The sequence below is a fragment of the Leptosomus discolor genome, chromosome 22 (assembly GCF_034619465.1).
Source record: "Leptosomus discolor isolate bLepDis1 chromosome 22, bLepDis1.hap2, whole genome shotgun sequence".
NCBI lineage: Eukaryota > Metazoa > Chordata > Aves > Leptosomiformes > Leptosomidae > Leptosomus > Leptosomus discolor.
In genome coordinates, this window is record NC_141412.1 from 3,278,693 (window position 1) to 3,349,771 (window position 71,079).

Below are 71,079 nucleotides of genomic sequence, written 5' to 3' on the forward strand. Positions count from 1 at the left end.
TTAAGACATCCATGCTTACTCTGCTTTCAAGGCACTTACTTAAACATACTAGATTTAGACAAAAAATGTAGCCTTTTTCTGACTGCAGTGGGTGCAGATCTAGTCAGGGTGTTGATAATGAAGCTTAATAAGTACTGAAGGAGTTGTATGCACTAGAAATAGTCATGAAATTGTTCAGTGTCTTTTAACTGTCACTCAAGAACAAACTTCAGTTTCTCCTGGTTTCAGATCTGTTTGGGTATGTACGAGCAAGAGTAGAGTATAATCCACATCAGTCTTCCAGAAGCATAGCTGACAGTTACACAACTCTCTTTTTCACCAAAATCCATGGAGGTGGTGCTGGCAAAAGGCTTTTCATTGACTAATTAATTGGTGAAAACCTCCCTGAAGTAAGATGATATTTTAACCAGATGTAGTTTGGGGTTTTTATTGGGGGGGGGGCAGATGGGACTTTGAGTTAACCTTTGGTTTCCTCTTCTCTTTCCAAGTATATGAAAAAGACAAATGAGTGAACCTGTAGTATTTCTCATCTGTTCTCAGTTTAGAGTGGTTGGGTATTTTTGCTTCTTTTCTTCCAAATTTAGAATTCTGTAAGAGGGTTTGTCTGTAACAAGCAACGTCTTATTTAAATGAAACTAATAAAGCAATGAAGAAGCTTCTGTGCAACTGTTCATCTTCTAATTAACGATTAGTTCTGTCAAGCAAGCAGTTTTTGGCTGTTCCCTTTTGTATGGGTTTCACAACATTTCTTACTCATCTCGGCACAAGTTGTAGTAATTTATACTTGCATCGTGCAAACACACACAAGCTTAATTTCAGGCATGTGAGTAGTCCTGCTGAAGTAAATGGAACTAAAGTTAGGCACATGAATAAATATTTCCAAGGTTGGGGCCCTTGTTTGAATCTAAATATTTTTGTCTTTGATCAGCTTTTGAGATAGCAGATACTTGAATTCTGGTAATATTTTAGTATGAGAGGAAAAAAAACCCCAACATGGTTATCTGAATGCTGTGCTATTTATGGTCAGATGTATTTTCAACCTCCTGGGCTAGAATGGAATGCTTTGTACTGTTGGAAGCTGGGAATCCTTCCTCGCTCTGGTGTGTTTTGACACATGAGGTCTTAAAACTATCTTTTTCTGTCTTGGCTTCAAGGTAGTTATTAGGCTCTGGTCCAGTACTGAATGGTGCACGCATGTGTGAGCTAACTTGAAAAAGTATAATTTTTGATCCATAGTGTTAGCAGTTGTAGGTGTATTTTTCACTTGGCTTTATGGTAAATAGGTTTTCCTAATGCACCATGATTAACAAGTCATACTTTTAGTAATTCGGTGCATTTAAATTACTTAAATTATTTGACCCCCTATTTTAAAAACAAAATGTGACTTGGCTTTTAATTGTTCCTGGTATTTGGGAGAGTGGAACAACTTGTTTGAAAATGTGCTGATGTTCATCAGTTATCAGACAAAATGTCTACAGGGTTTTATCGTGTAGCCTAAACTTGCCAGCTGGATTTGGAATTAAGTCTCCAGCTGTTAACCACACCCTGCTGTGCCTTCAGCTTGCATGGTGTTTACAGCAGTAGGTGAAATACGTTTTGTATGTTATATATAGTGCTGGATGCTATAACATACTGTGCGGGGAGTTTCGGTACGATCAAACTGAATACCATTTCAAAGTGAAGATAAGTTGCACTGAAATACAAACAGTTGTTGGATAAACTCATGGGAGTTCTTCTGTGTTCTTTGATTATACTCCATTTATCCACTTAGACTCTGCTTTCTGCTGTAGTATAGAAGTGACATCATGTTTGGGAACCGAAGAATGTCTTCAGGAAATCGAGAAGTGCTAGGTACTGTTCAGGTAGGAAACTGGGAGAAGAGGAGGAACTTCTATACTGAGTGTTCCCCCACAGTCTGTCTAGCAAGGATGTTAAATCACAGTTGTAGTCTTAGCTTGGCCGACTCCTCCATCTCCAATTTCTGTGATTTCATAACTTGGTGACCTGGAATGATTTCAGGTCTGGGAGGGGAGTTTTTCTGGGGAGGTTGGGGAGCTTCACCTCCAGCCTAGCTGAACAAAGAACACTCCCTCCCTACTCCGTTGGTTTCATGGAATACCTCTGAAGTAAAGCAAGTGCAGGAGAGGACCTGGAGCTCCATCAGCCTCACCACCTCTTATGAACACGCTGCGTGGGCCCAAGAGGCTTTGCTGTGATGGTGACTTGCTGCCTGCCCCACTTCCCCGCCACATCCCTCCCTCCCTCTGTGCTTTGGAGAAGAAAGAAATGCAGGAAGCTGGAGGGCGGCCAAGGGGCTCCAGAGCTTCCGGGCGCTGCTCCTGGTGTGCTCCGCAGCCACGCTCCGCAGCGGCACGCCCGTGGAGGTCAGTGGGGAGGGAGCCCCAGGGGAGCACGGGCTGTGCTTCTGCCATCCCAGGCCTGGGCTCGGGCGTCTCTTCCCGTGGGTATCAGCACCAGTGCGGTGGGGATTCTTCACCATTAGCCAGCCCCTTGCGAGTCCTGACCGTTTGTACTGAAGCGCTGTGCTTGCCACTGTGAGTGCAGTTACGGCCTCCGACTAGGAAGCTGGGGGATTTTGGATCCCACTCAGTGGCACTTCTATGCTCACCGTTAACATTGAAGCACAGAAAAATATCCTGATTATTTCAGTGCCATTTTATATACAAAATATTCACAGTTCTCTTTCTAAGTAATTAATGTCACTGGTCTACATATAATAAGAGAAGATTTTACACAACTTTCTAGACCTCTAAAATAGAACATTTGCACTTCATCCTTGAATAGGAAGGAAATAATTCTGAACCGAAGTGATACAATGATGAACCAACTTCATTTTGTTCAGGAATGGTTCCTTTTGCTGCAGGAGCATATGCCTGGATTCTGGATGCCTGATAAGAAACACTATGGGATAAAGGTTTTCACTTAAGTGCTTCGTTAAAGTATTTGATAGTAGTGTTAGGATTTTTTATGCAACTCAAAAGTTCAAGTGGATTAGATAAAAAATGTGATATAATTCATCTTAAGCATCTTTTTCTGCCTTTGGAGGAACAATGGATTGTCTTTTCATGGATTCCTTTGTCTCCTTTTCTGCTTTTCAGTGAAACACTTGATTACTACTGCATCTGTTTACAACACAGTGTTCAGACAGGGTTAGGTAGGCCTGAGATGACTTTTGTTTTATTTGCTTTGGGATTCGGGTTGTCTGTCTTGCACAAAGTAGTTCTTTATTGGCCAACATTTATATATGGGAGGACTGAATGCTGAAGAGAACTGGCTTTGCAGGTAGAACAGAATGAGGAGAGACTTGGTTAGATATATGTTTCTTGCTTGAATCGGAGTGAATTTCCCAGACTTCTGAGATGAAAATAGTGCTTCCTGAGAGCAGGAGGAAGGAGGACTACCACTTCTTGTGGGGTCTGTGTGCAACCTTATTTCTTCAATTAATTACCTTCCATGCTGCTTTACCCATAGGTTCCTAAGGCTTATGCAATCAAAGGCCCTATCTATCCGCTTAATTTTGAAGCTGTTGTTGTATTTCAACTAAAATGTGATGCTGTTATCTAAGAAAGATGGCGAGTTTCTTGATGTGTATAATTATTTTCAGTAATAGACAATGTTTTAATTTCACTTGCCTAATGTGTCATCAGATGTTCATTTCGGAGTTGCCATATTAGTGCATGCTTGCATAGGGGATTGGCATGTGTGAGCTGGCCAGTTTTGGGTGTATACGCATTTAATGGAGAGGGATTAAGTTGAGTTCTGCTGTGTATCCAGTTATGATTTTCAGGTAATGGGGAGGGAGCTAGTGTAGCTCTAAGACTGTGCTATTTCTGGCTGGGGCACTTTATGTATAGTTATCAAGGAAAAGGGAATAGGTGACGTGGTGCCCTTCCTTTGGAGAAAGGAGCTTAAAACATGAGGTGTGCATTTTGGGCCATCATCTTCATGGTGCTCAAGGAATCTTTTGTTGTAATGCTCTGAAATGTTCTTGGAGAATGGTTTGATTCTGCACATTGTACCAGTTTGGTTCGACAGGGCTATTGCTCACCTCAGTTGAGTCTAAGTTTGGGGGTGGTGTCCTTGGGTCTGTCCTGCTCTGATGTTGTCTTTTTCTACTTAAGCTAAGGTTTTTTGTTTTTTTTTTTTTTTTTTAAAAAAAAAGAGGGAGGGGGGGGGAATTTGGGTTATTTAATGCCCTGTTAACTTTTGTAGTATTAGATTCCTTTGAGTTTCTTCTCTGCCTCCTCCTAACCCTCATCCCATTACTTCTTGGAAAACCTGTATAAATAGGAGAAACTAAATGCAATAAGGAGAACTATTACGTATATGGAGGAAATTATCAGATATGGTAATTGTAGATGTCTTCATTGAGAACAAAAGGTGACTTAAGTTATCTATTCTTTTCTTACACATACACACACATAACTCTAAATGCTTGTATGGCTTTCCAGCCAAAGGATCTAAAAACATTTAACAAGTAGGAATGCAGCTAAACTTAGGAAAAATTCTGAGGAAATAAACTAGTTCTGCTTTATGAAAGTAGAAGTTGGTACCTTAAGCTGGGTGGCATACACTTTGCTCTGTAATTTTTCTGTGGTTATTCAAGGAAAAAAGTCCTGGTTTCATGTGCCACATCTTTTCCTTAGTTAAAAAATGTGTATACGCTTCTTCCTCCCTTTAACTGTGGATTCGCATTGCCTGTTTTATCTGTATGTCCCAGTAATAACATTTGGAACAGTTAATGTAATTTCAACTTAACTTTACTCTGTTGTGCTTGTCTCAAAGATGGCAAGTTTATACAGTTTGAAGAAAATAGATATAGGAGGAGATGTTAGTATGAGTTCCTGTATCAGTGTAGATACCACAGAACCCACACAGGAGGGAGATAACTGGAATGTCTCAGCTATACGAGGTTTCTCAGAGTTTGGACCTTCATTAGGTACCAGGTACTCAGTCCATCAGCAGGACAAAAAGATCAAGCTACATTAATTTATAGTGCATGGAACTAGTTGTTATGAGAGGAAGATGATCCATGAGCTGCTATACTTAAGGAATGACAGACCTACTAGATGCTAGATTTGAGAGCTTCCGATAGATTGTGCTTCTGTTCTTGGTTCTGTTTGAAACCTTAAGCATATTGATAATAATTCTTTACCTAGTTGAATCAACTGTAAATGGGCTAATAATTGGCTGAAGTGAAACAAGAAAAAAGACTTGGTCTCTTGTGAAGACATTGCGGAAGTGTAAAAACTGTATTGAAGCATCAGTGTTGATATTGAACGTAATATTGAGAAACAAAAAAAGTTCATTAAACTTATGTTCTTTCTTCTTTTCAGGTTTCCTCTCAAAAAACCTACAAGGTGAGTTGCTGAATTTTGGCTGTTTATCTGTATTGCAAATTATGATACAAGACTTTCGAAGGAGGAATTCTTTTAAAAGGAAAACAAAAAGTGAACAAACATAGATTGCAGTGCCTGTTACAGATGTGAGGAAATTAATACCCAGATTGCAAAAATATAGTTGGTGGTGTACTTAAAGTGCGTGGCATAGCGTTACCATTTGCATTTCTGTTACATACACTGGCGGATTATCTTACTTGAGATTTGAGATGGTCAGAGAACGTGACGCTATGTTGGTGCCTGATGTACAGACACTTCCTTTGTTGGGGGATATTCTACATCTTTAATTTTTGCATACAAAGGTATTTAAGGTTTGCTGGGAAAGGAGGTAGAGGTAAGATTTCGGGATTTTTTTCAGTTTTATGTAGCTTAACTTTTGTTTTTAAAATAAAATATAGCCTGGTGTTGAGTGATAAAGAGAATGTACTTGCTGTGACTAATTTCGAAGGTTAGTGAGACTGTTTCTAGAACCTTGGATACACTCCCAAAGATTCCGAGGGAGATGATTTTTCCACTTCAATTCAGACTGGGAATAACTTTTTTGGGTGAAATTAATGCGTACATTTTAATCCAAAGTCCTTGTTAGCAAGCAGAACTACCGAAGGTTGTTTCCAAAAGCCTCGCCAGTTTGGCAATGCTTCTGTGGTGTGGTAGTCAGGATCCTCTGCTTTGGTTTGACACAGACACGGCAGCATTCTGAGCAGAGAGTCTCCAGCTGACAAGAAACAGAAGGTTGAACGCTGCAGTAGTACGCACGACTTTGATCCAACAGGTAAAGTCCTAAAACTTCACAGGTGAAAATCGAGACTTCAAATCGAAAAGTACTGGGGATTGGAATAACAATTCTTTTAACGTATCAACAAATGTGTTTTTCAGAGTTGCGTTGTTCTGCGATTGCAAAGCGTTTTTGAAGCGTGCGGGCACTGAAATGAATATGGGCTTGCTTTTAAACACGCTCATCTACAAAGCGGCTGTTAACTGTGCAAGAATAAACCTAGATTAGCGGTATAAGTGAATAATTATAACTACTTCCTCTTTCAGAAAAGTCCGTCTGAAATTTCAGTAGGCAAATACTGTAATTAGTTGCGAGTAGTTCTTTTGGCTATTTTAGTTGAAGTTTGAAACTGGAGATGTTCTAGGCTCAACTACGGCTGGTATTCCTTGTTGGAGTGTTTTTTTGAGCCTTAGTAGATTTTGGGCCATCTCTCTCACTTGTAAGTGAATTTGTACTTTGCAGCGTGATATATTTTAAGATAAATGTCTATTTTTAAAGGATATGCTATCCTATTTTTTAACCTTCCAGAAGGTTAGATTGGGGTCAATTTGGTAAGCCCATCCAGTGCTGTCTTGGAAATTAGGATGCGTGCAGGGATTCTTCATTCTCTCTCTGAAAACACTGACTACTGTGTATGTTCATGAAATGCATGACAGGCTCTTGTCTGAGCCTCCTGGCCCCGTGCAGTGTGCATTTTTCATGTCTCTGCATTCTACTGTTTAGTCCAGTGTTTTCCCTGGGGCTTGTGGAAGACAAGAGAGTTGAATGTCAAGGTGGTAGAACTTGTAGAATGTGTTTTTTGCACAAGACATTTGAAGCTGATGTTTATAAACCATCCTGTTTGTTAATGCTTTCTGCCACTAGCTGCATGACTCCTTCCTAGTGTGCACAAAATAAATTAAAATGACCTTTTAAAGTTGGTTTAAAGAAAATGGGGTAAGGGAGAAAACCTGAGTTAGTGCTTGTCTTCTTTTCCTTTTTCCTTGGGAATAGGTAATGTAAAATTATTTCAGCTTGGGGTAGGTCAGGGGAGGTCTCAGGCTATGAACCTGTTTTGTAGAAGGAATTTGTTTTCTTCAGAAGCCAACTTCAGGAATCCTCTGATCTTAATTTGATGAAAGTCGTTCCAATTTTGAGAGCTGTTACTTGGCACCAGTGTTATGATGCTTGTGACCTGGTCTGATAGATGGATTCTGTACTGTAGCCTTCGTAAAATTCTTTTCTTTTTAAGGGGTGAATTCAGAATGCTGAACCACTAAGTGTGTGTCGATTGCTTACTCTGGAGATAAATATTACCAGAGTTTCTATACTTGGACTGGTTTTTGTCCAGAATATTTTCTGTAGTTCATTGCAGAGAACTTCTTTTACTGTGTCTTAGATTCTGTAATAGATTCTTTGTGGTGTTACCTGTGTCTTCATGCTCGTATTATTCACCCCTTATTCCAAGTGTTTCACCTGTGTTTTGTTCACATCTTATTTGTGTTTTGCACGATTTAACCTAATAAATCAGTCTGTGTTTTTCATGAAGTTTTTTTTCTCATGTTTGGTCTCCATATTTTCTATATCTCTCTCTCCTTTTCTCCTGCTCTCGTGCAGATAGCTCCTCCAGGAAGACAAAGTCTAGTTCGGAGGAGAGTAGATCCGAGACATATGGTAAGCTAAAGCAGCTGCTGCAGCCTTGCACCTTTGCAGTCTGCTCCATGCTTTCTGTCTGTGCACCCAAGGCTTTTATCCTTTACATGATCCGCATGGTTGGCTCTGCAGCAGGGAGTGGGAAACTGGGTTTAAATGTTGCTATCAGCTTGTAGTTTTGTAGTGGCTGGAAACTAACCCGTAGCTGGCAAGCACAGACTGTCACCTGGATTCTCCTGTTGTTATCTATTGATAGTTGGGAAAACTTGCTGGGGCTGCCCTTCCTGGAGATCTTGTGCCACTGGGTGTTTTTGGCGTTGTATGAGGACATAGCTCGTGCTGGACTTCCAGAAGGGTTTTTGTGCTTGCAGAAAAGTCTGTGTCTTGCTCTAACTGTGGGCGTTAATCTGGATGAGCCAGCAATTCATGTTTTTGCATTATTTGTAGAGGATCTCATGTCAGTTCCTTTTCATGTTTCACAGAAGTGGGAAAAATGTATCTGTAAACCATTTTAAAAAATGTGAGAATATAAACTTCACCGCTCTTTGTTCCAAAGAGGAAGTAGCTTCCCTGGTGGTAGTCCTTTATTGTTGCGTGTGACTACTGTGTTGTGGGCTTGTAGACTGGAACAAATTGGCATATAATAGTTTGCAAGAGGAGCAGCTCCACACGTCATTATGTTGTCAGTACACCATGATGGGTGCTATTGGAAAGAATGTCTGCCAAATGCAGCTTGTTTGCTCATCCTCCCTTCTTTAGCTTATATCAGATATGTCAGTCTTTGGTCTGTGACACTCTCTCCATCCTGCCTTTATGTTGATGACTGGTTGAATTTCTGATCTCTAAAGATATTTGCACTCATGTCTTAGAAACTACAAGGTAGTAAGTTTCCACAAGTTGGTGGGTGGCCTTTTGGATCCTACCAGCTTCTTAAGACCCTTGGACCTAGGCTGAATCTGGCCAGTACTGCTACACTTCTAAGTGTGCATGTCCAGCTCTGTCTTGACTCCAGCCATGAGTTGCCTTTTTTTTTTTTTCCTGGGGTTTGTTTTTTTTTTTTTTGATATTTAAATATTTTCTGATTTTTCTCTGAGAAAATTGCTTGCTGCATAACCTGCTGTGGGCTTTTGGACAGATGCAATGACTCTTCCAGTATCAGCTTTATCATTCTACTAGAGTAAAATTGCCAGGTGTTAATGGCTGCAATCCGACTTCTTAAAACACCCGTGTAATACAAAATGATGCTGTCATAGCTCTGATTCTAAGGAACATTAAAAAATAAAAGCAGAAAAAACCTCCAAACCCAAAAAAACCCAACTCTGAAGAATTCCTTCTAAACCAACATAGACGTGTTAGCAAAAGCCCTTTAGTTGTTGCTGTTTAGGGAGGTGTGATCTGTTCCTTCTGTGAAAATGAGATCTCTTAACTTTCCCTGGGATTTTGAATCACAGATTTTTTTATTTGATTTTTTTTTTTTAAATAATAAAAATAATACAAGGGTCATGTTCCTCAGGGTGTGAGACTGTTACTCAGAAACTGTAAACAGGTTTTAAGAGTGCCTTGATTTCCTTCAGTAGAGCTGGAAACCTGTCTTAGGGAGACCTGGCTTGTGTGTCTTCCTCCCATGCTTGGAGAGAATGGACTGGGAAATGGCCTGCCTGAAAAGCATGTTTTGGTATGATGCTTCTGATGGGCTTGTGTTGAAGCCTTGACCAGTTCTTTCCCTTGCCAGGTAGATGCTGGTTAGTGACAGCGCAGTCAGGTTGCTTAGATCACTGTGGACTGAACATGCATTGAGTTTTGCCTAGTGCTGCTTACCCATAATATACTGGAGGTGCTGTGAAACTATTGTAGGTTAATTACAGGAAACATTTGGTATGCTTGATGGAATGTATCTGTGTTTATTCTTCTCCCTCAGTCTGTACAGTGTCCTGGCTTTTCATGTATGGCAGAAAGAAACATGACTTCCTAACATAAGCCTTTACTTCCCCCAAAGTTTCCTGCAGATGCTCTATCCATGTCCAGTATCTCTGGGAGCAGTTCCCACTCATCCTTCCTTTCCAGTGGCCTTTGCTGTGTTGGATCTTGCCCTGCCTTTTGTCTCTACCCTCTGCTTTTCCCAGGTTCTGTAGTATGTGTAGAGAAGTCTACTGTTTGCTTTGGATGGGACTGAACTATTTAAAAACCTATAAGTAGACATACTGTACTGATATTTTTCTCGCTGGTGACTGGATGTTAGCTGACGCTTTATTTGGCTACCCATTGGAGAGTGAATAATAGAAAAGTCTTGAATGACAACAGGAAAAGGTGGTGTGGCTTTCAAGTGTGTGTTTGTTCTTACCTCTTGAAATTCTTAGTTAAGGAGCAAGAGACCAGAATTTCTTGAAGTATATGATTGGCTTGGGGCAGAGGCAGAGTGATTAGGTAGGGAAATTCTTCTGATATACAGAAGTTGATTTATAGTGACATGAAACTAGAGTGCAATATTTTCTTCCAACCATCTTATGTCTGTGTAGTCAACAAAATTTAGATGATCATGAGAGAGATTGAGTGTAGTTTAAGATACGCTGTAATTTACTAAGTAGTGCCATAACCTCCCACAATTCTTGATACCTGTTTCTCAAATTAGAATTCTTGTCTCTTAAATTAACTTAAAATTGAAATTAGCTTTCAGGTTGGTAAGTGAGATATCAGATACTATTCCTTCCCTTTTCCCCATGTCTTGGTTGCTGTCCAAAGATATCTTCCTTTTTATTTAGTAATGATCAGTTTCTGGCCCAAGTGTCAGGCTAGACCGTGTACATACTCTTTCATATGTTCTCTCCAACTTGGGGACAGATTTTTAAATATTTTTGTTTTGAAACCCCGGGTTTTACCCTGGTTGAGATTTTTTTAAAACAAACGTACTCTTCCTGTTTTCTTCCTTGCAGTTCTTGTCAGCCTTGCGTCTGTGTTGTGGCCACCATTTTTCCAGACTCTTGAAAGGATTCTTGGGAGCCCCTCATCACTATCCTTATAATAGCCAGAAAACGGTGGGAGTGAAAGGGGCACTCGACCACAGCAGTTGAATGTGGTGTTGTCATGGGAGCAGATAGTCCTATTTATCATGGTTAAAATACATGGTTTGTTTTCTCTAGAAAGGTTACCAAGCCTTATTTTATGAACAGTATTCAGTGCTGTTGTTACTGACAGTTTTGTCAAGACACTATCTATACACTGCACTAATTTCAAACAATATAGGTTTTTGCACTGACTTTACATGACTTCTGTTCCCAGGTTAGCGGAAGAATCTGAAGAATGCTGCTAATATGGCATTTGGTGTGAAGGTCGTGATGATAATTAGAACTAAAGGAGATTCAGAAATTTCATCCTATGAGAATTTTTTTTTTATAAATCTGATAGTTTTATTTATTTTGTGGAGCAGAGTTTCTGAAAATATTTTATAGAAATAAAGCTTCCCAAATGACGTGAAACATTTGGACATTCTCAAAACCCCAAGGAGTTTGTTTTTGTTTATTGAATGATTCATTTCGAATCACTATATTAAATTGCATTTTCCCATTGTGGCCTCATGCCTCCAGGGAGGTTATAGTTCACAAGTCTCCTCCCATGCCATGTCCCACACAGTTTGATCAGAGGAGAAGCTACATCGTATTATGGGAGATGCAATTCATGTCCCCATTTTCTCTGTGAGTCAGGTTTTTAGAATGAACCCCTGCACTGCTAGGGAAATGAAATTTCCCATTTTATTGAATAACTTCCAAATATTTAGGATGTGTAGAAGGAGGGTAAAAGATCTCTTTACTCGAGAAGCTCTTGGACAATGGAAATGTATTTGGCAAGACTGTTTGAGACAATAGTTTTTACCATGGTGTGTCAGTGACCTTGGGAAGTTGGGACTGTACCCTTCCCTGTTACCCAAAAGGCACAGTTGTAACAGGGCTGGAGAATGTTGCAGAGGGATTTGTGCCACCCATCGAAGCATTGATTGTCTTAGCTTTTCTTGCAATTCCTTTTTTTTTGTGAGACTGGTAATTTCTGACTGCTTTCTTTCCTACTCTTAAAACTCTTTAACTACAGGACATGGTTAGCTGCTTTACTGTACTCTTGGCTTGAGGCTATACCAATGAGTTTGGGGAATTATAATATGCATGAGGATGAAAAAGGATTTTTAAGATTTTATTTTTTTCTCCACAGCATTTTATGAGTCCGCTCAAGATACGAGCGTGTAGTCTGATTTTTTTTTTGTGTGTACTTAAAGCATAGTTACAATGATGTCTCCTTATTTTCATGCTATCAAGATACTGTCATGTGAAAGCGAATGTGGGAATAAAATTATTATTGGTTTGATTTTGAGTACTATCAACGATGAGTTCTGTTGACCTTGTAATCTTTACTAAGCTTAAGCTGGAAAAAGTGAAATATCATAGTGGCATATTTCAAAATGAATGACTTGGTCATTTCCATCCAGAGAATGCTAAGAATTAGAAAACAAAAGTAAAAAAGGTGAATGAAAAGCTGATAGCCGCTTGCTAACATGGGCTCTTCAGTATTGCCCCAGACTCATAGACTTTAATTAAAGTGGGTGAAGTTGATTGAGTTAGTAATTTAATATAGGAGTTCCTGTATGTACTTGTGAAGTTTAAGCATGACAGTAACAGCTATTGAGAACTTTACGTTGCGTGTCATTGGGCTCTCAGTGGTTTGTGGCTTTCCTTTAAGTCCATTCCAGAGTGTCTAATGAGATGTTCAAGGTACAAGACGTGGGTTATGAAAACATTGCTGCTCTAGTCTTAAAATTCCACCACTAAGCAGACTTCAAATTGAATGTATTTTACTTAAAGAACAACAGTGAGCAAATGACAGATTTGGGGGGTTTCTTTGCTAATTTTTCCTCACAGCAGAGTGAAAGAGAGTACTTGAAGGTTGCTCTTTTTAGTCTACTTGGTTCAGACAGGGAGCGCTATCAGAGCTGATCTAGTTCTGCAGGTAATAGTGTTACCTTCAGAAAACTTTCAGATAACTTCATTAAAGTAGCTACAAAGCCGTTGTATATCTCCATCAAGCACGGTATCTCTCAGCTGGCTTATGTAGAGCTCATTCCAGCCTTTTATATTGTGTTAGAAGAAGGGTTAATTGCCTGCTTCTTGTCTGAAGGGAACAAATACAGGGAAAAAGCAATTATGGACTAATTTGGGTTCAAGTTGTCCTAATTTCGGTTGCCTCCCCGTTCTAAAATTAAAAGGTGATCTTGGGTGAAATTGAGACTTGTGGTGTGAAACAGTTTGACTTGGTTATTGTCGGAACTTAAATTATACTCTGTAAGGTTGGTTTATGTTGCATCTCCTACTGCATTGCTGCTGCTTTGGCATCAGGTTCATTCAGAGAGGAAGCTTATCAGTAGGTCCAAGGGTTATTGGTTCTGGAAAAGAAAGAAATTCAGTGGAAGAGCAACGAGGGCTATACTGTGCCTTTAAACAAGGACAGTTCTTATGAGTCAAAAGATTAGTTAGTGTCTTACTCATAAAACCTGTATGTCTGGCAGCAGGGTTTAAAACGAGCTGTTTTTATGAAATAGCATATGTTCTCTTTCCCACACCCCACCCTGGGGCACCATTCTTGTGAAGTGAGACTTAAAGAAGCTTGGTCATATAGAAAAATGGGAGGTACAGAAGGGAGAGGCCTCTTGTTTCACTTAACCGTATAAAGAGGATCTGAAAGGTGGTGTGGTTTTTTTCCTCTTGTCTGCTTTTACCGTGCATCCATTCCATCAACTTACTGTGGGTTGCTGTGTGTAGTGTAATTTGCTTCTACTTTATCAGCAGAAGGGAAGTTACTGGGATATGATACTGTGACCAGATTGCTGCAGAACTGCTGGAATGCAGCCTTTTCCACTGCTCTCACACCCATATTCATATATGCCACACTTGAGGAGAACAGGGCTGACTGGGCAGACGGTATTTTCACTTGAGGTTCCTCATTTCCATTAGAAGTTGCTCCAGAGAAGTGAAAGGAGCTGTAGTAGTGCGAGAGTAATTTAAGACATGGGTATGACTTCACACTCTATTACAATTCATTCCTTAAAAATTATTCCAGAAAAGACAGTCTTGCTGGGACAGTATCTTAACAATTCCCTTTGCTCCCTCCATACTAAATGAAACTGCTGCAGTTTTGGTATCTGATTACGGAGAACTGCAGTTCTTTCTCAAGATTCTGGTGTAAGAATTTTCCCTGATGTGGCTTTAGAAATGAAGAAATGAAGCAGCAAAGCAATCTGTTAGAAATAAGGGTGATGTTTAGTAGCTAGTAGTTTCTGCTGTGTAAATAAAAGAACATCTATGAAGCGTTTTGCAGAGTTCCTAAAGTCACTTTTCAAGGTCTCCATTGTGGTAGGCTTTTTGCAGATGCTCCTAGGAGAGCGCGCTGCAATGAATGTTCCAGGACTGCTGCTTTGTTTTTTGTTTTTCCCCTTATTTTGTTTTCAGGTGAACAATAGGCATTCAAACGTTTCACCATTTCAAAATGCTCTGCCTGCTAAGTACATTTATCGGTGCAACAGTATTTATGTTCACGTTATACTGAGTAATTCTAATACCGGGAAGCAAACCAAGTCACTTTTAATGTCACACAGCAAGGTAAAATTGAAATTTGCATCTCTGGGGTTTTGGCCCTGTAGTTCAGTAGCTCGGTGGGAAGCATGGTCTCGGTTTCAGAAGTCTTGTTCAGTGTAGTAGGTGTGGCTTGTACTTCTTTACTGCTGCTGTTCTGATTCTGTGCGATGTTCTCATCTGGAACAGAAGGTGCCCCAGGAGAGATTTTTGCTGAGAATTGGGAGAACTTTTCCTGATCAATAAATCTGTTCAGTCCAGCCCATGGTTGTTAGTCTGAGGGATTTGTGACTTATTCTTTAGAGTAGCTTGTAGAAGTTGTTTAGTGGTTTTGATGGTATACTGGAAATGACAGCCCTCTGCTGTACTTACGAGAACCATTAATACGAAGGGAAATTGTGCTCACTGGTTTGTGTACGTAGCTGCTCTTCTTAAAAGCTGCTTTTACCTCAAGTTGTGTCTGATGTGCCAGAGCTGTCTGCATCTCTGCTGTTGTATATCTCTGTTTTGTGTAACTGAAACAATAAGCTTGACCTGTCTTGACATTCCTATCTGTTTCTGGACTGATGCCCTGTTTCTGTCTCTCATATATTTTTTCCCTCTGTTGTATTGTACCAGTTTCTTTCAGTGCTCTGTGTGATTATCTAGGAGGATAAGGTTTTGGATTGATGCCTAGCTTGCGTCTCTTTGTATTTCTCTCCTTTTCTTTCTTCTGCCCTTTCCCCACCTTTCTTATGCAGGTCTTGTTCAACGGTGTGTTGTTATCCAACGGGATGAAAACGGATTTGGGCTGACAGTCAGCGGAGACAATCCAGTCTTCGTGCAGTCTGTCAAAGAAGGTAAGCAGACTTGCTAAATGTGCTAGCCGGAGAGCAGCCTAGAGGGTTTTCATGTGAATCAAAGAAACATGTGCATGAGCTGGAGGAGAAAACTCCAAATGCCTTCCTCACAGGTGGGATGGCTGTAGCTTCGGAATAGATGTGCGAGGACAAAGAGTGTTGCACTGTTGGGATGCAGTGAATCACTTCCTCGGTGTCTGATGTATTTGGAAACTGACCTCTTGCATCTGAGAGAAAGTAAATGACTCCTTGAAACGTGGTGGGATTGTGGCTTCATGTATCCGCTGCAAAATGAGAACAGAACTGCTCTAGTCTAGATAATCAAAGATTTTGATAGAGAGAGAGAGGAAGCTTATGTGAGTGCGGGAAGTAGCTCTGACTGGAACTACAGAAGCACTTAAACCGTTTTTGCTTTGAATGGTTCTATTGAAAGTGCAACTGAATGATTTCTTGCCTCTCTAGATGGAGCAGCCATGCGGGCCGGAGTGCAAACAGGTGATAGAATTATCAAGGTAAGGGAATTCACATTATCAGAGAAATGGCTCCTTTGTATTAAATGAGCTCTTTCCCTGAAAGAATGTCATTGCTGTGTCTGCTGTGATACTTGCATCTGCCCGTGGGATAGAGGAATGGCCAAAGTATTCGTGTTCTGGGGATACCAGAACAGTAACCACTGAAGGTCCACTGCTGAATGTTAGTTTTGTTGAGGAGATCACACTCATTTCAGAACTTTATGGGCAAGTTCAGCATCCTACGAGGTTCAAGTATCACACGTACAATAAAAACGGAAGTGGCAGGGGAGAGAAGGAACAGAGAGTTGTTGATATTACCTGTAAGTAAATAGTCTTCTTGGATTACTGTTTTTCCCTTAACTGACCCCAGAACAGTGTTCTTTTAGTCCCAAACTACTAAGAAATCAAGTCAATGACTAAAAAGGCTATCTAAACTATTGCTGCAAAGTTATCGTTGTTGTACAGTAGCTACTGACACAGATAGAGCTGGGAATTCAACTAGGCATTTAAATTAATGAATTAAATTAGCTACCTTATTTTTTTTTCTGCCCGTTCAGAGGTGAATTTTTTTTGTTGTTGTTTGGTTGCTTGGTTTTCTTTCGTATGTGTGTAATTTTCGTTTTGCAGAGCTCTGCTCACCAAGATAAACTGTTAGAAGGATAAGTTGTCTATCTGTTGGTGTCTTGGAAGATATAGTGATGGTGATGGGGGGGAAAGGAAATATTGTTCCTCCTTCTAGTGCTTATTGTGTCGTGTGTCGGTACCTTTCTTTGGAAATCAGCAACTAAACACTATTAACTTTCTCTTCCTCCCTACCCCCAGGTGAATGGCACTCTTGTAACACACTCAAACCATTTGGAGGTGGTAAAGCTGATCAAGTGTAAGTAAAGGCAGGTTACTATTTTTGTCTCCGTGCTACTTTAAAGCATGAAAGGCGTGATTTTAAAGGACCAATGACCAATTCAGCCATCAAGGGACAGATGAGGTCTAACCACGCCCCATGCTGAAAGATGAAGGGTGTGTATGAAACAGTGAAGTGAAATTGGGGTAGTTTTGACATCTCAGAATTGAACTGCTACATGCTTCTGCAGTTTCTCCTTGGCTTGATGTTCAAAGTTACCATCAAACCTTGCCTATGCATCTTCCTGTAGTTTGATTCCACCTTAAATTCCATAGCTGTTCAGGCACTCTTAATGTAGATTGCGAAGGACTGGCTTTTCTAAAAGTGCGTTCTTCGTCGATTTTCTTGTACAAGGAAGAAGGTGGTAGTGGTTCCTTACACCCTAGCACAGTTTATTTTGTGGCATGAGCATATGTATACTGTAAATACAACCTGATAAATGTAACCTGCTGGACTAGAAATAGGATTCTGTGCTTTTCTTAAGGTTGATTATCATGAAAGTTTTTGGATTACCTGAAACAGAGATCTCTAAACCAGAGCTAACAGTGCTCTCGAGTTCTCTGGTTTGAAGAACGAACAGGTGAAGAGTGGTCTGAGTGTTGTTTCTAGGGCAAAATGGCAACCAGAGAAACAGCAACCATAGAAATCTGCAAGTGTGTCTGAAACGTGAATTGTTCTTGTTCTCCCTGCAGCGGGTTCCTATGTAGCTCTCACTGTTCAGGGGCGACCACCGGGGTCGCCCCAGATTCCATTAGCTGATTCTGAAGTGGATCTGTCAGCATTTGGGCATATGTCTCCCATCATGACATCTCCCCATTCGCCTGGCACATCAGGAAATGCAGAAAGGATTACTAGCCCAGTGCTTGTGGGGGTAAGATTTAAAGCTGTCTTTCCAAAGAACAAACATAGCAGTGGAAGAAAAGTAGTCACGTATTTTTTTCCGGAATTGTTTTGTGCTTCTTGCACAAATCACAAATTGGAATTGCAATATTTATCCTGCCACCCAGTGGGCAGTGAATCACATCGAGAAGAACATTTTGTAAGTAAAAATAACGAGTCTCATCTGAGATAATAGAAATACAATTGAGGGGTTATTCACAGGTTGTCTTTGAGGTAAACTCTCGTCATGCAAATTGCAGTGTATCTGGTCCAAGCCAGTCATGCTGTAACTTTTTAATAAAAGTGGATTGTAAGGTGTGCAGATGTGGCAAAGAGGAGTAGGGAAAGCAGATAAGCAAACACTTCTGGTCTGTCTCTTTTTTTTTTTTTTTTTTTTTTTTTTAATGTTGATAGCTATGTTCAAAAGCAGGAAAGAACGCATAGGATAGGATTTAGAAGCTTGAATTGCTTCTTGGAGGGCTTTACAGAGCCTATGTTTAGGAAGTAGATGAAATGTGGCCATATCCATTTTCCTTCTTTTTCATCCCAGCTCCACCAAAAAACCCGACCCTTAATCTCTCCATATTTTCTAGGAGGAGAATAATATTGTCCACAACCAGAAAGTGGAGATTCTGAGAAAGATGCTACAGAAAGAGCAGGAGCGGTTGCAGGTAATGGAATTGCATGAGTTTGAGAGTGGTGGAGGAAAGTATAATACAAATACAAAGATCATTTTTTGAATCGCTACTTAGTAGCATCTTCAACGTGCCCTTGCATAGCCTATGTTTCAGCTTAGCTTTTCTGTATACTGGCCTAACACCGGTCTCTTATTGATCAGCTCTTGAGTTTTTAATCCTGAGAGAGTATGAAAAAATTTGTGCGTGCTTTCTTATCTGTCAGTCTGATGTAATCCTTGGGCAAGTAAGCATCTTTGACTCTTACTCAGAGATTTCAATAAATCTCTATAGAGTGCAGTTGTTTTCATACGGCACAGGAGAGAGAGGAGAGCTATATGAAGTGGACATTCTGTACCATCTACTTGGTACATGTGCTGTTTCTTATTTAAAACGCGTAAAAGGAATGAAGATTAGTAGTAGGTTGCAGTTCCTGAAGATTGAGGAGACACCTAGTGAAAGCTCATAAAATTATTTTTCAGTCTCTCCAAGAAGAGTATAGTCGATCACCCACCCCACGACTGCTCAAGGAGATACAGGAAACGAAGAAGCACATTCCCCAGCTGCAAGAGCAGTTGTCCAAAGCCACAGGCTGTACTCAGGTAACAGAATGTGTCAGGCTTCTCTGTGGTACGTTCTGGGTGAAGATTCTTGGGGAGTGATGGTGTTCTGGGCAGGCAGGAGTTCCCTGCCATGCTCTTCTGTGCTTGTACAGGGAAATTGCACCCTCTACAGTTGAGACTTGTAATTAGGCTCGCAGAGGCTGTCGAGCAGTACAGTGCAATGTTAGTATGTGAAGTGGGCTTTGCAATGGACTTTCAAATCGTCTGTGAAAAACTGCTTTTAAAACAGTAAGTGCAAAATACGATGTGTTAATTAGTCTGTCTGTCAACGCAACTTAAAAGAAACCTGTGAAGTCATTGTTGCAGTGGAGAATGAATAACTGGAAGCTTAAAACCATTTTGCTTTTGAGAAAAAAAAAAGTTAAGTAGGTGGTATTGTTTTTCACCTTTTCCCTCTGCCTATAATGTTTTAAGTCCTGACAACTTGGTGTGATTTTCTGTTGTCTTCTCTTAGAAAAGCAATGCAGCCGTTTCTAGATACATGAAGAAAGTTTTATAAATAATGTGAACTAAATGGGTTTTGAAACAGCTAATATTTAAGGATTGTCTCTTGAAATATTCTACTTGCTCTGTGCTGTCTCCCAACTCACTTTATCTTTTTAGGATGGTGTCTTGTCCTCCAGGTGTGTGACAGATTCGCTGCAGATCAGTGAAGTGGAGGCAGAGAGCGGGGATTGTGTGAGCAAACTGGATTACAGTGGTGACAGCCCCTCCCGCCCAAACAGTGACGTTGCTGATGTGAGTCTTGAACAGCTCCATGACTTTGCTTCTGTACCTTTTGGATTTGGTGTTCTTGTGCAGATTCTTCATGTTGTCCTCTGTAGGATAGATATGTATTCTGTCTCGGGAACACTGTGTATTACTAGAATAGTCTTCTCAGTACACACCAAAAGTATTTCTCTGGGGAAGCACACTATATTGGACTTCGTTAGGGACTGGGAAAGAAATAGTGTGGGTTTGGGGGTTTTGTCCAGGATTAGATTTTCCTGGCACAATCCCTGTAACCAGACAAAGAAAGAGGAATGCCAGCATCGTTCTCAGAACTCAGAGATGCTAATTAGAGCATCTTTTAAGAGTATGGTAATGTTCCATTTGCGGTAGCTGTGACTCCGATCCAGTCAGTGGGCAAGTTGCCATGAAAGTGGGAAGAGCCTTAGTTCTCCCAAATCAGCTTCAATTATTGCCAGCAGTGAAGGCTTTTAGTCTGTTCACTCATTAGTTATCAATCTGTGTGCTTGTATGGTCTCCCTGTTAGAGTGCCTTAGCACCTAATCCTTAATTAAGTCACTGTCTGATTAGTGCAGAGGAATTGAGACTGTGTGCTTGGGTTTTGGCGTAAGTTTGTTGTTTAACTTAAGGATGTCAGAGCTAAATTTGTACTAGCAGTCGGAAGTGAAAGGAAGGTGGGTCAGATGTACCTTCAAAATGTGAAACTACATGACTATTTTGGAACATTTTTCCTCCAACTCCAAATCTCACTAGATGTCACTTGTGTTTATATATAATAAATGCAGAACAAAATTTCTACCTATCTTCTTGATTAACTTAATCCTGCCAGTATTGTGCATGGTATTTTATCACTGAAGGTGATTGACACACCAAGCATTCAAACTTTTCAATCCAAACTGGCCCTGAGAAACTTAAGGATTGGTCGCGATAGGAACCTCTTGAAGTTTTACAAGGAGTCCTGAGTTCTACAGCTAGGGTGAAACAACTCCATGCATCAGTAGAGGCTGGAAACCAACAGGCTGAGTAGTAGCCTAGCTGAAAAGACCTCTTTGTTATTGTGGACACACTGAAGATGAGCCAACAGCACGTGCTTTTTGCAAATAAAGTCAAATCTCTACTTGGCTATATGAGAAATAGGATCGCCAACAGGTGCAGGGAAGTTACTAGCCCCTTCTGCTGGGTACTGGTGAGCCCACACCTGGAACGCTGCGCCCATTGTTGGGAGCCTCCTCTTCAGGGGGAAGGCTGAGAAAAGGGCCAAGTCAGAGAGCTGGCAACATGGGTGCTACATAAACTGTCAGAAGAGGTGGAGAGAGCAAAGAGAAAGCTAAGGACAGGTGCACTAGTAGATTTTACAGCTCTGCCGTTATTCAGTGTCACTGGCTTTCTTACTGAAACTGCTTCTACATTCAATGGGTTTTGGGTTTGGTTTTTTTTTTTTTTTGGAAACTGCATGTAGGTCACACATTTTAATTTGGTTGTTTGTACCTCAGCTGTTTACGAGTTCACTCTGTGAGAAAGGAGAAGTTTTGGCTGTTGTGGCTGAAAAACTTACTGTGCAGTTCTCATTTTCCTGGCTTTTCTGGTACTCACCATGGCTGAACTTCCTTCTTTCCCAGAGTCCTCGCAGTGGCTTGAAGGAGCGGATTTATCCAGATGAGAGCCCAGAAAAGACTGAGGTTCAAGATACTGTGAGTACAAAACATTGTGTCACAACAGCATCTCCTGTAATGGACACATTAAAATCTTGCTGGTTTTCCTCGCTTTCTAGATGGAGCTTGCATAAACTTTGCTTTAGAAAATAAATGTGATTAAAATTGTGCCGGGAAAGTTAATTAGCTGAGTAAATGTTTATGGAGCTTAAGAGCAAGCCTGTTTAGAGGCCAGAAATACATAATCAGCAGTAAAACAGCTGGACCTAAAATAGGTAGAGCAGTTGTATGTATTTTATTCTTTGAGTCCAGCAGTAAATGAAACTATTTTCTTTAGGATATTTAGCCATTACGAGGCTGGCATTATCAGGGATGGCCTCAAGATTAGGTAAAAGTGGAACACAGCAGAAAGTACAGACCTATCTGAACCTATTACTGTCTTCCTTAAGATGACTTCTGAAGTGTTTTTCCCTTCATCTGCTTGACTTTCCAAAGTCATATTTCTCCATTTGTACTAAGATGGTATTTGTCACATGCCACATGCTTAGTGTGTTCATGTCTGTAGATGATGCAGTTGATTTTGAATCATCTGATTTAATGTTTCTGCTTGCAACTTGGGAGAAGCATTTGTAAGGGGATCTCACAACTGCAAACTTGAACAAGGTTGAGTAAAGACACATGAGTTGCCACTGAGTTTTGAGAAGGAGAATAAAAATTATAGTAATATCTCTTGAGTTGGTAAAGAAGGTTTACTGTGGCAAGAGAGTAATAGCACTGTGCGTGTCTTCCTTCTCTTCCCTCGCTCCGCAGGATTCCCAGTCCAGTATTGGAAGTCCTTTACCCCGAGTGGGCCCTCAAATCATTGGAGCAGAGGATGATGACTTTGACACTGAACAGGAGCAGGTGGGAATGGCTTTTAGCCTTAGCCACCACTTTTCCCCCTTGACCAGAATTCTGTTCCTCTGTGCCTAAACTGCGAGTGCTCCATGACTTGATTTTATTGAGTAGTTCTTGTGTGGTGAATTAGGAATTAGAGAATGTGATTCCTGTTATTGCTGATCTTGCCAAATGAAAACATTTGGGGAGTTTGTCACAACGTGCCATCTTCGATTTTTTTGCTTTTAGTCTGTCTCTCTTCTCATAACTTCAAGCTTTCTAGAAGTTAATTTGCCTTATTTAATTTTCTTTTGCTTGTTTAGTTTCTATTAAGGTCTGCATTATTGTCACAGCAGTATAGATGCTGTAGCTTTTGACATATTTGTTCCAAGTTATTCTAGCTGTCCTTTGCTCTGAATTATATTTCATTAATTTGTTCTTGGTGTTCAGGAGAATATTTAAAAGAAGCGTTCCTATTGTAAGCTCTTCCTGGGACATTAAAATGGCATTGCAAAGGTTCTGGAATTGATAACTTTTTATTTTAATTAAACAAATGAGGAGCTAAGCTGTTGGAACAAAAGTGCTTCCTTTTTCTCACAGTAGCTTTCTTGAGTAACTCAGTTTCCATGTATCTCTACAGATTAATGGACAATGCAGCTGTTTCCAAAACATTGAGCTCCTGAAATCTCGCCCAGCTCACCTGGCTGTTCTTCTGCATCATGTGGTATCCCAGTTTGACCCCGCAGCATTGGTAAGCTGTCTGGAATTGTTTCCCTGGCCTAAATTGGTAGTCTTAACCACAGTGTGTCAGGATCTCCTTGTTCTTGTGTAGCGTTGTCAGTGACATGGCTGGATCAGCAAGGAAAGAAATGCGGATGCTGCGCAGGCATGAGAGTAGTTCAGATAAATCAAGAGAAGCACAAAGAGAACTGTCTCCCTTACATTTAGCTGTTTACAAATAAGTATTTAGCTCTTGAGAGCATTTCATTCCATCTAAGGTGGTGGGATTAGTTGTCTGTGGGGAAGGTCTGATCTCTCTGTATCTCTCTCTCTTCCCATCCCCAGCTTCCCCTTCCCTTTTCTGCTGGTTACCAGGGCAGCCTAGCTGAGGTTACCTGAGCAATCTAGATGGCTGAAGGTAGATAGGAAGAGGTTCAATCCAGCAGTGCTGAATTGCTTGAAATATGTGGAAGAAAACTTGGAGTTAGGGGTGTTAGAAGAGTTTTCATGGTATCACTTTCTTCCCCTCCTGTTTCCCACAGTTGTGCTACCTTTACACAGACCTGTACAAGCAGACCAACTCCAAAGAGACTCGGCGTGTCTTCCATGAGTTTCACCAGTTCTTCCTGGACCGAGCTGCAGTAGGTTCCAGTCATTTCTCTCGTTTTCAAGCATATCTAGCAGGTTGACTTTTACTTTTCTCCACTCTCCTGAATTGGAAGAAACTAAGGAGTTAATTATTAAGTGCTCCAAGATAAAAACTACTTTCGTTGAAATGTTACCAATGAATACAGCAAAATGAATGGTGTGTAGCTTCAGATGTCTGGTAACTGAGTAAATTACAGGGAATACATTGTCAGATAGGAGAAATAATTTTTTGATATCTAAGCAAGTTCTAGCTGTTACACATTCCCTTTTAGTTAACAATTGCTGCATGTATTGATGTAACTATTGCAAGGATTGTGAAGTTTTATGTGTCTTCTGCAAAGCCTGAGAAACTTCCTTACTGTCATAAATTGAATTACTAGATAGTGTAGATATTTAGATGAAGCGATCCTTGTGTAGTATAATATACATTCAGGATGAGAGTCTGCCCCCTAATACCATCAGATGTTCCGGTTGTATGATTTTGGCTTTTGAGGGGATTTTCTTGTATGTTTTGTACTGTGTGTTTTATTGGGGTAGCGTTTCTGTGTATATTCTCCCAGCCTTTCTTTTGTTTTGCAGAATCTAAAAGTTCCAGTTCCAGATGAAATTTCCTTAGAACTAGGTAGGGTGCTCGTCTTGTGTATCTATTTCTGCAGTTTCTACTGGCTGAGGCAGTCCAAGCCAGTTTCCAAAATGCGCTTTGTGTTACTTCAAACGTACGGTGTCCTGTGTTACAAGAAGAAACAAATACTGCTTCTGTTTCTTGGGGAGGGCATAATGCGTGCTGTGACAAATGCGTAAGTGGTGGAAAGCATGGGCCACATCGGCATGTACATTTTTTAGTATAATAGTAGGTGTGACCAAAGCTGCTTACGGAAGTTCATGTTATCAGCAAGTGAAAGGCAAATGAGTGCTCTGGATGGGTTAAAGTATACATGTGAGTGACTTTATTCTAAGGTGAAGAGGACTGTTCTCAAAACACTATCTATTAACTTTTCTTTTCTGATTTACAGACAGAAGGCGACCAGACCTCATTCCTGAAGAGCTTCATCGCCAATTTATACAAACTATGCAAGATAAAGTCTGTCCAGAAGTTCAAAGGAATCTGGAAGATTTCAGGTAACAGCAGTTGTCCGTGTGGTTTTCATGTAATTCATACTTGCCCTCAGTCAACATGTACAGTACAGGGGAAGTTCAAACTCGAGGGACATAGTAATTCATCTTGGACTGAATAGGAGGATACTGGAAAGGGCATCTAGGGCCACCCTGTGACCAATCCATGGATGTTTTTTGACACCGTGTTGCAAGTAATCATTGCAAGATCAATTTTAGAGCTTGGATTCTTCGTTCCTTGAAGGTATTTGAGGCAATTTCAGAATACTGTTACTTAGGTGATGTTATATAAATCCTTTTTACTAATTGTGTTTATAATCAGCTTATATATTTTTTTTCTTCTCCTTTTTTCCTTCCCTCTCCCATTTGGGCACGGAGTAATCCCCTTTAGAAAGCTGTCACGGGCATATAGTAGAATTTGATAATTAATATGCCCTTTCATATGGCGTCATAAGAGCTTTGTGCCAACGTGAGACTCTATACCAAGACCAGTGTTCAATAATGGACCTCTTCATGCTTAAAAATGTCTTAATTTAAGAATATGCTTCAAGTATGCAACCTGGAATGCTGCAAAAAGAGTAACTGCCTCTTGATGCTTGCAATGGCTGCCTGTCTTGATAAATACGAACTTTATGCCTCTTAAGGCTCTTAGCTATGTCTTACAGTGAGTGCAAATGTTACTGACAAATGTCGTGACTTCTCCATTTTCATACAGAAACCAATAATGAAACCTGATTGACATTTTGCGTGTCAAGAGGTTGCTTTTCCTGCTACAGGTCAGTGTTCAATTTCAAGTGATCCTTCCTTCTCCCTGTTTTGCAGGCAGAAACGTAGTATGGGATTGACCCTAGCAGAAGGAGAGCTAACCAAGCTGGATGCAGAAAGAGTTCGTGACCGGAATGCAGTGGAGAAGGAAAGAGCATGTGCAGAGCAGATTATTGCTAAAATTGAGGAAGTCTTGTGAGTAGCAGCAAGTATAATTGTGGGGATAAAAAAGGTTCTACCCTGAACCTGGCAACAGCAGAGCACGGAATTAGGAAATAGAAGCAATTTGACCTCACTACATTTACATTGCTTCCCCTGTTTGCTATGGATGTATGTTTGAGTAATGATAGCCAAAAGTAAGCTAACAGTTAGCTAAAGTCCATATGTCTTTTCAAGGAGGCTGCTGTTCAAATAGCAGAGGTAATGCTTCCGTTGTCAGCTTGCGCATTATTAGATCAGAGTCCTTTTTTTTGGATTTGAGAAACCTGTAGCTTTAGAACCTGTTTTCCTTTTAACGTGAGCCGAATCCAGTTTTCCCAGCTGAACCTTCAGTTTTGCTTACTTCCCACCCCCGCCAGGACTTTCTAAGATTCTAAAGGACACTCGGAACACAACCGCTGATGCTCTGGGTGGATGTGACTGGGTGTTAATTGGTTTTTGAGTTGAGTTTTTAAATTCTTTCTTGTTTTTAGGATGACATCGCAGCCTTTGGAAGAAGACAAGAGGTAATGAAAGTTGTGTGGGCTTTGTGAAGCAAGACCCCCCACTGCTGGCTCTGTGTTCTGCTGAGCGGAACAAGACAGCCCTCTGCTGGCTGTACCCACAACTCTCATTTTCTAAATCTCCTGGCATAAATAATTTGAATTCAGAGCCATCAACCTTTTGCTGTCAACCTCTTTTTATTCTGAAGTTTATTGCCTTTGTTTCAGATCTGAAAAGTTACTGTTGCTGAGAGTTCATGTTTCTTCTGGGTTTTTTTGTAGCTGTTGCAATCTGGTCTAACATTTACTTTGTGTATGTGTCTTGCCTTGTTCAGTTTTGTACATAGAACCATCTGAGTAGCTTTTATTATACTCCTTACAGCAAACACACCTTCTACTGTTACTTACTTTTACCATAATTCAAAACTATAACATGACTTAAAATATGTATTTAGTATATCATTTTAGGACCTTCTGTGTAATTCTCAAAATTTTATTTTTATCTCTTAGGCTGGTACATCTTTTGTATACTCCATCTTTTGTTTACAAAAGAACAAATTCCGTTATTGGCTGAGTCTTTCCCATTGTCTGTGATATTAAAAATCTGTTTCATATTAAAAAAAAAAAAAGCCAAATGCTTTTAATCTAAGAATGGTTAATTTCTCAATAGAACCTTTGCATTTGACTTTTTTCATTTTCTTGACAAAATTTATTTTCCCCAATACATTTCTTTTTATCCTCCATCTTCTTTTTTTTTTTCGTTTATACTTGGCAGTTCCACAATGCAGTATGTGATTCTTACTTACATGAAACACCTGGGAGTCAAAGTTAAAGAACCACGGAACCTGGAGCAGAAGCGTGGCCGTATTGGTTTCTTACCAAAGATCAAGGTAGGCCAAAGTGCATTTGTTTAAAGCTACGCAGCATGGATGCTTTGTTAGAATTCAAAACCCACTTTTGCATGACAGATTAGAAATCGGTATGATTTTACAGTCTTCATTGCTGCATCAAGATTACTGGGATTACTGAGCTACACAGAAAACCTCACAGTTGAAATGGGTTCTACATACAGTTTCAGACATGTGAATTAGAAATGAGTTGCCTACTTGCTTCCTTTATCTGTGTGCCTGAATTCTAACTGCTTGTTTTTCACAGTTCTAGGCTTATTAAAACTGTGGGTGAGAAACGTTTCATGTATTACAACCTTGAATCACTTGAGGACCTCGTTAAGGCTGATCAGGCTGTTGTCCTGTGTACTTTAGCTTTCTTCTTGAGAAACTTGTCCAAAACCTCATGCTTCATCATGCAGGAAAGCTACTCTTTCCTACCACCCACACTTTCCCAGTTATATAATGGATTTTTCCACCAAAACTCCCATCTCTGTAGGTGTGTTCAGTCATCTCCCACAGTATGGGGGTGTATCTGGTCACAGTAGCTACTTATTTTCATCAGCATTCCGGCTTCCTTTGAAATGTTAAGGCTGTTACAAGCAGTTCTGCACCGACAGTGCAGGAAGGTCAGATTGAGTGTTCACAACCTTTCTGAAGTGATAGGAGAAGTCGTATTTCTCTCTCCCAGATTACAGTCTGAATGCTTGTGGAACTTTGGAGTCACAAGATGTTGTGCCTTAGGGAAACAAGGTGCTATTGGTTGCTGTAAATTCATCTCTTATCCTAGGGAGGAGAGTGGTTTCTAGCTCCTGCTAAACTAAAAACAGAGTGTGTGACTTTTTGCTTAAGGTATATCTCTTAAGATGCTGTGGCTCCCCGCTGCTAACCCTGTTACACACCATTCATAGTCTGTCTGTAGGCTGTCTTTGCCTCTGATGCTGCAGGCTGTTGACCTCTCAATAACTTGTTTGAAATGAAATGTTCTTGTACCAAACTCCTAAAACTTCAAAGAATTAGTCGATATCTGAGTAAGTAACTGAATTTGAAGAAATGGATGATCTGTTTGCTTTGCTTCTCTTTGTTGTATATTAACTGCAGCAAAGTATCAAGAAAGAGAAAGAAGGAGAGGAAAAAGGAAAGAGAAGAGGCTTTCCTAATATTCTGGGCCCACCAAGGAGACCGAGTCGACATGATAGCAGTGCAAGTATGTCGGACAAGGAAGTACCTGTTCCCTAACTGTTAGTCTAAAAGCCAGATAGAGTGTCTACTGTCTTCTAAAAATCCATACTAAGAAGACTCAGTAAACTTTTTGGTTTTAAAACATGTTTTTGAAGACACACAAATCTAATTTTGTCCTGAAATGCTTCCTCTGTTCATCGCTGAAAACAGGTAAAAGCTCTTTCAGCAATGTAACGACTCTGTGTTTGCTTAGTTGGCAGAGCCATGGAAATGCAAAAGCCCCGCTATCCAAAGCACTTACCTACAGCATCTTCTGTTAGCCCGGAGCCACCAGATTCTAGCAGGACGCGCCAGAGTGGGTCCTCCAGTGATGGAACAGATGCACCGTACCCACCTGCCAACCCAATGTCTCCCTTGGCAATGGGTCCCTTTTCCTCTCCAGAAGGAAGCAAGGACAGCGAAACAGGTGGGATGATACTAGCAAAGAGGAATGATTAAAGATTGTGCAAAGCACAGTTCTGATGCAACAAACTAGACAAATTAGGAAATGTGTTTATGTCATTAGACGTGATCTTCTTTGCCTTAGTCATCTTTTCTGACTTAGTCTCTGGTTCAAATTAGGAAATCTTACCATGGCCAGAAACTGTTGTTAGGTGGGTTCTATCACCGTGGCATTCATTGGGTCATCTAACAAGAAGATACCCAGTCTCAAGTGCCTGCTTTTGTCACTGTCACCTGGAAACATTTGTCACAGATTTTTCTTACCAGCCTAGGAATTCAGTTCCTCCAGCTCAAAGCTGAAATGAGGCTGTGAATCAAGAGTCTATGAAGAGGCTGTGAAGTTCTCTAATGTACCCTTAATTTGGTACGGTTTTTGACATTTTGTACTTATTCTCTGTTTAGGTTTGAAGCAGACTGGAGAAGCTCCACCTACTAATGACTGTGTGGATGGCACACCCCGCACACCTAATAATACCTTTGAATTCCCCTCTCCTTTGGAAAACTTGCAGGAGGAGGAGGGAGAATCAGAGAGGTAACTGTGGTGCCCTGGTTGCCTGAGCCTTGGAAGAGAGTTGATGTGACAATGACCATTGAAGCTTAGTCCATAAAACTGTTGGTGACATCATTTGTGTTAAATGTTATTGGTAGAAGTAGGAAATGCTGATCTGTGTCTGCCACTATGGTAGTGCTGGAAAACTGCTATCAGGAGGGTGAGGCTGACGGACACTGTATTCTAGTTAGGAGGTTAGGCCTTCACTCTGAAGTTATGCTGAATGTTTGAGTGGGGTGAAATTCTTGCGTAAGCTTCCCTAATAATTTCTTTCCTTCTTTGCAGAATGGTTGACATGGGAACACCAAAGCCTTTTCGCAAGTGAGTATGCTTATAAATGTTGGAACTTCACAGAATTTGTTTAGAGTTTAATAGGTTATTAAGTAGAGTACAGTAGTGTTCAGTGTTCTGAGACAGTACAATAGTCTGCATGATCTTTCCTTTTTTTAAATAACTCATATATGAAATGAGACACTGGCATCTGTATATAGGACAGGTGGAGTGATTCATATGCAGATAAACCCTTTGATCTATGAGTGAAGTATAGTGATTGTTGTATCTGCTGATTTGAATTGATGGGTTAGGGTGGTGAGATTTCCACATTTTCTTTTTAAACCTGTGTAGTACTGTTAGCTCTGTGTCTGCAGACAGATGGAGGAAAGAAATTGTAACCTGTCCTTTCACCAACTTGGTATTTGACTTCAAGCAAATTATTTCACCTGTATCATTAAAGGGAGGTTTATGGAAATACTGTGAGAACAGATATTCACGCTCTAATTGTTCTGTAAAGGGCAAAATTAGAAAATGTGCCTGTATATTCAGACATCTAACAGCCTCCAGCTGTTATGGAGAGCATATTCATAATACTTTACAACTGATATACATATACTTAGATTTTCTCTTTCTTTCTTGCATCCCTGCCTAAAACGGGACGTGTCTGACAGATCTTTTCGTGTTAGGTTGGACAGTGTTGGTTTCGCAGATGTCCAAAGTGAAGATGAGCTGTATGATTTTGACATGGACATGGACCCTCCCAACTGGCAGCAGCTTGTGAGCCGAGAAGTGTTGATGGGGCTGAAACCCTACGAAATAAAGCGCCAAGAAGTGATTAATGGTGAGATGGGTATTTTTTCCTAGCTCACCAAACACAAAGTTGAAACCTGTCCTCTGGAGCTCTGAAGTTCTTAAAACTAAGTCTTTCTTCACTGATCCGCTCAAAGTAGCGGCCACCTATTACTTCTGGTTTTCAGAGTTCATGTGTGTGAAAGTTGTACTTGTTACTGAAAAGTATCCTGAGATGAGACTGATCCAGTCCTTAGAGAAGAAATAAACAACATGAAGTGGTTTGACACTGAAAGGCCAGTTTGCAATATTATGTTCTATAGAAGAAGGCAAGATGCACTTGGAAAGCACATGATGCAGATGGGAAGCTACTACCAAACTTCATCTTCAAAGCTTCGTCTCAATTTCAGGTCTTAAAATCCTGCAGAACACTCTGTGTGGCTATATGAGCTACTAAGAGTTCACTCGTTTGGGGCAAATTATGAGCCGTGAATCAGTTAGCTTCTCTGTTCTTTCAAGCATGGAAGTATAGCAGCGCATGGCTCCGTTCTGGAGCAAGCTGGAGTATGGGCCAGCAAGGGGAGTGTTGGTGAAGGAGACTCTTTGTATCTTCATACTTCTGACTTCCGTTTGCTTCACATTTGGATCCACGTTGCCACACCTCTAAGTAGGCAGTTACAATCCTGCTTTCTCCTCTCTCTTCAGAATTGTTTTACACCGAGAGAGCTCACGTCCGCACATTGAAGGTTCTGCATAATGTCTTCTACCAGCGCGTCACCCGGGAAGGGATCCTGAACTCCAGTGACAAACGGAAAATCTTTTCAAATCTGGAGGATATCCTTGGGCTTCATGGTAAGAGCAGCTGAGGTGCCTTTCAGCTTTGTAGTCTCAGCTGGAATTCTGGATACAAATAGCTGAAAAATGTAAGCAAGTGACCCTGAAACAAGAGGTAATGTCACAGAGCGCTTCAGATGAGAAAGAGTACTACAGCTGTTCTTCCTTTTGCACACAGTTTTACCATTTCTGATGTACAAAGATGTTTTGATAAAGGATGCGTGTGTCCAGTGTTTCAGATACTTGCTTTTTCTTATCTGCGCACACAGGCTCTCTTGTGCCGATTCATGGTTTGATAGAAGAAGCAATGCTTTGATGCATGGTATTTGTGGGTCAATATTCAAAACGTTACAACTGTTGTTGAAGACAGTATGAAAACAAATCTGAAAAGATTCATGTCTTGCAGGTGGTTTTGAAGGGCGGCCCTTCTTAATTGTTTAGAGAAAGGAGTGTTCAGAATCAGAACTTCAGCTCTGCCACTGAATATATGTATTGCGTATATAGAATTTTATGCAGGTGGCTTGGAGTGTGTTCTACATTATTCCTGTGTTTTTAAAAGGGCAGTGGTATTGAGCCTCAGAAAAGATAAGACTTGAAGGTTCGTAGGAGTCATTTGAAGACAGGTGAGACAGAACTGCAAAGGATTTATATAACATTTTCTTAGATACTCTGCTAAATATATTATGTTGCAGGACACTTAATTTTTTGTGAAATTATTGCAAATCTAGTCTTTTCCTAAAATAGCTTTTATTTTAAAATAAATGCTGAAAATTTAAGCAAACAATTTTTTTTTTTTCTTAAGTTGCATTGAACGATCAGATGAAAACGGTCCGAAAAAGGAACGAGACTTTTGTTATTGGCCAAATTGGGGAAGACTTGCTTTCCTGGGTAAAATCATTTTTACTTTCTTGTACTTGAAAATAATGTTTCATAGAATGACAGAGCCAGAGGTTAGTGAACATAATTCCCAGCTAATAGGAATTGAAGATCTTAGAGCTGTCATTTCTGTGGAGCCAACACAGAGCTAGAAAGGAAAGAAAACAGGAAGAACTCATGGGATTTTCATTTAGCTAGAGATAAGAGTAATTTAAGGAAGAAAAAATAATTTCCTTATGATGCGTGGGTAGAGTAGAAAGGTGGTTTTAGAGACATAAAGGTGAGTAGGATTTTGAGAAATGTAGTAGCACAATTTGTTTCAGTGACACTGAAATTTAAGTCTTGTGTTGCCTGTGGTTCAGTTAAAAGATAGTTAAAGATACTTGTTTCCAATCCTAGGATTTACATAGCTGAACCTTTTCGAATTTATAGCACTGTTGCAGACTTCCTTTCTGAGATCCAAATGACAGGAGCAGGAGTTATGTAGATTCTTCAAGAAAAAAAACCCAAACACCTCTCTCAGGAATCACCCAGTTTGTTTGTTTTCAAGTCTACTTAATTTAGGGTTGAAGATGGATCTGCTTATTCTTTTCAACGCTTCATGTAGAAGCCTCTTTTGGTGGTTTTTTTTTTATAGCCCACTGTTTGTCTAGTATTCCAGGAAAAAAAAAGGAAGAAAATTAAAATCAGATGTGGCTGGTAAAAAACCACCTCCAACCCTTTCAGTTCTCCTGTGTATTATTGAAAAAGCAAGAAAATACCTGCTAGAGCAAGCTAGACCTTAAGCTAATAGTTATATGCCCTTGCGTAGTGTTGTGGCTAAGTGGCTAAAACAAAAACCCACAGGGTCTCATTCTCCAGAGTGAGTATTTTCAGGAGTTACTGTGCTGTGTCACAGACTGGGTAGCAGGAATGGGAAGAATTGCAGTTGCAGTAACAGACTAACCATCTGTCATCTGCAGCACCTTTCTCAGCCCTGCTCATGGCTATCATTTCCCCTGGCCATGTTTTTATAACCTTCATTTAGGAAATAAGATGTTATGTTATATTCTGGTGTTTAAACACGGGTGTCCCTGAGAAACCAGATGATCATTGGTCTTGGCTTTGCTGACCAACAGTCTAGTAAATAACCCCTTGCCATTCATCTGAGTGGAGGGCTTTTTTCTGCTCTCGTTATGGCTGACAGTGCATACACAGCATTGTATTCTCCCTCGGAATCAGCAGTGCACTTATGGAAGGCGTTGGATGTGCTAGGGCTGGAGGCAGGAGAACTGTAGAGTTTGAGATGTAAAGGGGTTCCTCGGTAGGTTGGGAAGGTGAAACCTTAAAAAGGGGATGGAAATCACTTCTCGTATTTTGCCAGTAATTCCTTTTTTTACCTGGCGAGACCAGTTCTGCCATGTGGCTATATGTCTGTTGAAAGTGGCACATGTTGAACTTGCGTCCGTCTAAATTTGGCTTTCTTGGCTTTCTGGCACAGTTTAGTGGACCAGCAGAGGAGAAGCTGAAACATGCAACTGCCACTTTCTGCAGTAACCAGCCCTTTGCTCTAGAGGTCATCAAGTCACGCCAGAAGAAGGACTCTCGCTTCCAGACTTTTGTGCAGGTGAATTTTATGCAAGGGTTTGAGTTGCCTTGAGGATGTGGCTGGTGGCCAGCGTGTTATAATGAATGGCTGTAGATAAAGTTGTTATAATTAATGACATCATGTCTAACATTGTCTTCAGATTGGGATCATTTCCAATACTGTATTTATCTCTGCTAATCATTTCTGGAGGGAGGAACCTTTAATTCTGGGCAACACAGAATGTTCTGATAGAATGCAGGAAAGCACATGCTGTCTCAGGCAGGAGATTGCATCTCACTTGAAGTGGCTGTTTCCCAAGGTTGAGTACTTCTGTGGGGAAAACTGCTTATAGTAGTGCAATTTCGATGCATGCTGTGGGCAGAAGACAGATTATATACACCTATTCTGCCTGCCAGGAAAGGGGCTTGAGTACATGTGGCATTTGGAGGAGAGAACATTATCTTCATTACCACAGGCTGGGAAGAACTCTGGTAGTACAAGGGTTGAGGTTATATTGGAAAATGTACTGTAGTTTTCCTGTAGTGTGAAGGCCTAAACTGATGTCTTCTCTGGGTGGCAGTGACTGAGATTGATCGGAGATGGTACCAGGCCTCTGTGAAGTAATGAGGGAAGGAAGCCGCTGCTTTTGTGATGAGCCCTTCCTATATGTAATTGCAGATGGAGAGGGGATGTGTTGTCTGAATGATAGATCTTGGCATTTCTTTCCAGTATTTAATTAGTAGAAAGCGAAGTAATAGACGTTTATGTGATGAATAGATGTTAAACGTTCAGGTAATTATAGTCTTAATAAAAATGACAAATGTAGTTATTGTGCTGTTTAAATTTAGGATGCTGAGAGTAATCCACTGTGTCGCCGGTTGCAGCTGAAGGATATCATTCCCACAGAGATGCAGAGGTTGACTAAGTACCCCCTTCTGCTGGATAACATTGCTAAGTACACAGGTAAAGACTTTCCACTGGCATTTGTGCATGCATCTCAGCAGGTTTTCTAGGCAAATGTGGTTTCAAAGCGTATGTTGAAGAACAGTTCCATTTTATGGGTCACTATCGGTTTTCTTTGTGATCTCCCTGCTGCCTTGTGCACAGGAGGGCAGGTTAAAAAAAAAAAAAAAAAGTCTTTGTTTCTAAATTAAATTTATTTTCCATCTTAGGAAAAGAAAATACAAAAAAGGAAAGTCAATGTGGAATAAGTTAATGGCAGTCATCGTTGGGTTGTGGTGTATGTAGAGTGCAATAGAATCACTTAAATGTAGTTTTAAAAAGTTAAGGGAGCAAAACTTAATGCTAGAGTTTTGAAGATAAACCAAGCCACTTTGCTTATGGAAGTCACTGGCAAAACAACTTGATTTGCTATTAGTTTTTGAAGAAGGAAACCAGGAATTCGTGACCGCCTCCTCTCCACACTCTAGTTCGTAGCCTGTTTCTTAATTTTACACTGACTATTAATAACAGTTTTTAATGATTATTACAAACAGACAGGACTGATGAAAGTATTTTCTTATACTTCTGATTGTGTGATAATGTCAATGGCTGAAGTTACTTTCAGAAGAAAAAGGAACGGAGGAAAAAGAGCAGGTGTGGTATAACTCATACTTATTACATGCTCTTGGCAACCGAATGTGTAGGAATTTACTGAGAGGCGAGTTCCATTTGTGTTACTGTTTTGAATAGTCATTAGCATGCTTTGTCTTTCTGTAATTTTCTAGATATATTAACTCATTTCTACTGTCTTGAAGAAGGAAATAACTAGAAAGAATTCAGTCACTTAAGATACTCTATTTGTTTCAGTGAATTGGTTTTCAATAATAAATATAGATGGTAAACATATTTTTTTCTTGAGTTCAAGGCATTAAGATGGCTAAATCAAACTATTAAGAGAAAATCCATATAAGTGAATTCCAGTTTCCATGTAGATGCATTTGAGAGAGAAAAAGAGTAAGAGCTTCAATAATAGAAATGTCTAATTGGTCATTACTAACATAGAAATGTGAAGAATGAAGAATCTAATAAAAACCTATCAAGTTACTCCATTGCTTAAACAAGCTTGGAAGAAAACAAAAAGCAGATAATAGTGAACAAATTGATTTTTTTTTTTTTTTTTTTTTAAGGTCACTTTTTTTTGTTAATGACCAACGGTGTTTGTGTTTTGGTTTTGCTTGTTTTGTGGGTTTTTTTTTTTTTTTTAATCAATCCTCAGGACTATTAGTTCAAAATTCCCGATATCTGGGAAAAATGTGCAGTCTGAGCTACACGCCTAAAATCTGATGCAAAACAAGCTTCATATAAAACTCTCGGATGTTATCAGTATAATGTCAAGTAAGAATTTTGAAGCAGAGTGAATTTGGAAAGAAACACTTTCCTACACAATAGACAGAACAACAAGAATTCAGCAGACAACAGAATGTTATTGTAGTCTTCCTTCCTCATCTGTTGAATCTCTAAAGCACACAGAACGTTTTTACGTTCTTGCAGAGGGTGGAGTTTAGTTAGGATGTGTTACACTGAAAGCTATTTCCAGCATAACAGGCGAAAATATGATTAATAATACCACAAAATGCCTTTTGAGGTTTACTAGCAGATACCTGCTGCAGTGTAATTTCATTACTCATAAAACATATACTGCATTTACAGGTTCACTCTAGTCATAATTAGGAAAGCATGTGATACTCCATTATTTTTGATGTACTTGTTTATTTGCCTGTTAACTAAGTTCTTAGTGTGGCTTGTGGTAGTGAGAATTGATGGGGTTCACCTGTATCTGTGTATGATCAAGAGACATTGGCTGGAAAGATAACTCTCATTTGCTCTTGCTGTAATGCAAGACTGGTTTTTATAATGAGGCTGCCTAAATGTAGCCAGAAGTACTTTTTTTCCTAAGCTGTTAAAATAAATACAGGCTCTTTGGATGGAAAAAGTTACTATGTAATACATGTTTTTTGATATTTTGCATTAGGTTTCTTTGTCTATTTCTCTGTCTTCCAAAATAAATAAATAAAAAGGATTAGGAGAAATGCAGAAGCCAGTAGTCAGTTGCAGAGCCCCGGGACTTTGGCTAGCTGGCTGTGTGTGATCTTAAATATCTACCCTGAGACCCTCTCTGTATTGCAGTGGAGTCTTAGTGAATTTTTTAGCTTTCTCAGAATACTTCTCAGGTTGATGTTTGTGGAGTGAATATTTGCCACAAACCTCTCAAAACAGGGAGAGTAACAAGTGCCGTGCTGCATATGGTGATCATCAGAGGCCGGTGTCTTGTGCAGGGCAGAATGAATTACCTCCTGTCAGAAATCTGTTTTTGTCATTTCACCTTTGAAGCTTTTGTTGATAGGCTGTTCTGCGAATTTAAGTTCTCTTTGTCAAATTTGAGGTCAGCAAACTGCACTAGATTTCTGACTTTTTCAACCTTTATTGGAATGTATTATTACATTTCCTTTTGCTCTTGCAGAACTGCCTGAAGAGAAAGAAAAAGTGAAGAAAGCAGCAGATCATTGTCGTCAGATCCTTAACCACGTGAACCAGGCTGTCAAAGAGTCTGAGAACAAGCAGGTAGGAGGTGAACAGAGTGAGCATCAAGGCTTGGGGAGAATGAAGTTGAAGGGCAACAAGCTGCCCGAGACCTGGAGTCTCTGTACTAGTGGCTTTATATTGTGCTTAAAGATATTTTGTGGCTTAAGTATTCATGTGAGGGGAGGAATCCTGGGCATTTGGGAATGCATGGAAGTATTCATGACTGCCTGCACACTGTCGTTAGTGAGTTTTGCTAATCAGGGTGACCATCTTCATTGTATTTTCTGCAGCATTTGGAAGATTATCAGCGTCGTCTCGACCTGTCCTACTTGAAGCAGTCTGAGGATCCCATGATGGATGAGTTCAGGGTGAGCAGCAACATTAAAGCAATCTCTACGTAAACTGTGATTGCAACCCTGTCGTTCAGTTCGTGGCTCTTTCTACTACAGTCTTCTGATGGACAATCAAATGGCCTTTGGAGATAAACATTTCTGTACAAAAATTAAAACAATTAGTCCCAGAAATTTGAGTTTTGCTACCTTCCTGAAGATCTCTGTGCATGTAACAACTTGGTTCTGCACATAGTAGTGTTGATGAAGCTTGTAAGCTCTTTGCAACAAAACTTAATGGTCTGCAAGCTAATGCACTGTATCACATAAGAGATACTTGATGGACTACGAGTCTTGTTATGGATATATCTCATATGATAGAATGTCTTAGTTGTGCTGTTGCAACTGGAGAGGCTTCACAGTCAATGAGGTGTAGCAATGCAGTTGGCTTTTGAAGAGCTTGTACGCAGGCGGATTTGTATAGGACATCCACAGGTAGCCAAATAAAGCCTTAAGTCCTGTGCTAAAAGCACTGTGTTTCATGGCCCCTGTAAATTCTTGCAGATGTGTTCATGAAGCTGGTTACTTGCTGTCAGCTGCTGTTAAATGGAACGCCAACACCACATCCTCAGAGCAGGACTAACTTTATGAAATTTTCATGTTTCAAGTGAATGATGCGTATCAATAGGCACTTGCAACTTGAAACAAATTTTTTCTTTCTCACGTGCTCCAAATAGGACTCTTCCCCCTTTTCTCCTACATCTTTTCCTCATGATTTGGTACTTTATCCCCAGTTCTTTGTTTTTACCACTTTCTATGCCTGTGTCTTGTATAGATTCTCTGTTGTTTATTTATGACTCTCGTATCTTCCCCAAAGTCAGTGTGTATCCAAAAAATTTTATATGTAGACTTTTCTGTAAAACTGTGTCATGTATGCTTCTTCGAATAAACTTGCAAGCATTTAGTTAGGAAATTAAGAACTTACTGGCAGTTAGGAAATCTTGCTGTCATTGATCGTAGACTCTGAGACTTGGAAGGAATGACTTGTGAAAATTGTCACTTCTACTTGCCTGCAGATCTAAATGTCAGAAGCACTGAAATGACTGAAGAATCCATTGACATTATAAAGTCCATCAGATCATTGGAATGATTTGTATATCAGTATACCATTTGTAGGCACACTTGACTTGCAAATAGCATGCTGAAGCATTAACCGGTTGTAATACTGGAACTGCAGGCTTTATATGGGGTATTGGAAAAATGCCTCCTGGAGATCAGATGACATCCTAATGCCTTAGTAGCTTGACTTGGTAGGAAAATTCTCTACCCTGTGACCCTCAGCATCTGCACAAGAGCAGTGAAAGAGAAAGGGTGATAACAAACACTCTCACAAGATTTATGGTTTACAAGCATAGCCTACTCCTGCTCCACATTTCTTTTTCCCGACTGGGTTTGACTGCTCATCTGCAAACTGGAGTGCCTATCCTACCCTTCCCTCTGACATGCCCATGCTTTACCATTACTTGCTTACACAGAAATTTCATAGTGCTACTTTATTTTTCTTTCCACTGGTGACAGAACTTGGATCTAACGAAGAGAAAAATGCTTCATGAAGGACCTCTAACTTGGAAGGTTAATCGTGACAAAACTATTGGTGAGTCCTGTTCCATCAACTGACTTGCTTGGGTTTGTGTGTGTTTGTTGAGGAGAGAAAGAGAAAGCATTTCTGCAGTTTCCGATTATGATTCTTACTGCCACCTATAATAGTGCCAGTGTGTTTCTCAGAGCTGATTAAATTATTCTTGTCAATTCTGAAATGTGCAGGAGTATCATTAAGGCCGTGCAGGGACACAGCAGTCACTCGTGAGATGATCCAATTCCATCTGTAGCTTTCTCCTGTAGTTTTGATGAGGAAGATTTGCAGGCTTTGCCTAGAATGGCATAGCACTGATTGCTGCCTCTGCATGAGTAATCAAAAATGCAGCCTCTTTCTTTCTGCAGGGGTGTGATAGAACTACGAATCTTTAACTCTTTCTGGGTTCTTCTGCACTCTGTACAGATCTCTACACTCTGCTTCTGGAGGACATTCTGGTGCTGTTGCAGAAACAAGACGACAAACTGGTACTGAAGTGTCACAGTAAAATCTTGGCATCGACGGCTGACAGTAAACACACCTTCAGTCCTATCATCAAATTGAACACCGTTCTGGTTCGTCAGGTGGCAACAGGTCAGCGTAACCAATTGAGAAAGCAAAAGAGGTAGCTAACGATGAAGGTTAGATCAGTTGAGGATAGATTTTTTTTTTGTCTAGAGTTCCAGAGTAGAACATGGAAAAACGCGTAGGCTTAATTCTCGATTGTCCAACATCTTGCTTTGTACGTATGAGCTGTTTAACTTCTTTGCATCGGTAATAGGCACGGCTTGAGTTTTAAATAGACTTCTAAATTAAAGCACTCTGATTGTGTTAGATGAAAGGTACTCTACAAATTATTAGGAGGGAAAAGAGGAGAAATAAATCTGTTTCAAAATGGTTTGGGCAGTAATGGCTCTTTTCTTTCAGGACTAATAGACTAATTTCCTGGATAGGCAAAGATCAATGTTTGTATATTACAGTGTTGGAGGGTTATCTCATGAAAGCTTCTTTCATTGCTTCTGGTTGGGGTTGTGCCCAGTTTTACAAATTTTTGGAAAGCTATGTGGGACAAGGCACCTAGTTAAACTCTTGCCTCCCTGTGTTGCTTCAGATAACAAAGCTTTCTTCGTCATCTCCATGTCAGAAAATGGCGCTCATATTTATGAACTGGTGGCACAGACTGTTTCAGAAAAGAACGTGTAAGTAATTGGTTCAGCTCCATCTGCTACGTGACTTGTACTTGAGAGATCTTTTACATCTGCTTGCCTGTAGCAACTGTGCAGGTGTCCGTGAATTACCTGAGTTCCTAAGCTTAGCTAAAATCATAGCTATGTTGGCCTATGTGGGAAGTATCCAAGGATAGTCTCGCTCTACTTATAAAAAGCGGGGGGAGGGTGTTAATGAGCGTGTGTGTATATGTGTATGTATATATACATACATATGTGTTTAGAAAAACACCCCATACATCCACTCAGTGCCTCTGTTGTTGTTGCTTGCTGTCTGGCTTGCTCCAGACCCTTTTCTGACCTCAAAAAAGCAATTTTGTTTACCCTTGCAAATCTGACTGCCAGATAAGTAGCTGAAATAAACCTGCATCTTCATGCAGAACCAGTTAGCTTTGCAGACTTTGATACTATCATCGTAAGTACCCCGATGAGTGAACTGATCCCCTAGCTAAACACTTTTTTTCCCTCTTTAGTAGAAATGCTTTTCTTCTAAAGTATAAGCAAGGCATAGGCTTATTTTTATGATAAAGAGCAACTGTTTTAATATGTCATATATGAAACTCTTCAGTAATATGTGAAATGTTACTTAATGCTTTCATATATATTTATATATAAAATAACCGCCTCAGCTGACAGCTCCTGCTAAGGTTCTGTCATTCATTTCATTCTGCTGAAGAGTGTAGTGGTGAGGCGAGCATTATGCTGTGGTCTTCGCTTGTGGCTGCAAGGTATTACTGAGGAGCTGAATGTAACAGAATTAAAAAAAAAATAAAAATTCTGCTGATAAGAAAAGCAGTAATAATATTAGCTGCATTTAAAAGGTCTTAATAGAGAAGTAGAAAAATTATGCTTCACATCTTGAGTGTTTTCATTTGATGTTTGTGCTGCAGATGGCAGGACCTTATAGCTCAGATGGCCGGGACGGTAAAAATGGGGAGTACCAGGAGAGTGATTCCATTACCACAGTCCGGACCGGGCGAGTAAGTAAAAGCAGCTGCAGGAAGAAGGACTGGCTTTTCTTTTTCCAGTACCCCTTCTTCTGCTCAAAGATTGTCAGCCAAAGCACGGATTCTCATGCAGCAATTCGGATACATGTGACTAAAATAATGTGTTCCTTTTTCCCTCCTTGCAGAGAAGAGCGTGAAGAAGAGGAGCAGCAGAAGCTGAAAGAGCAGCACGACATTCCTGCCAGTAGTCTACAATGTCCAGGTAAAACAGTGGTCCAGGTAAATGGTGTCAGTAGATTGCTACATGGAGTGCAGATGTGCCAAGCCATATTCCCTGTGGCTTGGGAACCTTTTGGTAGCTTTGACCTTTTTCTGGAAAGGAATGATTTCTTTACAAGTCTTTACAATGACGACTTCTACAAGTCATGTAGAGCAGTGATACTGAGACTCTTGGAAACGCATCTCTTAATATTTCCATCTGTTTTATGAATTGCTTGGAAAGGTTCTTTTTTTGCTCTGGAAAGAGTTGGCCTTTTACCAAGCCCATGCTCAAGAACTGTATTTTTTAGTGTTTTCAGAGATTTCGGTGTGAAGCAAAATTTTCTGTGGTTTATCATCGTATTTGACGTAGTTGTTTAACCTGAATGCATATTTTCTGTTTACTAGATAAAGATTTGGGCCTCGAATCAAACTTAATACTGAATTCTGAGTCGTCTTCGTCCATCATGTCTGAAAAGTCAAAGGTAGAAAGTCTTCTGGCATCAGAAAGACAATTTGATAAAGTGCAGCAGGCAGACTTGGCGCTTAAAGATTCTTCTGCATGCTATGAACACTCAACCACCAGTTTACCTTCAGAATCAGAAGGGCAGTGGGCACTGGATGCGTTAAGGAACTGTAAGTATCTGTGGGCAGTGTCTGGTGGGATGTGATTTGGAGATGGAAATTGTTAGGTCAACCATCGAAATCAATGAGCTAAAATAAAATCTAAGGCCCACTTCTATTAAACATCAGTTCTCTCTGTGCAGTAGATCACAGCATAGCAAAACAAAATGGATCTGACAACAAGGAATTCTAAGTTCTGAATTCATATACTTGCCCTTTCTTTGGCTTTAGGCATCTCGGTTTTTTTTTTTTTTTTGGTGGTTTTCCCATGTACAAAATGATGGTGGTAATGCATTGTTACTTATTGTCCCTGAAGTGCTTTGATGACAAAATCAGATTGCAGAACTTTGTGCGGTGCTGTACAATGCCTTTGCTAGTCAGCAGGTTTTTTAAAAGACAATGCAGTTAGTCTGTGGACTTATTTTCGTAGCACTGGAGCAGAATAGGAGAGGTTGCGTGAGTTGCAGAAGAAGATTTTGCATATTTTTTGGTGAAGTCCTGCAAATGAGATTGGGTATCTGTGAGCTTGACAAAGTCTAGATTCAGGTGTTCTGAGGACTTGGGAGGTAGTTGGATATAATTAGATCAACACTTGTGTGTGTTGAAAAGAAATTTTCCTGATGGACAGATGATTCTGTAAAAATGTTTATAGAAGATTTTTAATCACTTCCTCTGTTCTCTGGTTTACCTCCTTTCAGAGGAAGAATGCAGGGCTATGCAGCCTACTTGATCAGAACTAGCAGTGCGATTCCTAAATATAACTTTCTAAAATTTGAATGAATTCATTCATCCATATATCTCTTCTTGGCAACTCTGAAAGGGACACGAAGTCCTTCAGTTGTACTTTAGGCAAATAGTCTGTATTGCTTCACTGTGGCTTATTTGCTTTTACCAAAATGCAGAGCATTCATATCGTTGGCCTGAATTCCCTCTTCCATCTCTCTATACAAGTAATGACAGTTCTCTGCAATCTAATAGTTTATCTTGGATCTTTGGGTCCATTTATGCTTCTTCTTCATAAAGGTTTCAAAGTCCTTTCCCAATTCTGAATGCTGTATGAATGTTATGAATGTTCTTGATACTTGTTTTCAGAGACCAGTGATAAGACAATCTTAGTCTGTGGAGTGTCTAAAGACAGTGTTAGCGACCTTGCATCTCATGAATATTCAGACTTAAAAGAGCAACACTCTGACAGCAGCAGTGGGTCACTCACGTTTTGACAAGAGCCTTCCACTTAGACGAGTTGACTGTTCTGTTGTATGAAACCATAGCTTTTCTTGGGTGTTACATTATATGGTGAGAATGAACAGTGTTCTTCTGCTCTTGACAGCATCATATTTTTGTTTTGAACAATGTGTCCTTATTATGAAGTGTTTGGTTGGGATAATTTGAGAACTAAAGGAATGTGGGTTGAAGTTCAAACAAGCATAAATTTGCATGAAATTTTAGGAAAAACGTGTCTTCAATTTTTTTGATCTGTCATTTTAAAGTTAAGTGGAGTACTCTCAGTATGCTTGTTTCTCAGGTGGGAATCCCCTAGTATGGCTATAGCTTTTAGTTCATTTGGGGGCGTGGGTAAAACCTGGGCACTCACCTGGACTCCAGCTCACTTGCTGAATAATTTCAGTAGATGATTTCTCTGTTTTTCCCTAAGCAAGATGGAACTTGTAATGGCATGTTTGCCCTTGCTTGTAAGGTAAAATGTGGAGTGTATTTATTTTTATCCCTGTTTTTCCTACCAAGAGCAATAAGAGGGCCAGCTGCTATGAGAGATACCTTTTGGAGAGGGTGACCTTTATGTCTGGTTTAATCCTTGTTGGGGGGGTTATGGTCTGTGAAGCCTTGTGAACGTTATCTCTGCTTGCAGTGGGCTTGCTGAAACAATTGTTGGTACGGCAGCTTGGCTTTTCTGAGAAGGGGACCCTTGAGGACCAGCAGTGCTTTCCCAGGTTTAGGACCATTTCTCAAGAAGCCCAAACGGAGAGTGGAAATGAACCTGGACTACAGCACGCTGACAATAACAAATTTCGCCAGCCTGGAGCAGACAGAACACTTCCAAGAACCAGAACTAATGAGTCCACAGCTAGTTATGGCCTCCGGACTTCAGCTGGATCACCAGCCTCAGGGGATGCCATGCAGCTGATAGCAAGAGACCCCAGATCGAGTAGTAACTTGGCAATAGACCGCATGAGTGTCAATCTGGAGATCTCAACAACAGAGCTGGAAGGGGTGGGTGCTGATGAAAGCGGGGAGCATTTTTTTGATGCTCGAGAAGCTCACAGTGATGAAAATCCATCTGAAAGTGAACTAATGGAAAGGAAGGAGGAAGAGGACGTGCAAATACGGATCTCAGGTGAGCCTATTTCGTTCACTCGTTGAATGACAGTCTGTCCAGATTCAGTATTAGAGACGACTTCTCTTGCTGATATGGTATAGGACATTGGAAGTTAACTATCAGTCCTTGACAGTCATTTTAGCCCTGAAAAGGGCTGTGCAAACATCTGCCTAATGAATTCTCTGTTTTATGAAAGGAGAAGCTGAAATACTCTGGGGTTAATACCCTGTGACAGACTGCAATTACAGAGGCACCGGGCACAAGGCAAGCTCTTGATTATGGTTGCCACTGGACCAGTTGGTCTCTCAACTCACTGTTGGGACCTGTAGGGAAAACATATTCCCTGAAGGCAAAGCACTTCCTTAATCTGTACACACAGAGTCCCCGTTACTCAAGCTATTTGTAGATACTGTGTTGGCTTCTCCTGTTCAAGTTTCAGAAGAGAAACGTGGGGTTTAGCTTTGCACTGTGATTGTCTCCTGGGACCTTACTCCAGTCTAAAGCTCTTAAAAGCTTATTATTTTTGTTATTTCTATTATTGCTACTACATACGGTGTGTTTGGTGGTTACCTGAGTAGCACCTCAAAATGTATCTATTCTAGCCTTCAAGAAGGTTATAGAGCTGTTAACTCAGCAGAAAACTAGCTCTAAGACAGCAGGTGTGAGCACTTCCATGGGACTTTGCACACTTTGTGTTTGGAAGGTCTGTGATTTTGATCGGACAACATGGTGATGCTGCACTAAATTTAGCACACAAGTGCAGGTTTATCTCCTGTGCGTATTGTAGTTGAAGTAGCTACTAGTAGGAGATTCTATGTGACTATTAGTCTCGAAATCTCTTCTCCATAAATACGCTTTTATTTAAAAATTGGACTGCATTAATATGACTAAGCCAGTTTGTGACTGTCTGAATGCTGCCTTCCAACTACATATTGAAAATAATTTTTCTTTCTCTGAATTATTGAGACATTTTAAATTATTAAAACTGAGCCAACAACTTGAAGCATCTAATTTATTTGTGTCCTCTTAATGCTGTTTACTTTCTTAACTGTGCAGGGATGTCAAATTTAGACTGGCCTGTTTTTAGTCAATTCTGACTCCACATGCTGGCTTTGTAATACTGTAGAGAAATTATGTAATATAATCCTACTGCTAGGTGCAGGTTGTGAAAGCATTTCTATCTATAATTGCTTTATCTTTTTAATGTATCGTCAGCAAGCTAAATTTTAAAGCTAACCCATCTAAAAGCATCCTCAGTACTGTGGCTAATAAGTAAGTGGAGGTTAGAAATGTAGCAGTCTGATTTGTTGGGTACCGTTAGTGTAAATGCAGGTGTTTCAGACATTGTAATAGAAAAGATTTTGGAAAAACAGAAAGGTAGGCGATTAGCTCATCCAATAATGTAATTCTCAAACTGCAGTCCAAAACCCAGCCATGTTCTGTGAAGCCCCAGTTCGGAACCAAACTAGTCTGGTCTGATACAATCACTATTCTGTGTAGCGTTCACAAATGCTTTTTCTTATCCATTTTAAAATGTCTCGGGGGATGGGCCTCTCACCACTTATCTTTCTTAAAGTCTGCTTAAACTGTCTGCAGTTCAGTGGTTCTCAGTGATTATTCAGCTGGAGGTGTTAGTAAAAAGCTGTTCTCTTAACAGGAAATTATTTGATCCTTGATGGATATGGAACAGTGCAGGAGAGCTCCACAGATGAGGAGGTATCGTCTCTAGTTCTCCAGTGCACTGCAGGTGGCCGCACCTCTTTGGACTCTGCACAACAGCAGCCACTTTCCCCACGGGACACCCAGTCGGATGGAGGAAGCTCCCCGTTTGCTGAGGAGATGATGGCCTCACGCTGGGGGGGAGTGGAAGAGTCCTGCTCGTTTGTAGCAAGCCCTCACTTCTCTATAGAGTCACGTGTGCAGATGATGCAGTATATTCAGAAGATAGAGGATGACCTCGAAAAGTTAAAGGTATGGTATGTTTCTATTTGCAGTATCAGGGCTTTCATATTCCTTAGGTTTTGGTTTAGAAAAGAGCTTGAAAATAATTTTGAGTGGGAGGAAAGGCGGCCATGCCTTCTTTTTGTGTCTTTGACTCTTCTCTGGAAGCTTTTGAAGCAGAAACCCGGTGCTGTTTTCCTTGCATTAAGTTGAGGGTTACAAGAGGCGAGTAGTTCCGCTAGAGCTAGCGGCTACGTTTATTGCTTTGATTTGAATTTGGAGAGATTCCTGAGGGATAGGACAAAACTGATGCAAGTCTGCAACAGTGGCGTTGTGAAGGGGCCACTGGCCTAAAGAATACAAATTTCTGACATGAAAAGACTTGTCAATTCTGTTGCATACTGCTGCTAATGTCAAATGAAGGTGCTAAGGTGCAGTAGACCAATAACAAGGTTTTCAGCCTCACTGTATTCAAAGTGATGGCGATTCTCTATACATAATAGCCATTGCTGTGGAAGCTTTATAGCATCTTGACGTATGAGACATATCAACATGGGAAGTTAGTAGCCAGCCTTTAATTTAACTGAAATCTGAAAAGGAAGTGGAACATTGCATGCAAATGGAAGGCCTGATAAAGATGCTGATAGAGCGGTTGAGATCCATTGTGGGTCACGGTGCAACATGGGTGATTCCAGTCCACTCACCTGTGGTGAAACGTCTCTTTTCACATTTTCCCATTCCTCTCTGTTCACTTGGTAAGTAGAGAAAGAGCCGTTTGAGTTTTGGGGTTGTTTTTGTTTTTTAGGAGGTTGAGGAAGACTACACCATTCTCCGACGCCAAGGGCTGGCTGGATCAGCCTCCACAGGAGAGCACTCAGGTATGCAAGCAGACTGTCTATAATTGGTAGCGTATTCAGACATTAAACGAAGAGCACAAAGTTGATATTAATGTTTCTCACACACGCAGAGAAGGTTTCACCTACTTCAGCAGCTCTCACAGGGCTGAGACCATGCTGATTCCAGGAAAGGTCAGCTGAATCCATTGAGACTCACATGTGCAGAGGAGCTTGTTTCTTCCTCTGAAAAGGTTGTTTGCAACCTGTCTCACCCCTACCTGCCAAAGACCCGCATCTCAGGATGTACAGCTTCTCTTTCAAAGAAGGCTGGATTGATCTAATGTCCCAAAGGAAGATTTTTGAACGTGTGAAATGATTACAATCTGTCTTTTCTTTCTCTGGGGTGTCTCTGATGCTATGTAAAGTGGTTGCCATGGGTCCCTTAAATTTGCCTTAGGCATCCTAGAGATGTAACGGCTAGAATTACTAACAAACATCTTAAGGTTAAATGCGTGTGCTATCTCTCATGTACACTCTTCCTCTGCTACTACTAGGGTTCAGAAATGTTAGGCATTGATCTCTCATATCTCTCATTGCCCCTCTGCCTCACCACCTTTTTTTTCCCCCTTTTTTTTTTTTCCCTCCTTCAGACAAAAGCTAGTCATGTTTTCAGGAGTGGCTGAAGAATGGATGAAGAGTATCAGGACACAGCACCCGCTGTCTTCCTTGTGGACTCTGAGACAAGAGGGTTTGGACCATCCAAACGTGAACCATACTCTAGCAAAGTGGGCATGGGGTGCTTTTCCTGTGGGGCATCTGCACTATCTTGTCAGTGAGGGAGTCTATTCTATTTTGCTCCTCTCCTTGCTACCAGAAATTCATTTTTCAGAACAGAAAAACCAAACCAAATGTACAGAGCTTTGGGTGTAGGATATAAAAATGTATTTAGACATTAAAAAAAAAAAATCAATGTATTTATTTGACTTCATTCCGTGTATCAAAAGCACATTTTAATTTTTTAATCTGCCTTTTTTTGTTCTATTTTAATTGGGTAGTGACAGTTCTAGCCCTCTGCATACAGTGCACCCAGCCTGCCACTGCTCCTGTACCAAAGGTCAGGTCTGAGGGGAGAGGGTGTGCCTATGTGCAGGTGTATCTTTACTTCACTGGACTGGACTCTGCACTCCCTGCTGGCAATCAAACTGCCACACGAAGAGCTACTTATGAAGGTGTTAGGATGACTTGTGGCTGGAACTACCTGTATTCAGCAAGTGCATGGGAACTGCTCGTGTCACCACATGTGTAACAAGAATTTTCCATGCACTAAATAGCCAGGCACTTGAGATGGGCAAATTTTCTTTTCCCGTCTCCCATGAGGTCTCTCTCTCCTTTGTTGACATGCAAGATTAGACTGGGAGAGGAGAGAGATAGGTTTAAATTTTCTTGACTTTGTTGGCTTTGATCATTGTCTCCTTTGTAAAATGATAAAAATACTTGGACCTGCAGCACTTTTGTAACTCTTCTCTGGATCAAAAAGAAAAAATGCAAACCCAGAAGTGTTTCAAAGATATGGGGCGTGTCTGCCCCTGATTCACTACTGAATGAATAAGGGCTGCCATTCGAGTTAGCCACAGGTACTGCTGATTATAGGGCCAGTAAGTTTTAGTACCTGAAAGTATGTCTTGCTGAGGGCTTGGGATGGGTCTGGGGGTTTTTTTGGGGGTGGGGTTGGGTTGGTTTTTGGTTGGGTGTGTTGGTTTGTTGGGGTTTTTTTTTTTTTTTCAAACTGATTTGTGCCAATGTGTTCTCACTGAAACAGAGATGTGCAAAACAAAGGCGGCTGAAACAGCTCTCTAGTACTTCTTTAGGTCTGTTCTAATGGGTTTTGCTGTTGGATTGTTGAATTCCTTCCAGTCTGGGAACAAGATGGCAAATATCAGGCTACCAGCAGAGCTAACACTAGACAGCCTAAGATGGGTGTGCCTCTGCTCTGAAATTGTTCCTAGGGCAGGCAATTCCTGCTTGGCATAGGGTGGTTTAAGCTGTCTCCAGTATCACAGACACAGTGAGTAGGACTGCTAGTGGAAGCATGTAAGGCGGTCTCTTCTGCACCTTCTTTCCAAGTTTTAAACAATTTAATGAATCCAAACTGAACAGCATGCCAAACCTGTAAATCCCATTAATGCGTCAGAACTGCTCTAGTGTTTGTTTGCATCACTGTGTGCATCATGAAGTGCTGAGAATCTGTCTTTGGTCAGCATAAAGATCATGGTCCCTGCTCCTTTAGAACGAATGTTTTATCTTGGGCCACTGGCAAGAAATCAGATCTGTCCTTTGTCTACTTGCGTAGGAAAAAACCAGTTTTTGTTCTTGTTAGAAATGTACAAGGGATAAGCTCATGTAAACATTGAGAGAGGCTGAGCAGAGATGACTTTGGGCCTGATGGGAAAGTTGGAGCCATGAGCCCTTACAGAGTAGGGAGGAGTTTCTCTTGTTTTAAGAGCCAGTTGCACAAAGTACTGTTTTTCACCAGCGGAGCGTTACACTGCCAACGCAAGCCAAAGTGTTCTCTTCCAGGCTGGCAGGAGCTTCCTCTTCCTTGGAACCCACCAAGGCCTGTCCTGTTGCACCTCTATGAGTATACTGCCAGTATTAGCCGAGCACTTCTCCCCTCCTCACCTTCAGCCATACGGTTCCTTTGGTTATAAACATTTAGAGTTCCTCTGATAAGCCCCCAAACTAGAATGCTGCCTCATGCTGATGTGGCGTTTTTCACCTGATCCTGCCAGAAGGAGAACTGGTCTATAGCCAGACTTGGTGTTTAAGGGCCTTTCTCCCCCCGCCAGCTCCCCTTCATCAGTTGGCGTGATGCTTGCCTGGGTCTACGCGCTTCAGAAACAGGAGCAGTTATTGTGACCATAGCTGTCTAAAAGCTTTCCAGCAGGCTTCTGTGGTTGATGGAAAATTACCACTGAACTCTAATAGAGAGAGCTTAGTCTGACTTTTCAAGAGTATGCTGGAAGAGCAGCAAAGACAGGACCTGTGAAGGCTTGATTGCTTAATGCTCCTTCCATGTGACTCAAGACAAAATCCTTGGTTCTCTGTTTTTCTCCAATTTGCGTGGATTTCAGGGTTCATGGCGAGCAACATACTGCACAAGAAGCATATGGCTGTTTGGATGGACCATGGGGGAGGAACCTGCCCATGCTGCCTCTGACTTTTTCACCTTTGCATAAGCATTTTGTAGCATCATCTGCCACTACGTTGTTTCCTCTCTAATAGATTGTGGCAATAGTGAAAAAGCAGGGAATGCAGAGTATTTATGTTGCCGTGTCATCCTTACATTTCTGCCTCCAGAGCTGCTGGATTGGAATTTTCCTCACCGTCCCCTAATGCTACCTTGGACATAATCTGCGGGGAGGTCAGGTGCAATTGTGTCCCTGTCACCTCTCAAGATGTATAAGGGGAAACATCCGCGCTTTGTGCCAGGCTAATGCCAATGGCAGAGCAGCCTTTGTGCTGGATGAAATAGTCTCCAGAGCAGGAGACTGCAGAGAACTCTAAGGGATGTTAGAGAAGACAAACCGGTTTGAACCCAGTTTTATGGGCAATATAAATGACACACTGTGCTCTGTCCTGTTTGGTTTTTGTTTCAGTTGGCCTTCTTATGCTATGGTGATCATCCTTACAAATAGGGCATTACTCCTCTGGAAAAATAATGGTGAGGTCAGGGTTCCCTTCTCTTCTGAGAGCAGTAACCTGAAATAGTGGGTGATTCCTTTTTCTTCTCTAACACATCTGCTGTATGGTAGACCTCAGGCCATGTCTCGCTGTGCAGGAGCTGGAACTCAAATGCACTATTCAGGATTCTCACTTCCCCACCCCACCCCCCCCCCCCTTTAAGCCATAAGATTACCCTTTTTTAAATTCCGGTTTCCAACGTAAGGAAGCATTTTAATTTGCCCCGGTTGGTGATTGATTGATTGTACGTTCCCTTATTCAGACCGGATAGCAGAGCAGGACAAGGTCCTCTGGTTTGTTTGCCCAAGCCCCTCCTCCCCAATGCTCTTGGTTTTTGTTTGTTTGTTGGGTTTTTTCCTTCCCCAAATAGAAGATGAGCAAGGGTTTCTTATCTTGGGAACGAAGGTGTAGTATAGCAACCATTCTTTTGTATCCTTCTGAGAAGTGATTTCTGCTGTTACAGGATAAAGTGCATGGACAGGCAAAAGAAGTCAGATGGGTTCTTTCTGAAAAGGTGAATTTCCTTCTGTGGACAGGTGGAAAAGCAAATGCTAAGCCAGTGTTTAATCACTCTGGTTTCTTGAGCATACCATGTCTGTAGGGAGGGGAGTTTTCTTTAACATCCTGTAGGTGAAATCAGAAAGAAGGTTGAGGAATGTAAACCTCAAGAGCTAAGAAGTCTAGATGGTTTTGGTCATCTTTCAGACAGCACGATGCCTATTTCCAGTGTTTTCATAAAACCTAGATATTCTGATTTACAGATACTGTCCTTGGTATTAGAAGAAGGGTCTGATGCTTCAGCAGGTGACCGTTGATTATAATCTCAGTGCTTGATGGTATCTGGTGTTGTTTTCTCCTTCTGTTCCCCAAAGAAATCCCTTAATTCCCTCCCGCTCCCCCAAAGGTGCCAACTGACAAGCAGATGTACTGCAAAAGGGATACTGCAGCCAAAACACTGCTGTTTTATTTTGAATTAAGTCTTGTGGAGCTCTCTTCATACTAGAATATTTTTATTTTCTTTGTACAACACACAATCATGTACTCTTAACAGAGATTTACTTTAAAGAGAAGAAAAAAATCTGGAAGTATTCTTTAAAAAATACACAAAAATCTTTATTAATAATCCTGTATTTTTACTGATCATGTTTGAATGTCTAAAAAGACTTTATTGTTCTAATTATCCAGATGTATGTTTGTAAAATAGCTCTTTTATGACTTAGCTGATAAGGTTGTATGTTTCTGGAATTAAATATTGGTCACTTAAAAAAAAAAATCTGTTTTCAGGATCTGGGAAATAGAAAATTTAAGCGTTTCAAATATCATTAAATAAGCTTAAAGGAAATAAGTTTTGTCTGCTGGATTTTTTGGGGGTTGTTTTTCTTTAATTGCCTGGAGCGTTTGGCAGGACAAACTGTCTTGATTGGCAAAGGAAGCTTTCATTTGGTACAAATGACCTTTCAGAATCTGTTGTTGCTCTTGCAAATGCGGGACCCCCAATTTTCCCAGTTAACACAATTCTTATTGATCGGTCGCTCTTCCCTGAGGAGAGAGCAAGAGCCTCCTGCTAGCGGCAGTGGAGAGGCCGTCCTGTGCCGAGCTCTCCGGTGGGCACTGCCTGTGCCCGCTGGCTGGCAAAGTGAGCAAAAATGCTGCTCCTGTCATCTGGTCGAGGTAAAAGGGTCCTGCGCTTCCAAGCACTGACTCCTTCCCCTCCCACTGTGCTGTTTCCTGCTAGTTTTGGAGGAAACATTTGGACCACTTGAGCAGCTTGGGTTCTAGTTGATGAGTTCACTCTAACCGCCCATATCTCATCCCCATCTTAACCTTGTGAATGAGCAGTGCAAGAAATGGGTATTTCTGGACTCAGCATGCTGTCTCTGCTTAAAGAGCCTGCTTCTAGCTCTGTGTCTCGGTTTGTGTGTCTTCTTCAAAGCTCTGTGCCCAAGATGATAATTTAAAAAAGAAAAACACCCACGGGGCGGGGGGCAAAAAAACTTTGTAGTGAATCACAAGAGATTTTAATCAAGTCTTAAAAATTCTGACATTGAAGGCACAGATAACCTCGAACACGTTGACCAGATCTCTGCTGGTTTGAGTGAGTTAGTGAATATTTAGTCTTAAAATCAAATGTGTCTCCTGGAAGAATTGAAATTCCCGATCAGTAAGTAATCAGTGCTTCTGCGCCCATGACGTTCTGGGCTTGTACTTCTTTTCTCCTCTGTGTTGGTGTCAACAGCAGTCTTATGTCAAGGCTATAATCTAACAGGGGTATCTGCGTAAGCTATGTAACATAAGGAATATCGTGCTAAACCAGGGCAAAAGAAAGCCCACTGAGGGCTGAATATTTGCTGAATATTTGCTGAATAACATAACAGCAAAAGAGTGCTTGTTTGGGAGCTGCCTTTTAGAGGATGGTGGTGTTTGGTTCCTTGCCAAATGCGGCCTTTATTGCGCAAGGGAACAATGTCCCATGTCTTCCCTTTAGTGCTGACCAGTGAGGAGGAATTAGCACAAAACATCAACTAGAAGAAAACAAAACAAATCTGCTGCTGAGGACGATACTTCAGGATGTTCCCCACAGTAAGTGATGCCTTGGTTGTGTTTTGCACATCCTGTAGTGCACCTGTGGCCATTCTGTTTGTTTCTGCAATTGCTAGATGTGATTCGAAAGTGGAGTTTTTCCTTTTATAGTGAATTTCCTACTTGGGTGCAACACCCACTGATGCATTCACTGGAATGCTTTTTGTTTGCTGATATGCCACTCTTTGTGTCACTGACAGCAGTTTCGTGAACATGTTAAAAAGTCCAACGAGCTGTCACCATTAATGCTTTGGCTCATCTGATCATGTTTGACAATTAAATCTGAGCAGTGAGTTTTGCTTTCTATTTCAAGTCAGTTTTGCTTTCCCATGTTCCAGCACTTTACCTGCAGTACGGATTGCTTTTAAGTTTCTAGTGTTGGAGTTTTAAATCCAACCAGAGCCATTTTCCAATTAAATTAAATAAGTTGATTTTATTAACTTATAAGCTTATTTTTAAAATGGAATCTGTTTTGACGGTTAGGAAGTGTCAGTATGTAACCTTTCAACATGATACTACAGCTTAGTATCTTGCAAATTTTTACCGTTTGAGTCTTGCTGGACTAATTTTTGCTCTGAAGCATAGCTGCGTTTGCAGTTCCATAAAAGGCTGCAGCTTTATATCATATGTTAGCCAGAGTCCGTTGGGATTAAACGATCGTTTAGTTCTTCATGTATGTCTTGGTTTTAAACTTTATACCTTTTAAGAAGTTTGGTTTCTTCCAGCAAGTTCTTTTTGAGACTGCCTTCTCTGGAGTGTTCACAACGATGGTGGGTATATGTGAAGTGATGTGTGCAGCAGAACGAGACATTTGTTTTTCCTCTCTAGACTACTCTGTTTTACGAAGCTGAAGATGAAACTTCACCCTTGTGCTTGGAAGTCCTCACCTCCTCTTCGCAAGATGTGGGCTAGAGTGCTGATGGGGACAGTCACATAACAGAAGCTGTATTACACTGCTTTGCTTACTAGTGCATGGGAGCACTTGAGGCTCTCAAATGTTTCCATTCTTTTGCTGGATATTTTTCCCTTCACCAGGATCAATAGAAATTTGAAAGTGAAGTGAAATTGAAACTTGCTGTTGAGGGAACTTGCAAATTTTTTAATAGGGAACATCTGTGCTGAGTTTTGTGCCAAGGCCTCTGTTGCATTATCTGCAGAGGGTGCTTTACATGAATCCCTATCATTTAGTGATATTCCTGTCTTTAGCTTTTGACTTCCCTGGAAAGTGATGCAGTCACATTTCTGATAGACAAACAGATAAAAAAAAATGAATAAAAAACAAACACCAAAACGGAAAACAAACTAAATCAGTATATTTCTGAATGTTTAGAGTTTACTTTTTTCTTTTTTTTTTCCCTTCTGCAGTATGTATGTGGAGCTCCTTGAGAGATTACTTTATTATAATTGGTAATCTGAGCTCTATTATGCTTTCCTAATGATGCTGTTCGTGTTTTGCCTATTTAAATGTTATTTTATATATTCCCTTTACTGTGCTGCTGTAAATAAATGATTCAAAATAAACAGCTCAGAGAAATCTGAGCTTTGTGTCTTCTCCTGCAGCCTGTGCCCTTGAATCTCAGCTAGGGATGGGAGAGAACTGTACTGCATCTTTTAAGGCTCTTTCACATACACGATCATGGAATTAATCCCTCCTCGCTGCCTGCCATAGATAGGGAAGGAAGATACAAGAAAGGATTCAAAGAGTCATTTCAGATGGGTTTGTGTCATTTCTGGGTGTTTTTTTAAAGTGTTGTGGTCGTGCAGCATAGCTTCCAGAAACATTGGCGTGTTTGGTCATACTTGTCCGTGAATGTGTCTTAGGTGGGAATGCCTGACGGTTCTAGCTGGGACTGAGGACTTCACTGTGCTACAAACTTTTACAAGACCAATTTCTGGGCCAGAGAGCTTGGAGTCTAAGTGAAGTTGCAGCATGTGTTGGGACCCTGAGATGCAAGCGGTGCTAACTTTGTAATGCATCTCCTGTGCTGTTCACCTCCCAGTTCTTGTGAAGTATCTCTCCTAGTCTTTACCTAGGTCTAGGGGTATACACCTAGAGGTACTTGCCACTGTTGCTCACACACCCATTGATGCCAGGGTCTTTTTGAGCAATTAGGATGGTGGTTCTATCCACCCACCACCCCAGATGGCAAAAGACGACTATTTATTCCATTTTGTTCCAGGAAACGTCTTTTGGCAAGGGTGGCCTTGGTATTTGCTGAAGAATGTCTATAAATGGCACTTTCTTTTTATCAACTAGTCAATGAATGTTGGATTGTTGTTGTTGTTGTTGGTTTTCTTCTCCGAAAATATTTATGAAGGTTGGTGTAAAATGGAAGTTGTCCAGTCCCTGGCATGTATTGTCATTTGTCATTTGGTCTGATTATGGTGAGGGTAAATGTGTCACCAGAGAAATGGACCCAGGCAGGGCTCAGCTCACACAAAATGAAAGCTTGGATGTGTTTGCTTTAAGTGTGATGCAACATTTAGCCGGTAAGCACGAGTGTAATGCTGCGGTATGGGATTGATACCTAGCATATGTCTGTGTTAAAATGTTGGCTTAACAGATCTTCAAAACTTTTTAGACACCTGTTACTTAAAAAGGAGGGTCAGGGTGGCTTCTGAAGGAGAGGCACTTAGGCAGCCAAAAGTTTTGATACAGGTTCCAGCTCTACACTGGAAAGGTTGGAGCAGTGCTGCCCAGACAGCAGGAGATGCAACAGAGTAGGAAGATACGGCTGCTACTGTGCGAGAGGCTTCAGAGCCATTCTGCAGAGCTGGACGTGTTGCAAATTGGTTTCCAGCCCCATTAAATGACTCAACCACTTCTGGGAGAAGTGTGTTCCTTGCTTGAGATGACTGTGCAGATCCCTCCTGCATTTCTCCATATCACAAACCAGAAAACTGACAGGGCTTCCTTCTTCAGTCAGGGAGCGTCCCTTTCTCCCCTTCTTCCTCACCAGATGGGAGATTACAGCTGCAGATCATCAGCTGGGCTTTTGGCAGAATAAAATGCCCAAAATATCTGTGCTGCTTTCTTGCACCAGTTTGTTTGTCTCCAGATGTCTGCAGCTTATTCAGCATGAAGTATTTCCCCTGATCAATATTTTAACCTTCTTGTTGATATTTACTCAGTGCTGCTGAATAAACTGTATTAAGTAGAGCTCCATGGATAGGAGAGTAAATCTGCATTTCTGTCAGCTCTCTGGAGGTTTTGCAATAATTCATATTATCTGAGGTTATTGTTATACTAGGATATTAATGAGCACGTCTTCCTTCCTCATGTCTTTTGAAGCTTCCATTCAGATCCCAATTCTGGTGCTAAAACAATACCTCAGTTCTGAATTAGCATGGAAAGGAGAAAGCTTTGTGTTCACCTCTTGCTAGCTCCAGATTGAAAGAACACTTTGTCTTTAGTTTTATAAAGATTTGTTTGATATAACTCCATTTGTTTCCTTTGACCTTTGTGATGAGGAGGAGGTTAAAGCCTTCTCTGTGGGTCCTCATTGCATTTTTAAATCCTGATGGAGATTTCTGTTCCTCCTCATAGCATCTCCTTTTAAAACTCTGAAGTCTAATTAGACAGCACTGAGCAGAAGAGATGCCTTCCCTTTTCTCCAGCAGTTCTGGTGTTTGTTTACTATTCAACACAAGAACACGATTATAGAACTGCCCGTTTGATGTTCTGCTGTGCATGCCGTTTACCTAGCATTTCACCTCCAAATACTGACTTTTTAATCGTTTTTTTTTTTTCTTCCTTTTTTTTTTTGTAACTTCTGTCCTGGAAGAAACAGGTTCACAATGTTTTGAAAGCCCCTCTGACCCCATTCGTCATCATCATTTTAGTGGATGCATGCAGCAGAAGTCAAATAGCCTCAATTGTATCTTATATTGAACTCATCTTTTTTCCTCTGCAATTTCTTTATTCTGCTATAATAAAACTACCCCTGTCACTGCTGAGCTATTGCTCATCTGTCTCTCTCTGTAAGATGGGCTCTGCATTTGGTCTGGAGTTGGCAAAAAAGAAAATGCTTATGTGAGGTCGGACAGTATCAGTCCACCTCAGAAACAAAAAAAAACCCAAGAAGTATTTCTTCCGTGCTGCTAGTGCTGTTGCAGGTGGCAGCTGTAGCCCACCTGGAATGGCAGTGACTGTGGATGTCCCCACCATCCTAGGCCTGAGCCTTTTGTCTTCTCTGTTTCAATGTCTTAACTCTCAACAGAATTAGTAGTGCTGGAAAATATTGTGCGTTGTGCTGATGAGAAAAATCAGAGCGGGAGGCTCAGGGCTCAGCTCAGAAAAGCATTTGCTGGCTCGAGGCAGCTTGGTACATGGACTGGCCAACCCTGAGAGACGAGTGAGTCCGGGGCATCTACAGTTCTTCGGGAAACTGGGAAGACAAAAGGTGGCTCTGCACCTCTGATCGCTCTTTCCCTGAAGACTGGAGACTTTATAAATTGGTGGAGATTTAAGGACAGACTAATTTGCCCCAAAGTGAGTCACAGCCAGAGCAGAGTCTCCAGAGCTGGAGTTCCCTGAACCCATTACAAAGGTGGGGAAGGTGCAATGCCCATCCTGGGTTCGGTGGATGTGTCTGTCAATGCTGGAGCCCAGAACAGCTAAACTGGCGCCTCCTCCTCTCTGGGCTGTGTCCTTAGTCCTCGGACCAACCTGCTGATGAGATCTCTGAAGTCAGCTGCATTCTTCATTACTCCCTTTTCTGATTTATTTCTCACCTGAAAGTCTCTTAATCTTTTGCTTTCACCACATTTCAAAGAGAGGTGGGTTTGTGGGTTGGTTTTTTTGTTGGTAGGGGTCTTTTTTTGCCTTGCTTTTTAAATGACTGCTTTTGTTTTTCTTTGGTGTGTGAATGGAATACATACAGGAGGAAACATCCTTTGATGGCTGTAATTACAAGGAAGAGAACACCAAAAAGCAAGGAAAACTAAGATGCAAGTAAGATAACCCTTTGCAAATAATCAGTCCACTATTTATTATTGTCTGAAGAGGATAGATCTTGTGAAAGCACAGGGCTGTGACTAAAGGTGGTCTAGGCTTAGTTCTGAGATGTGCTACGCAAGCCTGTGTGACCTTACTGAAATCATGCTATTGCTCTAGCCCTCTGTTTTCCCTTCTCTAAAATGGCAAGGCACCACGCATGCTTTTTTGAACGTTATTTAAATGCTCTGATCTTCCAGGGTTGTCTCACCGTGTATGTAGCACCTGAAAGGGTATGTAATCAATCTCTTTTGGAAGTGTTAGGCACTAACTACATGTGTATATATATGTGTATATATTCATGAGATTAAGCGGTATTTAAGGGAATGGGTTGCCTTCAAAATTGGGAATAAGCAGAAGTGTAAGGATGGAGGCTGTTAATAGGTAAGATATGGCCTAGAAAGGACCTGAGACTGAGTGCCCGGGTGTTGGTTGGAGCCTAACAGTGCCAGCCAGGAATTTCAGTGAACAAGGGCATATCACTGCATTTCAAGCAAAAATGATCACTGTGATCGTGGCAGTAACTATTTAAAGGTTAGTAATGCCAGTGTGGTAGCAGGGTTCCCACATCACGGAGAAACAGGTCTGTAAAGCAAGTTGTCTCTCGCCCAGAGTGCCTGGGAAATCTGCATTCCTGGCTGCAGAACAGTAAACCAAAGAAATGCCAGTGGTGGCCTCCACATTTCTCTCTCATATTGCCTGGATCTTGCAACCATGTGTGCACCTGATGTGAGTGGTCTGGCAGGGGCACATCCTCACCCAGTGAAAAGCTTTGGACCTTCATGTGCATCAGGGCAGGGCGGGATTTATACCACGTAGGGTGTGGAGCAGCCTCTTCAGATGGGACTACTAGTAACCCCCTGAAATTTTGCATCAGGATCGCAGATGTCGTTTCTGACTCTAGCTGTTTTAAATTCACACACGTTTTCTTTTGCATAAAAAAGAAAGCAAACAAACTGTTCCACAAAATGTTCCTTATTTATCTAACTCATCCTACTAACTTCTTTGAGCCATCTAAATATATATATATAATTAGATGGGCTTTTTATGTAACTACCACAAGATACTTATTCCGCTAACCGGTTCCTTCAAAGCTGTTCTTATCTACAAAATTATCTAATTTGGACATGTTCTATTACCAATAGAAAGTTGTTACGAACCTTGAAGAAAAAAATCTGACACATATATAATAGATATATTTTTTATATTTCAATCAAATGAGAAATCTTGCTTTTTGCAATGTCTTTTATCCCTCAGTACTTCATGCATTTGACTGACTCTTTTACAGTGGCACTGTTATTTACTCTTCTGCTGAAATATAGCCACCTATGAAGATAAATGTAGCAGTTGTTTAAATGATTCACAACTCAACTTCACGTCAGTTTGAGATCAGAGCCCCTCTTAGTGTGACTGAGAGGGAGAAGATAATTTAATTGCTTAGATATATAATACACCATGAGGTAAGCAGTGTGATTACGGATGGTGCCTGTTTCCCCCAGATGTTTGGATCTGTAGACGTGAGATTACTCCATGGAACAAACAGCCTGTTGTTTGTGAAAATAGGGAAAGACTGATCCATATGCAGCACTGCAGGCTTTCTTACACCCTGCATGGGCACAGCTAGTAAAGCTCCTGCTGGGGAAAGCATGTTTTGGTCTGGATTGAGCTGGGCCTGCAGCAGTACAACTATTGTTTTGAGCCCCTGTTTTGGACAATTAACTCGTTTTCCAAGACATCTGATTTCCCCCTGTGCCTTGCTGACCTTAGGGAGCATCTTAGCAGTGACTCCCAGAGAAGGAGCTTTCAGGGCTGTCTGGTGCAGCGGGGACCAGTGCTCTGCCCTGAACGGTCCTTTGAGCCCCTGGGACAGATGCTGCCTCTCTGGCTTGCTGAAGTATCAGTGGCTCTTCCCTGTCTTTCTGTGCCCCTGAGTGTAAGCAGGATCCCAAACCTTCTGTAATCTTTGGATTTACAGTCTTACAACAACAATAGTTCCTTCCACAAACAGGATTTTCTAGGTCATCCAACTCCCCTGCTTTTTCAGGCAACTGTGTCAGATAAGCTCATTCATAAAATGACCAAACTCTATTTTCAAACTAGTTGGATGGCTTCCCTCCCCCTCCTCTCCCCACATAACACTTAGTATCAGAAGGCAGTTTCGAAATATCTCTCTTAGGGTTAGAATCCTTTTTATTTCCAAAGCAAACCAGATTTATTTGCAGACAGTTTCTACCACATTTGTTCCCTTGCTGAATTATCTTAAGCACAAAGATTCTGAAAGGTTTTAAATAAAACACAACTATCTTGGAAACTGGAGAGAGCGAATGAAGATGGGAATAATTGGAATCCAGCTATCTTTGCTCAACTTGAGTGGTAAGACTTGCAGCAGGAGAGCCTGGGCTTTTCAAGAGCAGGGGAGGAGGAAAGAAGGTGGTGGAGGGGGGAAAGGGAGAAGGACTGAGCTCAGCTATGCTGTCCTTCGCTCTGTCTTGCAAGATTCATAGGATGGTACCAGTCCTGATGATGCTGTGCTGCTCCCCTGCCTTACGTTGGGCTGGAGGTTTGCCCATCACAGGTGAGGTGAAAGGAAGGCTTCACGCTGCCCGTCTGGACAGCAGGGTCAGGCAGCAGATCTGCCTTCTGCTTTCCGGGTCACTGGTCAACACAGACCAAACTGTCTGGATAGCGGTCTCCTATGGATTGCTCTCTTTCTGGTAGTTCTCACCTGCTGTTGGCTGACAAGGGTGCCCTAACTTCTGTGATCTGCACTGATTTACACCGTGCCAGAGGATGGCTCAGGGAGCTTTTGAGGTGAAGGCCTTGTATTAGCTTTCCAGACCTTAAGTTACCTTTTCAGAGTACAACAGCAAGACTGAGGCTCCAATAATTGCTTGAAGGACTCAGGGCCATGCAGAAATGTACCTGAACTATGCAAAAGATGTCTGAAAGAAAGCGGTATGGGTTGCACAAGTGAACCTCTCCAAAGGCAGGAGATGGCAGGAGCCATCAGGAAGATGCCGTGTCTGGCTCTGGCGGGATCGTGCCTGCAAGGGGCGTACGGAGGAAGACGTGCCTGGCTCAGGTGCGGTCAGTGCTGAGGTAAGGGGTAGGCTCTGTCTATCTCTCACTTGTGGATTTTGCACAGAGGCTGCTCTTGGTCCAGAAGCAATCCCAGCTCTGTCAGCCAGACCCATGTATCTCTGTCCCCCAGACCCCCACTGCCCCCTGCTCTGCCTGTACTCGGACATGAGCAGAAGCACTGCTCCATGCAAGACTGAGCTGCAGCCCAGACAGTCTTGAATCTGGACCCCGAGCGCCACAGTCATAAATTAAAAGCAAACACAGCCCAGACGTAGGGAAATGCTCTTCTATTCTGAGAATAATAAATGTTTGGAATGGCCTGTTGGGCAGGGTCACTGCTGCAAAGGCCCAGGGCTCATTCACAAAGCGATTGACTTGTAGCTGTTGTCCTAAGGGAAATGACATGTAAAAGGGATGAGCTCAAAGCACCCTGTGCCTGTTACCTATGTGTTTTATGAGTAATTTGTCTCTGAAGCAGAGGCGGGGTTTTTTTCTCCTCTGAAGCTGATTCTCTTCCTCCAGCTTATTTCTTCTCAGCAGGAGGGGAAGATGAATTTCTGTCAAATAATAGTTCATTGCTCCTGATGCAAGAGTCCAATTAATTGATGGTTTAAAAGCTTTGCTTTTCTCGCTATTAAAAACAAACAAACAGGAAAACAAAACCGCAGTGTAGCAGAGAAGGCTGGAGCGTTACAGCCTATAGGGACATGATGGCTTAGAACACTGACCGTCTGGTGCTGCATTTCTCGGCCTTGCACTACAGGACAGGACCTGTTTGTCCCACTCCTGCCGGTTTCCCAGTGCTGGATCATGTCTCTTGCTCAGCATGCATTACTGTTCAGGGCACAAGGAGGAGATTAACATTTAATACGAAGATTTTAGGAGCTGTAGGCAATCTCAGGGAGTGTAGAAGGAGAAGATACCTGGGGAGAGTCAGAGCCCTGGCTAATAGCAGGGAGTCCCAAAGCAGTTAAGGATTTAGGATGGGGGGGGGGGGGGGGGGGAGAACGTGTTCCTATCCAAAATCAAAAGTCCCTCCAAGGAGTGCTCGCTGCAGGCTTAGGAAAACTGGTCACTTCGGGAAGCAATAGTTCCACTGCCTCCCTGCTGCCTGCCCTCCCTCCTCAGTCTCCTGCCCTCCCTGCATCGCCGCTCCCTCTGCTGCCTCCATCCTGCCCTCTGCTGCCTCCATCCTGCCTTCTGCCCTCGCTCTATCCCCAGTCTCCTGCCGTTCTGCCTCCCTTCCCCTGCCCTCCTTCCCATCCCCGACCCCCTACCTTCCCTCCATCCCCACTCCCCCACCCTCGCTGCATCCCTCCCTCCCTCCCTCCCCGCATCCCTCCACGCTGCCCTGCCCTCCTTCCCTCCCCGATTCCTTGCCCTCCCTCCGTCCCGGCCCCGCGCTGCCCCCCACGCCCGCGGGGGGGCCCCCCGCGCCCAGCAGCAGCCCCCTCCCGCGGCGCCGTGCCCCGGCAGCCGCCCCCCGCCCCCTGCACTTCCCCCGCCCGCCGCCGGGGGCCCGCCGCCGCCGCTGCCGCCGCTGCCGGAGCGGGGCCGGAGCAGCCGCGGGCAGAGCCGCGCCGCCCAGCCCAGGTAGGAGCCGCCCGGGGGCCGCCGCGGGGGGGAAGGGGGTCGGGCGTCCCCGCGCCCTGCCGCAGGGGGGGAGGGGGCGGCGGTGGCGGGGCCCCGCCGCTCGCAGGCAGCGTGTGTGTCGTGTGTGTCCGTCCCCCCCGGCGGCACCGCTCCCGGGGTCCCCCGCGGGGTGCCCGCCCCGGCCCCCGCGGAGAGCCGCTCGGCCGCCGCTGCAGAGCCGCGGGGCCGGGAGATGCTCGGAGCAGCCTCAGCCGCCGGGAGCGAGGTGCGAAGCGGCGCCCAAACCTGCCAGCCCCTGCGTGGTTGGCGGCAGCACTAATCCCCGTCCGCCCGGTCTTACGGCAGCACTTGCTAGAGGACTTTCCTACCAGCCCTTTGCGGCGGGTGGTTGGCGGCCGCAGCGGTTTTAGCGTAGCAAGAGTTGCGAAATGTCATACTCCAGCTTTCAGGAGAGCTGAAGTTCAAAGAGTGCGGGGAGGAGGGGGACTCTGTATGGCTACAGCTCCTATGGATAACCTGGGAACGGTTCCCGGCATGTCCCCAGTACGTGGAAGTGTGTGGTGGGCAGCTATCTGTATGGGAGGACAGGAGCGGGGCTGGCTGGAATGGATGCTCCCCGCGTACTTGTGTGTTGCTGCGTTCACAGTCTGCGTGCTACAGTCGTAGGCAGTGAGGAAAATGCTGTTTAACAGATATTTTTCTCAGGCTTTGCATTGGAAAGAAAAGGTTCATTGTTCTGGAATGCATTTTGGTGGAGTTGTGCTCGTGAATAATCCGTCTTGAATACATGAGGTACTCATTGTATGCGCAGACGTGCAGGTTTGATGCCGACACAGACGCTCCTTTAATGAATGAGCAGTGTTGATTCTGGGCAGCGGGGGGGAAAACTCCCTGCAGAAACCTCTTCCTAGGCCCAACTTTAGTCGGTTATTTACGCATAAACTCCAGCATAGCCTGCAGCTCTGGCTGGGAGCTCTGCATAGGTGAGAGATGCTGCCAGTGCTACCCAGCTCTCATCATCTATTGGGTTTCTTTCTTTCTTTCTTTCCCAGACTGGCAGGCTTGAGACCTCAAGGTAGTGACCCTCGGGAAAGTTAACCTAACACATGTGAGGTGTACATCGTCTCCCACACGTGCCTCCTTTGCAGCGAGGTGCTGCATGCTGGAGGATCCGGAGCTGCGCCCTGCCTCCCTGGGGGCCTTCCGCTAGCGGGAGATGCTCGCTCTGCCACCGCATCCTGGGCAGCGTTCCTGCTGGAGCGCTGGCGGGCACTGGCTGCCCCACGCCGCGGCAGCGGGAGATTCCCCTGCTTGCCCCCAGCAGGAACCAGTCTCTTTGTCTCTCTGAGGCGAGGCAGCCTTTTCTCCGAGAAGACCTTCAGCAGCTGCGTCCTGGCTGGATGTGAGAGCTGCGGTTAGCCGAGAGCAGAGCCTTCCCTGCTTCCCTGGACCGGGAGCCGAGGGTCTACGGCACCGGAGAGGAGCGAGCATCCCCATGGAGTGGCTGGCGCTCCTGTAGAGCTGCCGGCAGCAGCCAGTGGCTGCTTCTGCAGCCGGTGCCTGGGTGTTGGGACGTGTGTGCTCACAGGTAGGAGGTGGGTGTTAGCTGTGCTCGGTGCTTTTCTGCCATGGCTTGCTTTAGTCTTCATTTCGCATAGGGGTAGAAGCGTGCTCTCCGAAAGCAATCTGCAGCGAGGCTCCCACTGTGCCAAGGCATCTCTGAAGTGTCTTGATGCAAGTCTGCTTTAGTATTTATGCATATTAGGCTGTGTATTTGAAGGGAACCATCTGGGTAGAGAAATAGATGGTACGCGGCTGAACCTTTCCTCGTTGGTTTCCATTTCAGGGTTGGGCGTGATTAGCAAAGTTAGAAGTTGGGAAAGTTGCTGTGTTGCTCTTTCTGGTTTGCAGGTGCTTCGTTCCCCATGTCTGGCATGAATTAACACCCTGAGAGGAGATACCTGTCCTGGGATTCGGGGAAGAGGGAGCTGACAGGCTGTGCTGAGCAGAAAGAGAGCTTTACTGTCAGCACAGCAAAAAAGAATGTTTTTTCTTTTTTTCCTTGAATGGCCCTTGCTCTTAACCCTTTGTGGGCTGGCTCCTGTGGGGACAGAGGCTCTGCTCTTGTTGGTGGGAACAAGGTGCCTGAGGAAGGTGAACCCCAAAATGAAGGGCTGTGGGTGGGGACAGGCTAGTGTGTTTCCAAGAGTGCCTGGGGGAGCTGAGACAGAGCAAGGCTGATAAAAGGTGTCAACATCTCCCTGAGAAAAGTCACCTGGGAAAGGTTGACTCTAAATGGGGGTTTTAGAGCAGCTGCCAGCAGCTCTGAGAGAGACAGAGATAGTGCTGCTGCCTGCAAGTTTCTTGCTGGAGATTTCTTTTGCAAGCTGTGCAAGGAATATAAGCCAAGGAGTCATGCAGGCTGGCAAAGGCCTAAATACCCAGATGCCAAGGAGCATGCACCAATCTGTGGGTGAATGGCAAATGATTCGAGGGAGCTGGTCTTCCGAGAGCTCATCAAAGGAAGAGCAAGGCAGGTATGTGCAGTGCTGCTGCCAAACTATCTGTTCCGAAAGCTAAAGTGTGTCAGGAAATCCCATCTCCACTGTGCGTGTGCGCTCAGGCTGATTTCTTTGCTTGATGGCAAAGCAGCAAGTGAACTTAAAACTCACCCAGGACTTGGGGAAGATTCTCAGCTAGCTGCTGGCCGATTGCAGGATTTCTGGTGGGAAAGCATCTGACTGCAATGTAGGATCTCTGCGTTCTGCCACATCAGCTGCTTTGGCTGTGTTGTTTTGGATTCCTCTTTTTTTCTGGGGGAAGCAGTGGTTTTTGCATGTACGATAGGGCCAGAGGAGACTTGGGAATGGCCTTGGGCCTCTTTGGCTGGAAGAGAAGCTGTGTGGTTTTTATTGGGTGTGCATGCAGAGCAGGTGATGTTTGACCCTGCATGGGGAGCGAGTGCCTGCATGGGTGGGTGGCAGGATGGGCTTTTGTGTCAGTGGAGGAAGAGGAAGGAGGGAAAAGCAGGCGAGAGGAGGAGTGTGGGATGACACGAGTGATGAACGACTGGGAAGAAGCAGATGCAGGCTTAGAATCAGACATTTCTGAGCCCTACGGACAGAGGAGAACTCTCTTGTCCAAGAAACTTCATTTTCTTGGAAGGTTGTTGAAGCTTTATTCTGTATTCAGTCGGGACTAAGCATGTGCAGACGGTCAGTGTCTTGCCCTTTCAAAAGGGTTGCTGATGTTCCTGGGTTGTGGATATTGATTCTTGCTGACTTTAGGGGAAGATCTTCATGTGCTGCACTTGTTAGGGGGAGATTTTATTTATTTTTCATGTCTCTAGACAGCCAGGCAGAAGTCAAGACAAAAGTTTTGCAAGTCTTCCCAGAAATGTTTTCTGCTCTGGGCAAGAAGCTTCCAAGCAGCATATACAAGGCTGAGGTATCTGTTAACAGAAGGAACCTCTTGCTGTGTGTTAATAGGAGGAACACACTGAAATTGTGGTCTACCAAGATGAGACAGCTTGTAGGGTGTCTCTTAGGCTTGCAGGAATGGTATGGAGAAATCTGTGGGATATTAGTGACTCCATGATGAAATCTTTGTATAGGAAAGCAAAACTTAGCTTTCAGCTTTGTACAGAAAAGAGACTGTGGTACTACTGCAGAGTCGTGCCTGTGCACAGGAAACCACAAACTCCAGTTTGTCAGGCTATACCCTCTCAGGGGATCTATTAATGCTGTCGTGGTTCTCTGACAAGAAAAATGGGGGGCTTGGAGAAAGAGAAGAAGTTGTAAAACCTGTGAGGAGGTAATGGAGCAGTTTTAACTATCACCATAATAACTTTTCTTCTGATCTGTGGGACACAGCTTGGAAGGACAATCTGTGGTGTCAATATAACAGTGCTTTTTGTGTTGTTTGTTCTGGTGCCTGTGGAAGACTTCGTGTGCTACAGTAGATAGGGTGGCTGTGGCAGTTAATTTTAATGAAGGTAGAAGAAAATGTAGCGAGGGCCAGCTTGAACAGGGTGATATCCACATTGGTCAACAGTGAATGGCTGATGGGTAGAACAGAGCTGGCAAGCTTCAAGTGGTTCAAAAGCTGTCAAGGCAGTAAACCCAGAAATATTTCCTGTACCTTAAAATGCTCAACTAGTGTCAAAAGGAGCTAATGTAAATAAAGAAGTGAGCATGGGACTCCTCAGGCACTTTTCAGTCGTGTGTCTGCAGATGCCTTGCAAGAGAGATGAGAAAGGAGGCTTAGCTGTGATTTGCACAGCTCTCTTGACACCAGCTTCTCTCTATAGCTATGTCAAATGAGGTGAGCTGGACACGGGACCTGTTGGCTATCATGTCCTCTGCTTTGTTTGCTTATTGCTCTGTCTCTGTGGGAGACCTTGCTGGGGCTGGGAAAAGTCTCCCTGTGTTCCTGGGTGCAGTGTGGCCTAAGGAGCACTGTGTAGGTGGTGTCCAACACGGCTGAGCAACTGCAGGGTGCCAGAACGCCTCCAAGGGCAGCAGGGATGAATGGAGGCTCCCTGAGCCCCAGGAGGTATGAGGAGCCATGGCAGAGAGAGGAGTTGGCTGGGGGAAAAGTGGAGTCGTTTTCCTGTATGAGGGTGTTGAGGAAGTCCCCATTTGCGGTAAATTAGCAAATTTAAATTTGTTTGAAGAGGTAGTGATGAACCAAAGGAAGAAACCTGGGTGCTGTAAGTCAGTAGGACTGAGGATGGTTCATCCAAGGGCCCTGAAGTGAATAAAGTGTGAAACAGCAGCAGGTGTTAACATGAAAGGGATGACTCTTCCTCCTTGCTGGGAAGTTACCAAGACAGGAACCCAAGCGGTCAAAGGGAACTGCCAGATACAAACCAGAAATCAAACCTGAGGAAGAGCTAGGATACTGGGCAGGTGAGTTTTCCTTCTGTTCTGTGCCAGCTGGGAGGGCCTCATAATCACTCAAATATTTGGACAGGTCTAACCTTGAGGGTCAAATCACCATAGCTTGTATGAAGAGGATGAGTGTGCAGTGGGGAAGCCTGCCTTCCTAATGCTACTTGCTGAAAATGTACCAGCGGACCTAATTTATTTGGGTTTTTCATTAGATCCTCCCAAAAGAGACTATTTTAGCAAATAAATAGCAAAATGTGGGCAATAAATAGCTGCAGGGTAAGGGGCAGAGTTCGGTGCTGGCTTTCCTAGTTAAGCTGTTGAAAATAGAAGTGTAATGGAGGAGTGCTGATCGGAGCATAGATAGGTGGTTATGTGAAGGTTCCTCACAGTGAGGCTAGGCTTATTTATTATCTTTAATGATTTGGAAGTGGAAATGGATCAGAGCTGGGCTAGGGAGAGCAAGCGTGCCAACAGAAAGGGTTTGCTTTTGCTGCTAAACGTTTGGAAGAATTAGGAGACAAGGCTGCTGGATTAGAGTGTGCCAGTGGTTCGGCCACTGTAGCAGCAGTCAGGGTGTATCTCAGACTTGAGCATTACAGGCATGTGAAAAAAGGAAAAGCCTGAGTGAATTTTCCCCTAATGATGTAGCCAGGGCACTCTGTGGGATTCTACCAGGGGAGCATGCAGGGGCGTGAAGTGGTCAGTGTGGTTTGTGTGCGCAGATGACCAGGCCCCTTGGCTGTGTGGGCAAGCTGCAGGTGAAGGGGAGCCCCAGGAGATGCTCTGATCTGGCAAACAGTGCTCTCCATCTCGGGCAGCGTGTGGTCCAGGGACTCTGTGGAGAGCAGTGTCTGCAGTGACAGTCAGCTCTTCCCAAAGCCTCTCCTGTCAGATCAGGGATTGCTCTGGCTGGAGCAGGGGCTGTGGGCATCCATACTGTGCCGGCATCCAGCTGGACTGGCTGGCTTTAAAATGAATCGAAGGGAACTTTGCTGAGTCCTGGTGAGCTCCTCCTTGACCATCTGGTGGGACCTTCCCCTGGATTTTCTGAGGGGATAGTTGTCGTGTTGCTGATTTACCAGGGAAGAAGGAGCCAAGACGCAAGCTGTCCATCTACACGGGTGATTTCCTACCCAGATCCACAGTGCCTCTTACCCAGAGACTTGGGAAGTGTTTACAGTGTTTGAAGGGGAGTGTTACTGTTAAGTGCCTGAAGTGCAGCTTCTGAAGAGGCTGTGGTCTCACAGTAGTGGGAGATTAGAGAGCCCAGAAGGTTTGTGTTTCTGCTTGGTTGCAAATCCCTGAGCCAGGTCTCAGGCTCCTGGCAGGGTAACAATATTTATTCTGACCATCCTTTGCATGGAAGTCACTGCCTAACGCAATACCCAAGCAGTGTCTCAACTGAGCACCTGGTGAGCCATCCAGCACAAGGGGATTTTCATCTCTGCTGAGATCTCCTGACTTCAAAGTCTGCCGAATTTATTTACATCCTTCGTGAGGGAAAAAGCCAGGCATGTGCTTTTTTCCTCAGTGTCTCTCTTCCTCCCCGCCTTCCCCACTTGCTTTTCATTTTGTTTATTTGGTTAGCTCAGCATCAGCACAATGATGTGGAAATAAAGCAGAGGAGCTTCATCTTGGCCTTATTGCATATGCATAAATGAGAGAAATAGATCAGACTGGCAATCCCTAGCTAGGCTGCAGTTAATGGAAATTCTTCTGTGACCTTATAAACCCTGCTTTGCAAGGGTTTATAATGAGTCTGCAAAAATTCATTCTGGGCACAAACAAGTCATCTGAGGTCTTAGACCTTGTGAGCACAAAGTAATAATAATACTAATTTCCCACCCACTCAGGCATGTGCTCAGCTCCTTAAAAGATTTCGCTATTTTTAAAAAGCAGATTTTTCCTTTCTGGGACTGTCAGTGTGTGTGTATATGTGTGTGTGTGTGTGTGAGGGGAGAGGAGTATGGCTGGTGGTGAACAGCTCTTTCTGTGCAGCGTAACGCCAGTTCCCCTGCGTCGCCTCCCTTGGGAGAGTCACTGTGGGTCCTTCCCATGGCTCTAGCTGAAGCAGTTTACGTCATTAACATTGCAGACTGATGAACTGTGTGATCGCACCTCAGCTGTTTCAGCAGAAAATCAGCTCTTTCTACATGATTGTGGCTCTGCACCCTCTCTCCCCTTCCTACACGGACATCTGAATCTCATGTCAAAGATAGTCTGGGCCTGATTGGGAGGGGATGGATTGTTAAAAATCCCTGCAATAATTTGTTCAGCCTTAACATTTTTTTTTTAACTTTTTGCTGAAAACCGGAGTTTTTGGATCGATGACAGAAGTTGACATTTTTCTGAAGAACGTGTTGCATTTTGATGCTGAGGGTTTTTTTTAGTGGCTCTCCGGCCCTGCTCAGAGAGAGAGGGATTGCGAGGTTGGTTGTCACTGATGATTGAGTCTGTAGTGGGATTCATGTTGGGCATCAGCCCTGCACTTTCTCTTTGTAGACTATGATGAGGAAGCAAATTGCTGTGTCTGATAGAGTTGCTCTTAATGTGGCTCATCTCGGGTGAAGTGGCAAGGCTGGGAAGTAACCAAGCCACGGGCAGAGCCTGGCTGCAAACGTGCTGGTGCAGTATAGTACTGCTGGTACGCAGTTCACTGAAACCAGTGCTGATCTGCAAACTGTTACGTGTGCCAAAACTGCTATTTTCACCCAAAAAAGGTTGATCAAAATATATTTTACTCTACCCGCACTCATTGTTTGCCCTTGCTGTTTTCTTGTTTGCCGTCTCTGCTTGTTTGCCGTTTTTGCTCTACCTTGTGTGTGATCTGGTAACATCTGGTGTTAAAAGATTGTATGTGTGCACGGACAGCTTTGAAAGCAGGCTATCACATCTCTTTTTAGACTGAAAAATGTTTGGGGCAGAGACTGTGCTAATGTTCACAGAGCATCTGGTCCTCTCCAGGTCCAATTCATCACTGTCTTGCAGTTTGCATTATTGTTCACACCGAGGGAAA

At 42.4% G+C, this 71,079-nt stretch overlaps 1 protein-coding gene across 1 annotated transcript; it reads left to right on the forward strand.

Annotated features, from left to right (window-relative positions):
- Positions 1-5,360: 5,360 nt before the first annotated feature.
- On the forward strand, positions 5,361-48,685 carry ARHGEF12 (Rho guanine nucleotide exchange factor 12). The gene is made up of 40 exons (XM_009951224.2): positions 5,361-5,381; positions 6,104-6,192; positions 7,792-7,848; positions 15,176-15,274; positions 15,737-15,786; positions 16,609-16,666; positions 17,380-17,558; positions 18,160-18,237; positions 18,723-18,842; positions 19,467-19,601; positions 21,212-21,283; positions 22,055-22,147; positions 22,761-22,871; positions 23,383-23,481; positions 24,068-24,110; positions 24,502-24,607; positions 25,424-25,561; positions 26,059-26,091; positions 26,843-26,957; positions 28,056-28,161; positions 28,390-28,602; positions 29,040-29,169; positions 29,473-29,508; positions 30,147-30,301; positions 30,955-31,101; positions 31,886-31,971; positions 33,440-33,565; positions 34,375-34,489; positions 36,990-37,090; positions 37,342-37,419; positions 38,959-39,034; positions 39,440-39,607; positions 40,125-40,212; positions 41,130-41,219; positions 41,372-41,448; positions 41,853-42,080; positions 43,936-44,421; positions 46,061-46,374; positions 47,150-47,222; positions 47,831-48,685. The coding sequence occupies exons 5-40, from the start codon at positions 15,748-15,750 to the stop codon at positions 47,839-47,841; spliced, it is 4,323 nt and encodes a 1,440-aa protein (XP_009949526.1). The 5' UTR covers positions 5,361-5,381; positions 6,104-6,192; positions 7,792-7,848; positions 15,176-15,274; positions 15,737-15,747; the 3' UTR covers positions 47,842-48,685.
- Positions 48,686-71,079: the final 22,394 nt, after the last annotated feature.

Coding starts and splice junctions, on each gene's coding strand:
- ARHGEF12 (XM_009951224.2), top strand. CDS start 15,748: ATGCGGGCCGGAGTGCAAACAGGTGATAGAATTATCAAG. Junction 16,667..17,379: donor GGTGGTAAAGCTGATCAAGT/GTAAGTAAAGGC, acceptor TTCTCCCTGCAG/CGGGTTCCTATGTAGCTCTC. Junction 34,490..36,989: donor TAACATTGCTAAGTACACAG/GTAAAGACTTTC, acceptor TTGCTCTTGCAG/AACTGCCTGAAGAGAAAGAA.